The sequence below is a fragment of the Ceratotherium simum genome, chromosome 27, assembly GCF_057802395.1.
Source record: "Ceratotherium simum simum isolate JZ-2026a chromosome 27, ASM5780239v1, whole genome shotgun sequence".
Lineage (NCBI taxonomy): Eukaryota > Metazoa > Chordata > Mammalia > Perissodactyla > Rhinocerotidae > Ceratotherium > Ceratotherium simum.
Genome location: NC_141926.1, coordinates 42623220 through 42695308, shown reverse-complemented (window position 1 = coordinate 42695308; position 72089 = coordinate 42623220). Strand labels below are relative to the sequence as shown.

The following is a 72089-nucleotide window of genomic DNA, read 5'->3' as shown; positions in this document are numbered from 1 at the left end:
ACATCTGGTTTATTGATTTGTGGCTGGGATTTGGTTTAATGATTATTCTCATTATTATAACTCCACCCAGTCTAAGGTGGTCCAGTGTATTATATAGTGTGAGACAGTATCATGCCAGAAAATTTCTTGAAAACAATTAAAAATAATGTATTTTTCCACATTCAATGTATTTATTTGCCCTATGTTTGGAATGTCCAAAAGCCTTGGATTAAGGTTAAATTAATTTTCTAGAGAAAACCATATTTAAGGAAAAAACATTATTGATTTCTTTTGGGATTCTCAGTTTCCATAATCCCAGAATATTTTCACCAACTTGACAAATTAGAACATCATACAAAAAATTTTATTGGCCATTCACATGTTTTCCAGGCTATCGCTTGTCATTCAGAGATAATTCATTCTCACTGTAAACACTTTAAAATATATTATGTAAAATGCCAATTATTTAAAAAAAGCATATGTTAAATAACTGACTTACCATTGGACAATATAGAAATATCTCAAATAAATATAAAATTAAAAAAGTATTCTATGTACTTCATCTCTGGAACCTACAGTCAACTGACGTTCAGTTTTATTTCTTGTGGGCTTTATCTATTAGCCTAGTAAGAAACATAGAGATAAACTTATAATTTGAACTCTGTGTTCAGTGGTTCTAACTCTTGTTTTTAAGGCATTTTGCTTAATAAATGGATGTCTGGTTACAGTATCTATCAGAGTTGCTTGCTCAGAGAGGGTCTTAGATAATATTTGGTCAGTCATTTTATTTCAACATAAAGACTTGCTCATGTCCAAATTACTGATAAAGCAGGGTCTTACTTAATCCAATGTTCCAGCCACTTAAAAACTGGTATGCAATGAAAATTTGGCAATCATCAAGCCCTGTTCCCATGAATTGTTTGCTTAATAAGAACTTGACATGAGATGGGTGAACGGTCTTTCTTGGGTTTCATTTTGTTCCCCTCTTCTTGTTCACTCTCTGTCCATTTGTGAACCTCATTCTTGTTTTAAGATCCTTTGAGCACACAAGAGAAGCTGCTCGTTAGCTCTTTAAGCCTTTTCAATGGAAACAGCAAGATTTTTGCTGGAAGCACAAGTTTTAATAACATAGAATATGGCAAAATCTTTAAGGAAAGGGGAGAATGTTCAGTTTTTTTCAGAAGCATTGTCACCATGAGTGATTTCGTATTTCATACATCAGGTCCAAATGTCCAAAAGAATATATAAAACCAAAAATCGAAAAATCAAATCTTTTACTTTTTTGGCGGTTAGTATAATGTAATCCTGCATTTTGACAGTCATCCAAATTTGCTCTGTAGGACCTTTAAAGCATGGAAAAGCCTACATTGTTTTCTCTGTTCTGATGTGACAGCTCAGATTTAGTTGCCATGGCTGTTGCTCCCTGCCTACCCCGGGCCTCTCCACACGTGGGCCGTAGAAGTTGTTTCTTAGAGCGCAGGAACAGAAACTGAGAACACACAGTGCTGGGTTTGGCCTACTATGCAGTAAGCTTTCAATAAATATTTGTAAGATTGAAATTGCCTCGTGAGGCCCTGCTGAGAAATCGTCAGATGCCGGTGATGGCTGCCGGCCTTGTAGCACAGCCACTTTCAAGTCAGACATCAAGCCCGTGTCAAGTCAGACATCAAGCCTTTATCCTTAAAGGCTTTGTTTGCAAAATATATTATCAATAAAAGCAAAACAAGCTGTTTGTTTGTTAGAAAGATATTGTGTGTTTACACAGTAGTAAAAAATAAAAGCAGTTATGTCTCCTCTTCCTCTACAATGTAAGACAGTGCAAATGTCTAGGCCTCAAAAACTGTAATAAATGTGCCCTAGGGAAACCATAATATCTCCAAAAATTCACTACGCATTCTCACCAGAAAAAATTGCATTTGATTCATTGTCTTGGAACAATCATTCCAAGTTTTCTTGTAAAATAAATTTTACCTACTATACCTAGAAGGCTCAAGGACAGAATGTGATTTTAGGTTCAGCGTATACTGCAAGTGCAAACGCTCACAGTTGGAGTTAGAAATTCTATTTTACTTGAAGGTTTAATATAAGTTGAACTGAACACAGAAATTATGGAATAAGTCTTATCAAAATTGGGTTCAGTCTCAATGTTACAACAAACTAATTGGGCTAAAATCTTTCTACTAACCAGTAAAGAAATTACTATGACCGGGCCTGTGCTTAGAATACAATGTAGGTTTCCACAGCTAATAGTCCTTATTAGTTAAAACTCATCCATATTCCTTTCACGGGTCATAGTTTACTTCCCACTTAGTAAAAACTCTGAAGAATGAAAGGAGGCATGATTTTTAGAACATTGTTCCAAGGCGATAGCCATTTAGGAAACTTGTTGCACAGTTTGCTGCAGCGGAAGCAGAGAGCGGACCCCAGAGAGCCAGGGCAGCCCCGCGCCACCGCTGGTAGCCGTCCCCGCGGCGGGAGCAGGGCAGCGGCGCAGACCCCGCCTGAGCGCGGCCCACCCCGGGGGCCGGCGGGAGCGGGAAAATCATCGCAAGGAAGGTTTGGAGAACAGAAAAACAGTTCAATGAAAAAAAGGCATTCGGTTTCATCAACAGGAATGACACGAAGGAAGATGTATACTCTCTAACAATTCACGTCACCCCTTTGGTCTCAGTTTGGGTTTTACAAAGGGAAGGATTGGGAAAAGTAAGCTCTAATATCCTTTCTTGCTTTAAAATGGATAAATTGTATTCATCACTATTACTTTTTGCCCGCAAGAGTCACCAATGAATTCCACGTGAAATTGAAACATAGATTTATTCAATGGTTTAAAAAGCCATCATGTTGAGTATTAGCGAGGAGGAAATAAAGGAGGGAATTAAATTTATTGCTTGTCTTCATGACCCAAAGCTTCAAGTACTGTAGCGGTCATCTGAGCAGCCCACCTGAGCAATGGGAACACAACTTGGCTACTTGCCAGTGGAAAAAAGTCACTTTTTTCCACTGCAACAGCCTTGTGTCAGCCACCCTGCTCGCCCACCCATTCCTGTCTCCTCCCCAGTCCTCTCCCCCTTACTACGTAGCACAACACAGTCACTTTCTCACTCTGTTGTGTGGTACTGGATTCACCCCTGCTTCACTCTGTCTTCTTGGTTGCTTCTTGATTTCAAAATGCTTTTGCCAAAATTTATAGAGTATTAACTCTATCTGCATCTTACCTATGATATGAGTGGCAGAGAGTAGATAAACGTAAAGGAGAAATCAAAAAATACCTGGGGACAAATGAAAATGAAAATACACCATATCAACTCTTATGGCATGCAGTGAAGGAGTTCTAAGAGGGAAATTTATAGCAATATAGGTCCACCTGAACAAACAAAAACATCTCAAATAAATAAGTAATCTTAAACTACACCAAAAAAAACCTGGAAAAAGAACAAAGTCCGAAGTCAGAAGAAGGAGGGAAATAATAAAAGAGCGGAAATAAATGAAATAGGGACTGAAAACAGCAGAAAGGATCAATGAAGCTAAGAGCTGGTTCTTTGAGAAGATAAACAAAATTGACAAACCCTTAGCCAGACTCAATAAGAGAAAAAGAGAGAAGACTCAAATAAATAAAGTCAGAAATGAAAGAGGAGACATTACAATGGATACCACAGAAATACGAAGTATTATAAGAGAATACTATGGAAAAAACTTTATGCCAACACATTGGGTAATCTTGAAGAAATGGATAAATTCTTAGACTCACAGAACCTCCCAAAACTGAATCAAAAAGAAATAGAGAATCTGAATAGACCAATCACAAGTAAAGAGTTAGAAACAGTAGTCAAACACCTCCCAAAAACTGAAAGCCCAGGCTTCTCTGGTGAACTCTACCAAACATTTAAATTTTCTTACAGGGCAATATCACTGATGAATATAGATTCAAAAATCCTCAGCAAAATATTGGCAAACCGAATATACCAATACATTAAAAGGATCATACACCATGATCAAGTGGGATTTATACCAGGGATGCAGGTGGTTCAAAATCCACAAATCAATCAATGTGATACTCCACATTAACAAAATGAGGAATTAGAAATCACATGATCATCTCAATAGATGCAGAGAAAGCATTTGACAAGATCCAACATCCATTTGTGATAAAAACTCTGAATAAAATGGGTATAGAAGGAAAGTACCTCAACATAATAAAGCCCGTATAGGACAAACCCACAGCCAGCATCATACTTAACAGTGAAAAACTGAAAGCCATTCCTCTGAGAACAGGAATAAGACAGGGTGCCCACTCTCACCACTCCTATTCAACATAGTACAGAGGTTTTAGCCAGAGCAATTAGGCAAGAAAAATAAATAAAAGGTATCCAAATTGGAAAGGAAGAAATGAAGCTCTTGGGGTTTGTGGACAACATGATTCTATATATAGAAAACCCTAAAGAATCCATCAGAAAACTATTATAAATAATCAACAACTACAGCAAAGTTGCAGGGTACAAAATCAGCTTATAAAAATCAGTTGCATTTCTATGCACTAATAACAAACTAGCAGAAAGAGAAGTCAAGAAAACAATCTCATTTACAATCACAACAAAAGGAATAAAATATCTGGGAATAAATTTAACCAATGAGGAGAAAGACCTATACACTGAACACTATAAGACATTATTGAAAGAAATCTAAGATGACATGAAGAAATGGAAAGATATTCCATGCTCATGGATTGGAAGAATAAACATAGTTAAAATGTCCATATTACCTAAAGCAATCTACAGATTCAATGCAATCCCAATCAGAATCCCAATGACATTATTCACAGAAAAAGAACAAAGAACCCTAAAATTTGTACAGAACAACAAAAGGCCCTGAATAGCCAAAGCATTCCTGAGAGAAAAGAACAAAGCTGGAGGCATCACAATCCCTGACTTCAAAATACACTACAAAGCTATAGTAATCAAAACAGCATGGTACTGGCAGAAAAACAGACACACAGATCAATGGAACAGAATTGAAAGCCCAGAAATAAAACCACATATCTATGGACAGCTAATCTTTGACAAAGGAGCCAAGAACATACAATGGAGAAAGCAAAGTCTCTTCAATAAACGGTTTGGGAAAACTGGACAGTCACATGCAAGAGTGAAAGTAGACGATTATCTTACACCATACACAAAAATTAAACTCAAAATGAATTAATGAGTTGTATGTGAGACCTGAAACCACAAAAGTAGAAGAAAATATAGGCAGTACACTCTTTGACAGGGGTCTTAGCAGTATCTTTTTGAGTACCATGTCTACTTAGGCAAGGGAAACAAAAAAATAAATAAACAGGACTACATCAGACTAAAAGTCTTCTGCAAGGCAAAAGAAACCATGAACAAAACTAAAAGACAACACACCAACAGGGAGAAAATATTTGCAAATCATATATCTGACAAGACGTTCATCTCCAAAATACGTAAAGAACTCATACAACTTAAAAACAAAAAAATACAAACAGCCTGATCAAAAATGGGCAGAAGATATGAACAGACATTTTTCTGAAGAAGATATACAGATGGCCAACAGGCACATGAAAAGATGTTCAACATCATTAATTATTAGGGAAAGGCAAATCAAAACTACAATGAGATATCACTTTACCCCTGTCAGAATGGCTATAATAACCAAGACAAAAAATAACAAATGTTGGAGAGGATGTGGAGAAAAAGGAACCCTCATACACTGCTGGTGGGAATGCAAACTAGTGCAGCCACTATGGAAAATAGTATGAAGTTTTCTCAAAAAATTAAAAATAGATATACCATATAATCCAGCTGCTCCTCTACTGGATGTTTATCCAAAGAACATGAAATGAACAATTCAAGGAGATTTATGCACCCTGTGTTCATTGCAGCATTATTCACAATAGCCAAGATGTGGAAGCAACCCAAGTGCCCATCAGCTGATGAATGGGTAAAGAAGATGTCATATGTATATACAATGGAATACTACTCAGCCATTATAAAAGACAAAATTGTCCCATTTGCAGCAACATGGATGCACCTTGAGAGTATTATGTTAAGTGAAATAACACCGACAGAAAAAGACAAACACCATATGATTTCACTCATTATGTGAAACATAGACAAACTCATGGATAAAGAGAACAGATTAGTGGTTACCAGAGGGGAAGGCAGTGTGTGTGTGTGTGGGGGGGTAAAAGAAGTAAAGGGGCACATATGTATGGTGACAGATAAAAATTAGACTATTGGTGGTAAGCACAATGCAGTCTATACAGAAACTGATATATAATAATACACACCTGAAATTACACAATGTTATAAACTAATATGACCTCAATAAAATTGAAAAAAAAACATATTGAAATCCTTGGAGACTGAGTTTATGTAACTATGATGTATAGTTATTGATAGGTCATTCAATTTATTTTTTTTTTTTAATTTTTTGTTTATTGCAGTAACATTGGTTTATAACATTGTAAAAATTTCAGGTGTACATCATTGTACTTCTATTTCTGCATGGACCACATCATGTTCACCACCAAAATACTAATTACAACCCATCACCACACACATGCACCGAATTATCCCTTTCACCCTCCTCCCTCCCCCCTCCCCTCTGGCAACCACCAATCCAATCTCTGTCCCCATGTATCCGTCCACTGTTGTCACTATCTACTACTTAATGAAGGAAATCATACGGTATTTGACCTTCTCCCTCTGACTTATTTCACTTTGCATTATACGCTCAATGTCCATCCATGTTGTCACAAATGGCTGGATTTCGTCGTTTCTTATGGCTGAGTAGTATTCCATTGTGTATATATACCACAGCTTCTTTATCCATTCGTCCCTTGATGGGCACTTAGGTTGCTTCCAGGTCTTGGCTATCGTGAATAAGGCTGCTATGAACACAGGGGTGCATGTACCTTTGCAAATTGGTGTTTTCAAGTTCTTTGGATAAATACCCAACAGTGGAATAGCTGGATCATATGGTAGTTCTATCGTTGATTTTTTGAGGAATCTCCATACTGTTTTCCATAGTGGCTGCACCAGTTTGCACTCCCACCAGCAGTGTATGAGAGTTCCCTTCTCTCCACATCCTCTCCAACACATGTTGTTTCCTGTCTTGTTAATTATAGCCATTCTGACGGGCGTGAGGTGATATCTCATTGTAATTTTGATTTGCATTTCCCTGATAATTAGTGATTTTGAACATCTTTTCATGTGTCTGTTGGCCATCTGTATATCTTCTTTGGAGAAATGTCTGTTCAGGTCTTTTGCCCATTTTTTAATTGGGTTGGTAGTTTATTTGTTGTTGAGATGCATGAGTTCTTTATATATTTTGGAGATTAAGCCCTTATCAGATGTATGGTTTGCAAATATCTTCTCCCAATTGTTAGGTTGTCTTTTCGTTTTGTTGATGGTTTCCTTTGCTGTGCAGAAGCTTTTTAGTTTGATGTAGTCCCATTTGTTTATTTTTTCTATTGTTTCTCTTGCCCGGTCAGACGTGGTGTTTGAAAAGATGTTGCTAAGACCGATGTCGAAGAGCGTACTGCCTATGTTTTCTTCTAGAACTTTCACAGTTTCAGGTCTTACATTCAAGTCTTTAATCCATTTGGAGTTAATTTTTGTGTATGGTGTAAGGTAAGGATCTACTTTCATTTTTGCATATGGCTATCCAGTTTTCCCAACACCATTTGTTGAAGAGACTTTCTTTTCCCCATTGTATGTTCTTGGCTCCTTTGTCAAAGATTAGCTGTCCATAGATGTGTGGGTTTATTTCTGGGCTTTCGATTCTATTCCACTGATCTGTGTGTCTGTTTTTGTGTCAGTACCATGCTGTTTTGGTTACTATAGCTTTGTAGTATATTTTGAAGTCAGGGAGTGTGATACCTCCAGCTTTGTTCTTTTTTCTCAGGATTCCTTTAGCTATTCGGGGTCTTTTGTTGTTCCATATAAATTTTAGAATTCTTTGTTCTATTTCTGTGAAAAATGTTGTTGGAACTTTGATAGGGATTGCATTGAATCTATAGATGGCTTTAGGAAGTATGGACATCTTAACTATGTTAATTCTTCCAATCCAAGAGCACGGAATACCTTTCCATTTCTTTGTGTCTTCTTCAATTTCTTTCAGAAATGTTTTATAGTTTTCGGTGTACAGATCTTTCACCTCTTTGGTTAAGTTTATTCCTAGGTATTTAATTCTTTTTGTTGCAATTGTAAATGGGATGGTATTCTTAATTTCTCTTTCTGCTACTTCGTTGTTAGTGTACAGAAATGCAACTGATTTTTGTATGTTGATTTTGTATCCTGCAACTGTACCATATTCGTTTATTACTTCTAAAAGTTTTCTGGTGGATTCTTTAGGGTTTTCTATATATAAAATCATGTCATCTGCAAATAGTGACAGTTTCACTTCTTCCTTTCCAATTTGGATCCCTTTTATTTCTTTCTCTTGCCTGATTGCTCTGGCTAGGACTTCAATACTATGTTAAATAGGAGTGGTGACAGTGGGCATCCTTGTCTAGTTCCTGTTCTTAGAGGGATAGCTTTCAGTTTTTCACCATTGAGGATAATATTAGCTGTGGGTTTCTCATATATGGTCTTTATTATGTTGAGGTACTTTCCTTCTATACCCTTTTTATTCAGAGTTTTTATCATAAATGGATGCTGGATCTTGTCAAATGCTTTCTCTGCATCTATTGAGATGATCATGTGATTTTTGTTCTTCATTTTATTAATGTGGTGTATTACATTGATTGATTTGCGAATGTTAAACCATCCCTGCATCCCTGGAATAAATCCCACTTGATCATGGTGTATAATCTTTTTAACGTATTGTTGTATGCGATTTGCTAGTATTTTGTTGAGGATTTTTTATCGATGTTCATCAGTGATATTGGCCTGTAATTTTCTTTTTTTGTGTTGTCCTTGTCTGGTTTTGGTATCAGGGTAATGTCGGCTTCGTAGAATGAGTTAGGGAGCTTCCCCCCCTCCTCAATTTTTTGGAAGAGTTTGAGAAGGATAGGTATTAAGTCTTCTTTGAATGTTTGGTAGAATTCACCAGGGAAGCCGTCTGGTCCTGGACTTTTATTTTTGGGGAGGTTTTTGATTACTGTTTCGATCTCCTTACTGGTGTTTGGTCTATTCAAATTCTCCACTTCTTCTTGATCCAGTTTTGGAAGGTTGTATGATTCTAAGAATTTATCCATTTCTTCCAGATTGTCGAATTGGTTGGCATATAGCTTTTCATAGTATTCTCTTATAATCTTTTGTATTTCTGAGGTGTCTGTTGTAACCTCTCCTCTTTCATTTCTGATTTTACTTATTTGTGCCTTCTCTCTTTTTTTCTTGGTGAGTCTAGCTAAAGGTTTGTCAATTTTGTTGATCTTTTCAAAGAACCAGCTCTTGGTTTTATTAATTTTTCTATTGTTTTTTGGTCTCCATTTCATTTATTTCTGCTCTGATTTTTATTATTTCCCTTCTTCTACTGATTTTGGGCTTTGTTTGTTCTTCTTTTTCCAGTTCCTTTAGGTGCATTGTTAGATTGTTTATTTGAGATTTTTCTTGTTTGTTGAGATAGGCCTGTATCGCTATAAACTTCCCTCTTAGAACCGCTTTTGCTGTATCCCATAAATTCTGGCATGTCGTATTTTCATTTTCATTTGTCTCCAGGTATTTTTTGATTTCTTCTTTGATTTCTTCGTTAACCCAGTCGTTGTTCAGTAGCATTTTGTTTAATCTCCATGTATTTGTGGCTTTTCTGATTTTCTTCCTATAGTTGATTTCTAGTTTCATACCGTTGTGGTTAGAAAAGATGCTTGGTATTATTTCAATCTTCTTAAATTTATGGAGACTTGTTTTGTGGCCTAATATGTGATCAATCCTGGAGAATGTTCCATGTGCGTTTGAAAAGAACGTGTATTCTTCGGTTTTTGGATGGAATGCTCTGTATATATCTACTAGGTCCATCTGTTCTAGTGTGTCGTTTAAGGCCAATGTTTCCTTATTGATCTTCTGTTTGGATGATCTATCTGTTGGTGTAAGTGGAGTGTTAAAGTCCCCTACTATTATTGTGTTACTGTCTATTTCTGTTTTTATGTCTGTTAATAATTGCTTTATATATTTAGGTGCACCTACACTGGGTGCGTAGATATTTACAAGTGTTATATCTTCTTGTTGGATTGTTCCCTTGATCATTATGTAATGCCCTTCTTTGTCTCTTTTTACAGTTTTTGTTTTAAAGTCTATTTTGTCTGATATGAGTACTGCTACCCCAGCTTTCTTTTCATTGCCATTTGCGTGGAGTATCTTTTTCCATCCCTTCACTTTCAGTTTGTGAGTGTCTTTAGGTCTGAAGTGTGTCTCTTGTATGCAGCATAGATATGAGTGTTGTTTAGTTATCCAGTGAGGCACCCTATACCGTTTAATTGGAGCATTTAGTCCATTGACGTTTAAAGTAGCTATTGATAAGTATGTACTTACTGCCATTTTTTAACTTTATTTTATTTTTTCCCTCAGTGTTTTAGTAGTCCTTCTCTGTTCCTTACTTCTTCTATACAGAATTGATGGTCACTTTAGTTTGACCTCTGTATGAAAGCTGTACTCTTTAACTACCCTCCTCCCTCCTTTTATGTTTTTGATATCATATCTAACCTCTTTTTTGTGCATTTGAATCCATTACGTTCTAATCGTGGAAATAGATAATTTTTCCTATTTGTGGTCTTCTCTTTTCCCCTTAAATCAGTCCCTTTAACATTTCTTGTAACACTGGTTTCTTGGTGACAAACTCCTTTAATTTTTGCTTATCTGGGAAAATTTTGATCTCTCCTTCCATTTTGAACGATAACCTTGCTGGGTAGAGTATTCTTGGCTGTAAGTTTTTTCCTTTTAGCACTTTAAATATATCGTGCCATTCTCTTCTAGCCTGTAAGGTTTCTGCTGAGAAGTCAGCTGATAGCCTTATGGGGTTTCCCTTGTATGTAACTTGACATTCTCTTGTGGCTTTTAGGATTCTCTCTTTATCTTTAATTCTGGACATTTTGATTATGATGTGTCTTGGTGTGGGCCTCTTTGGGTTTATCTTGTTTGGGGCTCTCTGTGCCTCCTGTACCTGGATGTCTGTTTCCTTCCTTAGGTTAGGGAAGTTTTCATCTATTATTTCTTGAAATAGATTCTCTGCCCCCTTGTCTCGCTCTTCTCCTTCCGGGACACCTATAACACGGATGTTAGCGCTTGATGTTGTCGCAGAGGTCCCTTAGACTGTCCTCACTCTTTTTAATTCTATTCTCTTTTACCTGTTCACCTTGGGTAATTTCTTCTAGTCTTTCTTCCAGCTCACAGATCCGTTCTTCTGTATCCTCTACTCTGCTTTTGAGTCCCTCTAATGAATTTTTCATTTCTAGTATTGTATTCTTCATTTCTGATTGGTTCTTTTTTATATCTTCCATTTCTTTGTTGACATTCTCACTGAGTTCATCTATTCTTCTCCCCAGATCAGTGAGCATCCTTAACACTCTTAGTTTGAACTCTCTGTCAGGTAGGTTGCTCATTTCTGTTTCACTTAGTTCCTTTTCTGGGGTTTTGTCCTGTTCCCTTACTTGGAATGTATTCTTTTGCCTCCTCATTTTGCCTCTTTCCCTGTGCTTGTGTCTACGTATTGGGTAGGTCAGCTACGTCTCCTGCTCTTGGATAGGTGACCTTATGTAAGTGATGCCTTAGGATGCTTCCAGTGTGCTTCCCTCAGTTCTCAATGTTCCAGGGGTGGCCCCTATGTGGGCTACGTGTGTCCTTCTATTGTGGCCTATTAGCTCTCCCTATAGGCGCCCAGGGAGGCTGAGTTATGCTCCTGGCCAGCTGTTGTAATACTCAGCTGCTTGTAGTTGTTGTGGGCCCTTCAGTCTCTTTATCAGGTGTGGGGAGCCCCAGTACAGTTGGCTGTAAGTTCTAATACCACATTTGTGTTGCAGTATTTCTTTTAAGTGAGTAGGCCCCCAGTGTGGCAGGTTGTTAGGCTCAGGGCCTTACAATTGCTGTAAACCTCTAGCCTATTAGGTCTCTTGTCAGATCTCTGGGGATTGCAGCTGGGTGGGGCTGGCCTCAGGCACAGGAGCACCCAATTGTTTCAGGCTTTGGAAGGTGGGGCAAACCTCCTATGTGGGTCTTTGAGAAGCACAAGTCTTCTGCAGCTGACAAGCCCTGTTGCCCACAGGTCCACACACACAGTCAACACAGTCCTGCCCCGTGTGAGTGCCCCGACCTCCCCAAGCGGACCCAGTCTCTCCACGGCGGGAGCCCCACACACTCCGCCACCACCCCACACTCTCCACCCGCTCCTTGTGCACACCCTGCCCCGCTCAAGTCAGCTCAGTTGCCAGGCTGCAGAGAATCCAGTCACCAATCTATGCAGGCCCACACGTTGCCTGAGGGTTTGTTGTTGGGTGGGGCCAGTCTCTAGGGTGGGCTGCCTGCCCTGGCTGAGCTGGATTAAATTGGTGCTCTAGCGGGTGGAGCAGACCCTGGGCTAGCAGGCCTCAGGGAGAACTCCAATGGCGTCTGTGTCAGCACGCTCACACCAGGCCACAACAAAGGCCGCCGCCAATGTCCCAGTCCCTGGAGAGGTCTCACCCCTCACCGTGATGCACGCAGGGCCTATTAGGTGAGTCTCTTGTCACCGAAGCACTGTGTACCTTTCTTTCTGGTGATTTTAGGATGCTTTCTGGAACGGGTGGGTTTGTGCATGGGCCCTTTAAGAGCCAGTTTTAGTTTCTTTGTGAACCGGGTTTTCTGGGGGTGCTCCCCAATGCTTTAGTAGCAGGCAAAGTCAGATATTATGCCGCTGGTGTCGATTGTGCTGGGTCCACAAAATGCTCACAGCGGGGATGCTCCCCGGCTCAGGGCCCCGCGCCTCCAGGGAGGCTGCGTACCTGTGCGCTGCTCCAGGCGGCCGTGACGCTGGCGGCTTGTGACGGCGGCGTTTTTCCTCTCCAGAAGGGAGTCTCTGCCTCTTCCACCTCAGTTAGGATTGTCCGTTGTTGCAGGAGTTCCTCTTATCCAGTTTTCAGTTCTGTCTCAGGGGTAATTTTTCCACGAGTAGTTGTAAATTGGCTGTGTCCACGGGAGGAGGTGAGTTCAGAGTCTGCCTACGCCGCCATCTTGACTCCGCCTCCAGGTCATTCCATTTAAAAAGAAAGTTGGCTACTCCAGATTTTTGTATGTGTTAGGAACCTATTTGGAATGATTGAAATGACAGTTACGTTTAAGTCACTCCAAGGGTCTGGCTTTAGTACTGTTTGGAAAAGAGAGTAGTTTGTTTAATTGAAATTTCTCTGTCTGTTATGACTTCCCATGTCAAAGCAACTAAGTTTACATTCAGTGGCAGTTGTTGAGCTTGGAAGTAACAAAATGCTTGAGTCGTTACAGTACACACGTGGTGACCGTGGGCAGCAGTCTGCCAAAACAGCTCTGATCAGCATCATGCACACTCCCTGACGTGTGCAGAAAAAACCCCCGGACAGAAAGAGAATTATTTCAAATATCAGGGTTTCCCACATTGGTCCTTCTCTACCTTAAGGGAAAGAAGCGGGTGTAAAGACATCTGGAAAGCTTTCATAAAGTGAGATTTTACTTATCTACCTCTGGGTAGATAGTTTTAATTTCAAACTCTTTAACTATAAGGGGAATACATTTGCTCATCACTCTATGGAGCACTGTAGCAGACAGGAAGGGCAAGACCTATTACAAATAACAGCCCAATGTGGCTGAATCGTCCACATGTTGAAAGTGAAGATTTTTTTAAACTGGAGAATGCAAGGGTGCCTAAGAGACTTATTTATGTAGTAGTGGATATTAAACCTAAGCCCTTCTGTCCATTCTGTGGTGTGAATTGGAGAACATTTTCCTGTTTTTCCATCTGGATCTGTTTGCTGTGCTAGATCATTGACATGACTTTAATACAAAGGAAGAATATATATATATATATATTTTTTTTTTTTTTTTTTAAATACAAGGAAAAAGAAGTTTGAGGCGGGACCTGCAATTAGGATATGTGGAATAAGGGTTCCTCTTCTTTTTAGCTCTTCAGTCTTTTGTTGTATCTGAAGGTTTTACTTTTGTGCTGATTTGGGAATTTTGTGCTTGCTTTTTTGTATATCTTCTTTGATTGTCTTAAGCTTTAGAGTTTTTGCAACTGTTACAGATTTATTGCTAGCCATGCATGCTGAGAGCTATTGGACTAGACCAGAGATTCTCAAAACACTGGTGTACAAGGAAAAGAACAGAAAATGTGAGAAAAAATTTCTTTGATAAATAGAGGTGACTGTCGCTGAGCAATCTCAAATATAAGGAAGAGCCTTTAGCTGTCGAGCTCCACGCCTTGCATGCTGGCGTCTATTGCTCGGGGGAAGAGTTGCTGACAACACTTTGGGAAACTTAGAAAATGTATGCACGGAATTTTAGCAAGATAGATTTTGAAGTGCTTTTGAAGATATGAATTATTTAAGAAGAGCACAGACTGTGGGGAAAAAAATCTAAAGGTGAACTTTAATTTTCTACAAATGACCTGGAAATTACAGTCTGTTGTAAATTGCTTTCTGGAAATATATATATATTTGAAACAAATTCCCCACCTTCCAATCTGATACAAACTTCGGTCATTCTACCTAGAATTACTACTATTGGTTCTCTAATTACATGCAAAAAACAAAATGGAGTGAAAAGTTCAGAACTGCTGAAAAACCTTATAGCTTGAGTCTCTAAAATGTTCTAGGTTGTTTTAATGGAAAGCCAGGATAAAAGTTCCCATGAATGAGCATTTGTTGGCTTCATCTCCCTACTGTTGACCAAATTCCTTATTTTCTTCAGGAAAACTTTGTCTCCTGCTTGTTAGTTTTCTTTAGTTATTGTGTTTTTGGTTGTGGAGGGGGAGGAAAAATTCAACGACATAGTACTCTGCCAGGTCACCAATAGCTTAGAAGAAGCCACGTCATTTGGGAGTTTCTTGCTGGGTTGACCTCAAGAATTCCTGAATTTACAGAATCATTTCAGGCAAACTCCACTATTCTAGAAATGGCTCGCCTGCATTATTCCATTTCTTTTGATTTTTACTATCAGGAGTGTGCACTATATAGTTAACAAGTTATGGTTTCTTTTCTATTTACATGGACTTCAGTGCATTGTAGTATACGTTCCCCACAGTGGAACAATTTCCAGATGGCCTATATATTGTCAATTGCTGTAATGGTATTTTTTTCCCTAACATGAGTTAGCAGTAACCTTTTTAAAAAGAAGGTGGGAACACACAAAAAGTGTGTCTTTAGGCACTCATTTTGGTGACTATCCCATCCTCCCTCTTCAGAGGTGACTCATACACTTATCTAGTAGAGATGGCAGAAAAGCAAAAATTAGAAATAGTTATCTCAGAGAAGCAAAGAGAAAAAAGAACATCTACCATATAGAGGCTTTTGCAATTTCCCTTGGGATGCCAACAGAGAAGTGGAAGAAAGAACATCTAGAAGAAGAAAGAGATCTCTTACTTGATCCCTGTGGGTGGCTTCTGTTTCCAAACTCTTTAATTTTAAAAAGAATTACCTTAGTCTATGTTTGACATTGATGGAGGAGAAAAGGGCATCCAGTTCTAGTTTTATATGTATAAAACCATTTACTTTCTCTTTTCTCATCTTTCCTTAAACCCAAACATAATTTTGACTTTATGTAATTTTTGTTTCATTATAAAAAGGAGCACATAATATATAATATATGAAATAAGTTGCTTTTCATTTTAACTGGCACTGTCAATTTTATTTTTAATTATTATTTGGTTGACATATTAATGATAATGTTTTAGTTTTATATTACTTAGAAACTTACAAATTACTTTTTTAAGAAAGTGTTTCACAATTGTAGGCTAGTTTTGTGGTATGTCAAAATTCACTGAAAGAAAATGAGAAAATTGAAAAAAATCTTTGTTATAAGTCATTTGCAACCAAATACGAAGACTTTCCAAATATTGTCTCAGAGACACATTTGTGGTGACAATAGTAGAGGTGACATAGGATAACAAATGTCTAGTCATTTAAAGGAGATAGTCCCATCGACTCTAGGTAGGTCTGTTTGTTAAATTGTTTTCTTCTTCATTATAAATTTTGTAGATTGTTCATTTAGTTTTTAGAGAGGACGATATGGCCACATATCTCACTTAGAATGTACGTGTTTATGAAACTATATGGCACTACGTTTGAAGAGGTGTGATCCTTCTTTTTAAAGAGCAGTCTTCTAAGACCATTGTCGCTGCAGCAATCAATTTATACCACTAGGGGTCAGTCTACATGAACAGATATTAATATATATCACTAGGTGTCCAATTTTAGGACAGTGTTATCATTGGATTTCATGCAGTGTTTTGTCATTGTGGGATAGAAGAATCTCCTTGGACACTTACATGGTGATATACAGCTTCTTGCAGCTTGAATTTTCTAGATACACTCTTGACGGGGCATTTCTCGTAGGATTTCAGCATGTAGCTTAGCCGGTTTTTTCCCTTAGCTAGTTCCTTTCTCTTCTGTCTGATGTCAATTCAGAGCTTTCATCTAATTTAAATGCAGGAACAAGAGAATGGCCGACAACAACAGAATCGGAGGTCAGGGTCTTCCCAAAACCTTTATGAAAACTGTTCACGGGATAACTGGATTTGGGGTGTGACTGACACGTGGGAGATATATATGAGAGTGACATTATAACTATGATGCCTTATCTAATTGCTGGTTTCTGTTATTTTTTTTCAAGTTTCCTCTGGGTTTTGGAAGACATTGAGGCCCGTCTTCCCCACTGCACCATAAGTTCTGCTTAGATAGGGGCTATATCCTACCATTCTTTATCTTTCCAGTTCTTAGCACGTAGTTTGACACATACCTGGCACTGATTGTGTTTTTTGAACTGAACTGAACTCAGTAAATACTAATATGCCGGAATGACATACTGCATCGTTGTTTTTATTGGCAGAGAAATGTTAAACGTCGATGAAAATACCCATGTGATGATGGCCAAAAATATCATGACCCATTCTTCTTTTTCTTCATGAAGAAGGAGAAGAATAAGTAATTGGGACAATTTGGAACTCCTAGCAAGCTAATAACTGTTCTTAGTAAAGAAAAATGCCTCTAATTTTTAGGCAAAACTCAGAAATATTCTCATGTCTTTCCCCGAGGAGGGCATTCCCATTAGTTTGGAGACAACAATGCTTATTTCTCAGAATAAACATCTTTTCTATTTGTTCTGCTTCATGTTAAGTTTAACATCACACTGGCCATATGAGAAAATTAGTTTAAATTCGTAGAATCCAGCTTTTGGGTGGAAAGGAACTTGTTCATTTAGCTGGCATCACTGTGCTTTGCAGAAAATTTTTCACTTTTAAGCAGAATGAGTACCAAAGTTTGTTAAAAGGGTGATGGCTTTAGTTATTATACTAAATTATATAATATATATATGTATATATGTAAATTAGACTATAACTAGATTGTAGACTTCTTATACTATGATTGAAGATGAGGTTCAACTGGTGCCCACTGGGAGTCGCTGTGCGGCTGTCACAGCTGAGGAGGCCCCCACACCGTCCACACCAGTCTGCTGGGCTACCAGGGAGATAGCACACTCATCTCTCCCCCAGCCACTGGCATTCCTCCACTTGCCAACGGGGAGTTGTTAAGTGCCCGCAGAGACTGGGTGCTGTGTTACATTAGGCAGCGTAGTGAGAAGAAGCTGCCTGTGTAGCTAGCCACGTTTCCCCGTCCCCACCCCCAACCCTAAGCAAAGCTCTGTAAATCTCTTTTATGATTTATGTTTCATTTATTATTATTTCTACACTTATTTATGAGATTTTTGTTTTTCCTACTATTGATTCTTGAGAGAGAAGTCTGCATTTTTATTTTGTAATTGTTTATCCCATTGGCTGGTATGTAGTAGATCCTTATCACATGTTTGTTGAGTGACTGGATGCTATGTCGGTTATTTCCTCTTGTTCTTTTTATTTTGCTGTGATTTCTGGCTGACTGCACCTCTGCCTGGTTATTGCCACCTTCCCTGCCTCACTCTCTGCTCAGTATCCCCTAATGCTATTGCAGCAATGAAATGGTTACAGAGGAACAATTTTCTTTTATGTCAATTATTCCTCCTCCTTTGTTCTGCTGTAATGGTTTAGAGGTCTTGTTTACACCACATCAAAAATGAATGACATCAGCTGTCAAAGGCAGCATTACCAGTCTCACTTTTGTAAGTGGGGATTAGAATTGAACCATGTGTATGAAGAGTTGTATGGTGTTGGAAAACAGCATTAAGTACTGGAAAGACTACTAAGTCATGAGAGGGAAATCTACATTTTAGTTTCATATTTTTCACCAATGAACAATTTCAATATAGAAAATTATATTAATTCTCATAACTTCCCTTTCTCCATTTGTAAAATCCATTTAAATTCTATTACATGCCAAGTAGGGACCAGGTGATGTCCTAGGTGTTGAGGGAAGTACAGGGATGAATTAAGCAGAGCCTGATGCCCTAAAAGGCTGACTGTGGAGTTTTTGGTGGAAGCTAGAAATAACATAGAAAAAAAATGGAACTTTAAAGGCAGCACTTAAGTGCCAAATAAGTGGAAGAGACCATGGGAATTTAGACAGTGAGTGATTCCATTTAGATTAGATCTGTCATAATTGGCTTCGGAAAATTGGATTTTGCCTTTGGCTTTGAAGGATTGAGACACACATTCCCTGGAATGGAGAGCAGAGGATATTTTGAGGTGAGATGTTCAGGTGTTCAGGTATGTGTTGTCAATAATGAGGGAAATTTATGTCTAAAGAGGAGAACACGTGTAGTGGAAAGTAGGAAAAACTATTAAAGAGGTAGTGAGCCCATTTTGTAAAGTCTGTATGTCTAACCGGGAGTTTCGGGACCATATGGATCATGCTTAAAATTGGGTCTCGACAGTCACTCCTCATTTTATACCCTCCTCTTCTTGCTACAACAGCTGCGTGTTCTCTGTTGGTACTACATCTGCAGTTCCTTATCCAGTAGTTTTTTCCTGACACTGTTATTACTAATGATACAAGTCTACATATTGCCAGAGGGTCTCAACTTTCTTGCAGAAAAGTTGGCATTTCATCCAAAAATCCTTTTTTGCCTTTGCAGATGGCAACTGCTGGAACACATGAGGCCTGAAGGTGACCCAGCGTTTGGGCACCTGAATGGTTACAAAGAGAGCAGATAGCTCCCAGTCATATCGTGGGTTTTCAGTTTTCCCTTGGCTTCCATTTAAAAAAAATATTCTCCAGGAAAACTTTCTGCCAGACTAGGAGCCACAGATGCTGAGCTTGTGTGACAGAACATTGAGGCCCTTGAGAAGAAATTGGTGGCAGGAAAAGTTCTTGTTGAATTAATTAAATTAAATTTACATCTTTAAATATTTTAATCATGTAAGTAGAAATGGTAAGTAGAAATGTGTGCTTAGAGCATACTTAGTAATATAATTCTATTCCTATTCTGTTCATTCTTTTCTTACCTTCTTTCTTTCATGCTGTGTTTAAGGACTGCCAAGTCAGGGGAACAACCCTGTATTCCCATAAATGAGAACCAACCTTTATTCCTATAACTGCATAAAGACTTCTGTTCCTGTTAATGCCAATAGATTTTTAGTCCCATTAAGGGAAATGGATCTTTATTTTCACGAATGTTGTAGAATGAGAAGGCTGGTACCTCACAGGTAATAAAGATCAGACAAGCTGATTAAATGAAGAAAACCATAAAGAAAACAATTGATTTATGGTATTGATTTTTTTGTTTGCCAAAAAAAGTCTCCATAATTAATTTTTCTCCCATGGGAGTAATAGCGAAGGAACTTATGGAAAATATGTGTGTGTGTGTGTGTGTGTGTGTGTGTGTCTGTCCGTCTGATTTCAGACTACGAATTGTATTATTTTATAGAATTACCTCATATACCCTGAACTCTCACTTACCTATAAAGCAGATTGTTAAAGCTACAAAAGGAGGCCAGCCTGGTGGTGTAGTGGGTAAGTTCACGTACTCCACTCAGTAGCCCGGGTTTCACAGGTTTGGATCCCAGACGTGGACCTACACACTTCATCAAGCCATGATGTGGCAGCATCCCACATATAAAAAGGGAGATGGGCCCAACTGTTAGCTCAGGGCCAATCATCTTCAGGAAAAAGAGGAGGATTGGCAACAGATGTTAGCTCAGGGCTAATCTTCCTCACCAAAATAAAATAAAATAAAGCTACAAAAGGAGATCAACCACAATTTTTAAAGCTACAAAAGGAGATCAACCACAACTTTTAAACTAACAGCTGGAAGAGGTGAATAGAGCACCTGTACAAACATCTTACTGCACATCAGGAGGACTGGTAAGGGGCAGTGTTAATTCTGTGTCTACCCCAGCCTGGTAGGATGATTGGCAAGAAAATCTCAACAGGTGTATACCATTTAACTAAATAGATATTTTTATAGATTTTAACTCTCTCTTGATTTTTGAAAATAGATTAATGTAAATAAATTTTTGTAGTAAATGGGTCCCTAAATAATTGTGTGAAATTGATTTTCAAAATTTAATTACCATGGGAGTGTACCAAAAATAGTTTCCTGTTAAAAAAATTGCAGAGATTGTTTTTGATAATTAACCTTTTTAATATTGCAGATAACCTTTATGTATATAAAATGTAAACTATATTTAGTAATCTTGAATTGTTCATATATGAAGATCTCTTAAAATTGATCCAATATGCAACTTCCCTCTGTTTGGGATTAATAACAGACGCACTTACAGCCTTTCTTCAGAATGACACTGGGAGCATACTTATTGGTGAGCTTGACCTAAACGTTGAGCTAAGAGAACAGAGTGGGTCTGCAGGCCATCAAAACAATCAAATTAAAATTAAACAGTTTGGTCAGTAACAAAGATGGTTATTTTTAAATAAACACATTCAGCTATTACAGGAATTTTCACTTTAAATAAAAGTTTTGAATGGTGTGTGGCTGAGGCTCTGTAAATACAACCAGAAAACACAATACAAAAACAATCAAATGGACAAGTGAGATAAATCCATGAAGTTATTGGACTAAATTTTAAAAAACGATGGGAGAAATACCTAAGATATTTTCATCTCTGTTCCTTCAAAATAACTTATTGAACATGGATTATGATTTATATCTGTGTTTTTAATCTGCCTCTTCCCCGACACTTGTCTCTCATCACGTTCGAGTGGTAAATCTTATCATATGAAACGATAAACTGAATGAACAAAATGGTGGTAAATGTAAACTGAGCTCATCTATCACCATTTGGTCTTGGAGCAGAAGAAAAGTTATCTTATACATAAACAGTCATTTGTCCTCAAATATTCCCTAGATAAATAGAGAATGGCAATTTTTAGGTCATATCTCTTTGAGAGCATAAAGGAATTTCCTTTTTTGAAAAGATACATTTTTCTATAGAGTCATGAAAAACCAGAATGAGAGTGCTTTAGAAAAGGAAACTAGGAAATAGGGAATCAGAAAGAACCTTAGAATTATCTAATGACCAGCACGTCTCCCTCGACACATGGATGGGGAAACTGAGCCACAGAGAGAGATAAGCACAGGCTTGTCAACTTTTTTCTTTTAACTTTTTATTATAAACATATTTTAACATGCATAAAAGTAAAATGAATACTATAGAACTCTGCTATCCAATGTGGTAATCACTATCCATATGTGGCTATAGAGCACTTCAAAGGTGGCTGGTGACACATGTTGAAATGATAATATTTTGGATGTATTGATTTAAATAAAACATATTTTAAAATGACTTTCACCTATTTCTTTTTACCTTTTTAAGTGTGGCTACTAGAAAATTTGAAATTACATTTGATGCTCACATTATATTTTTCTTGGACAGCGCTGGCATAGACTCCCCATTACCTGAACCCACTTGACTGATCATCAACTCATGACTCACCTTGTTCCCTTCATACGCCATGCACTTGAGAACCGTCTGGTCAACAGGTCAACAGGTCTGGGGTCCCAGACTTGGCAGGAACACCTGCTCACTGGCTCTGCTCTCTCACTACTGTACTTGTAAACTGAAGACTCTGTAGGGGCCAGTTTTACTATCTCCTAATTATTTAGGATTACATTTCTGAGCTTTACTGACTGACAGGTTGATAATGCATTCATTCATTTCCTTTACAGGCTATTATTTTAATTTAATTGATAAAGATTCTTGGATCGAATTCTCCATTTGCTTTACTAAGTACAGTGGACTCACTCTTAAGTCACTGCCGATTCCTGTAAAATGCCCGTCACCTAAGGACAACAAAGGACTCAGTGTCTTCTCAGCTGTGCTTCTTATCTATATTTTTCATGCAAAGTTTCATTATTCTCATAAAATAGATGTTATAAAAGCATAATTGTCCAATAATCAATAAATGTATCCATTGAATATTTACTTTGTAAAAACTCAGTGTGACACACCCACACCCACACTCACAAACACACACTACATCATTCAGGGCATTAGTAGTCTCGGGGTGGGGAGAGAGAGGAGGAAACATAAGCGTGTTTCTGGACCTTCTGGACCCAAAGTGTCAGGAGAGACAAAGCAGAAACGTCTAGAGATCAGCAGAGGCTGACCCATGGGGGCAGGTTTTCCATTTACCCTTTTCCTTCAGTGATGACTTTTTTTTTCTTTTTTTCTTTTTTGTGAGGAAGATCAGCCCTGAGCTAACATCTGTCGCCAATCCTCCTTTTTTTGTTGAGGAAGACTGGCCCTGGGCTAACATCTGTGCCCATCTTCCTCCACTTTATATGGGATGCCGAAACAGCATGGCTCTACAACTGGTGCATCGGTGCGCGCCTGGGATCCGAGCTGCATGCACTTAACTGTTACGCCACTGGGCTGGCTCCAGTGATGACTTCTTGAATCAAAGAGGAAAACATTTTGTTAAAACTATTTATTATAACAATATGCTATTTAAGGGGATATTTACAATATTTTATTTTAACAAACATAGTTGTGTACTTTGGATATATATGTCATTAACAGAATCTATTTAATATGTTTTTTAACTTAATTACAAATTCGTCTTAACTCCCACATTTCCATTTTGAAGACCTGAAAGGGCTTTATTGCAGAAAATCTGCCAGTTTGAATTGTTCCTTTTACCTGAAGTCAAAACTTAGGGCAGCTGTCTGCCGTTTTGCTGGAACTCCCAAGTGCCATTTACCTCCCGGGGTGATCAGCTGGAAGCGAGGGTGGCTACTTGTAGGCTATCTTCTGTGTGCCCTATAGGTCCACATCCACGTGTTTCTGGCCCTGGGAAGCTGACCTGTAGGGACTATGTCACCTGGCTCTCTTGCCCTCTGTCCCTTGGTTAGGTGAGGACAGTGGGGAACACCAGCGGGAGATAGGAAACAGGGAGGAGGGTAGGCTTGGGGATCTATTCCGCTTGCTCTCTTCCTGTAGGGTTGCTGAAAGCAGCTGCTGTCCACCCAGCCCCTCCATCTCTGGGTTTTGGCCCCCACTCACTCCCCTGCAGACCTAGGGCTGCTAACACCCTCCTCTTAAAAGGCCAGGGTACTGCCTTCTCCCTGCTGAGTTTTCCACCCCGACCACACATTTGTAAAATGCTGTTATTAAACTCCCCTCAAACTATCTGAACTTGAATGTGCCATCTGTTTCCTGTGGGATCCTGAGAGTGTATGAGCATCTCATACACCTGGCTCTTCATGTTAGAATTCTAGTGTGACCCTGGGTACCTCAGCATTCTCACCTCAGAAGCGGGGTTTCTTCTTGGAAAAGAAATTGGCTGTTACTGGAGCCTCTGGGACATTGAGCAAAGGCTATAGCGCAAAGATTTTCTCACATTCCTTTCTACCTAAATAATAAAATGTATGCTTCTCTGGAATGAAATATAGAACTGACATTCCAGAATATACTTGAAAACTAAACAGTTCTTCGAGGTATACTTGCAATTAAACTAAGGAATGAGGTGGCAGCTGCAGCCCTGAAGTCAAGGCATTTGGACTTGACTTTGAATTGACACCACAGGCGCGTTTGGCCTCTGGTCGCCGGCAACAGCCTTAAGTCCTGGTGCACTTATGAGCTTCAGGTTTCTCATAAGCATTTCCTTCAAAGCGGTGGCTTGATTTGCTCTGTGGTTTTTGTCAAGTGCATATTATATCAAAGGATAAGTGTTTGCCAAAGCCTTTCTTCAGCGACAAAAAGGGGAGTTCTGTTTGAAGGAAGTCAAGCTGCCCTGACTGGATCCCACAGGGAAAATGAAAGCAATGACTGATTTCCTGTCACTCTGTTGTTGTTGTTTGTATCCTTCAAATATTTTAATCAACATGAAAGGACTTGTTGTACTGTGAGACGGGCACAATTTGAGAAAGCCATTTAGGGGCCGCCAAATAGATTTGCTGCTGGTAAAGTTGTATTTGTCTGTGGTGTCAAAGACCAGATTTATGGGAGATGATTATGCCAGAATGCCAGGCACAGAAGGATGGTCAGGAGATTATTTTCCAAATGGATTTCTCCGCTGCAGATTCTTGGTATGCATTATGTACGTTTAAAGAAACAAGACAGATTATAAAGGCTGTTTTCTGTCTAGTTACAATGTAGCATTGAGATGTAATTGTGATATAAACTCTGTAAATTCTATATTGGCATATAGCTTAATGACTCAGTAATTTTTTGAAATTGACAATTAAAATTATTTTATTAATGATCTACATTTTATAGTATGAGTTCATCTTAATTTATTGCTGTGCATTATTTTCTTGATTTCTGTGAAATATATATATATATTTACATAACATAGGCCCTTAGTACGTGTTTGTTCAAGGAATGAATGGTGGGATCTTTCAAGCACATGTATTTTCTTAATTGTGACCCTTTAAAGATTCTGACTATTGCAGTTACGGAATGATGCTTGTGCCCTGAAGAAACAAAGAAAAAATACACCATCATCATTGTGTTTATTATAATTTATAATTTCCAGTAAGGAAATTAACTACATAGAGTATTGTTACTCAAATGAAGCAAGTTTCAATTTCCATATTGTCAGTGTTTGGGGCAAGAGAGAAATGTGGCATTATACATGCTCTCTCAAAAGGCTGAAATCTGCACCCCTTCATGAGGGCAAAAAAGTGGAGAATACCACTTCTACTCTGTATTTCTTTTTGTTCAATCTTTTCATGTTCTTATTTTTTTATCTCTTTTTTGCCCTATACTTTCTTTTCTTCCTATCTTTTTTTTAAAATTATACAAGAAGTTAAGTTAACCATCTTCCTCAGTGTATGGGACATGCTTAACGCTGCTATGAGCAAGGTCCCTCTCCTATTTTATTTATTGGTGCATTTTTTTATTCCTATTGTTCACCCCCTTCTCCACAAAAGACAACCATAATGTGTATCTTCTTGTTCTTACGTTCTTATAAAATATGTATTGCTATTTCACATGCACCTATTTTTAATTTATATAAATGGTACTGGAATAGATCTTATCCGTGTTTTTACCCTTTTCACTCATAAGTATGTTTTAAGACTTCTTTGTGGCTGTGTAATATAGCCACTATGTGTGCATCACCCTGTGTTACCTGCCATTTCCTCAGTCTTACTCATGCTGTCTACAGGCCCCTATTCAACCCCACATGTGGTCCTATATTCAAAGCTACGTGATCCCATGGACCTATGTGAGGAGGCTTACCACATATACACGTGAACAGGGTTGCTGGGTTGTAGGTTATATATATCTTTAATTTAAATAAGTATTACCACATTGCTCTCTGAATGTCTATGCCAGTCCATGTCCTGACCTCCAGTTCCTGAGGGTTCTCATGTTCCCACAAGCCTGCCAACACTTGGCATTACTTAGCTTGCTAATTTTTGTCAGTATGAATATAAAATATCCTGTTGTTTTAATGTGCATTTTTCTGATTACTGAGAGTTTGAAAGTCTCTTCATGTGTTAGCTGGCCTTTTAGCCTACCTCCTCTGTAAATTGCTGAAACACGTACTTTGCCTAGTTTTCAGTTGGGATTTTTGATTTTCTCAATATAGTCTAGGTATTAGAACCTTGATCATTTTAGATGTTGAAAACTTCAATCTTCCATTTTTCTCTGATCTTCATTTATGGGATCCTTCCTTGAGCAAAACCCTCGAGTTCGTGTGATAAGTTGTGTCTATGTTGTGTGTGTGGTTCTGGGGTTTGTTTAAGCAGCCGTTCCCACCAGGATGTCCCCTTGTTCTTCCGTATTGCCTATTATTACCTTTCTAGTTTGACATTGAGGTATTTGAGTCCTTACTGTATTGGGAGTCCACACTTACATGTGGCATAGAGGGAGATTGCTGCAGACTGAATATCGTGTTCCCTCCCCCCAAATTCCTGTGTTGAAATCCTAACCTCCAACCTGACGATATTTGGAGGTGGGCCTTTGGGAAGTGATTATGTTATGAGGGTGGAGACCTTATGAGTGGGATTAGTGTCCTTACAAAAGAGGCGGCAGAGAGCTCCTTCACCCCTTTCACCAGGTGAGAACTCAGTAAGCAGGTAGTTGTCTATGAACCAGGAAGCAGGCCCTCACCAGACACTTGATCTTGGACTTCCCAACCTCCAGAACTGTGAGAAATAAATTTCTGTTGTTTACAAGTCATCCAGTCTCTGGTCTGTTATAGCAGCCTGAACGGATGAAGACAGAGATCCGGTTTATTTTTCTCCCATAGTGTCATTTTCCTCTACTCCATCCATTAGACAGCCTGCCAGTTGCCCGTTGGTTGTGCTGCCATCTTTATCATATATTTCTGCTCATGGGCCTCTGTCTGAGCTCTCATTTTCCTACATCGGCTCATTGCCTATTCTTATGCCAATACCATACTGCCACTGCAATATTGATTTTAGTGAAGGATGTATAGTATGAACTAACATCTGATATGCCAAATTTCCCTTTTTTCTCTTCTATTTTATACAGACTTTGCTATTTGTGGACCTTTGTTTTTCATATACATTTAGAGTAAATGTTTAAAATTTCTCAAAAATTCTTACTGGATTAGGATTGCACTGAATTTAGAGGCAAAATTTGATATCTTTATATTTTTAACTTATCTCACCCAAGGACATGGTATATCTTTCCATTTATTCAGCTCATCTAGGCCCAACATTAGAGCTTTAAAATTTCGTCAGTCTTGAGTACTTGTGTTTAGAATAATTCCTAGAAACTTATAGTGTATAGGTGGTATCTCATTTTTGTTATATTTTCTAATTATTATTATTTGTATAAAGAGATGCTATTGAATTTTGCAATTTGATTTTATATCGGGAAACTGGTCAATTTATTTTTTAGTTCAAATAGTTCGGTCTATTGATTTTGTTGATTGTCCTGCAGGATGACCATCCACCATAGTGCGGATATTTACTAGAATTTCTTTCTGGCTGGTTACAGATGTATTTTCTCTTTTTCTGTTCTTTAGTTCTAGCTTTCTAGATTACAAATGTTATCAAGGTATTTGATAATGCTGAATTTATAAAATTTTTACAACAATCACTTCTATCTTCTTATTTCAATACTTTCTTCAATATTGTTTTCAAGGTGGTTTTAATATGGCAAAATACTCAAGCCTTTACAGGCTTGAAAAGATTTTTTATTGTTCTCTAATATTTAAATGATAATATGGCTAGATATAAAATTCTTACATTAAATTTATTTCCCTTCAATACCATAAAGCATGAAGCATTGCTGCAGAGGAGGCTGCGGTGAACTGATTCGTATCCTTTTATAGATGATCTGCTTTTCCTCTTGGGAAGCTTTTGGAATTCTTCTCAGCTTTGGTATCATAACACTATACTATCATAATAGTGTGTCTAGAAGTAAAGTTTTTTGTTATCTGTTTTCTTTGTTACTCTGAGGACTTTCAATCTGGGATCATTCATCTTTCTTTAACTTTAGAAAATTTATCTTCGTTGTTTCTTCTTTCGTTTTTTACCTCTTCTATTTCAGAGACTCCCACCATCTGCATGTTGGCACTAGAACTCTCCATATCTCCTTATTTTTATTCTATATTTTATATCATTTTAGTTTCTCTTGCTACTTTTTTTTTTTTTTTTTTTTTTGTGAGGAGATCAGCCCTGTGCTAACATTCGCCAATCCTCCTCCTTTTTTGCTGAGGAAGACGGCCCTGGGCTAACATCTGTGCCCATCTTCCTCCACTTTATATGGGACGCCGCCACAGCATGGCTTGCCAAGCAGTGCGTCGGTGCGCGCCCGGGATCCGAAGCAGCGAACCCCGGGCGGCCGCAGCGGAGCGCGCGCACTTAACCGCTTGCGCCACCGGGCTGGCCCCGTACTTTTTTTAAGATTGTCAAAGTCTAATTTCCTGCTCAGTAATTTATTCTTAAACTGTGTCCATTGTGCTGTTTATTCAATCTTTTCTTTTTTCTTTCAACTATTATTGTTCTTAGGCCTATTTGATCAGTTCTTCAATTCTTGTTCTCATTTGATATTGCTAGCATCTTCCTTCCTATATTTAAGTATATTCATAATGCTTTAATTTTTTTCTCTGTTCAGCTTTAATTCATGTATGTTCAAGTCATTGTTTTTTTCTTTCTTAGTGGTTATACTTGTTCTGTCTTGTGAGCACATTATCCTATGAGGTTATCAACTACTCTGCCTCATAATGTGTATTGGAAAACACTGAGGACTAAACATTAATTTGTGTTTCTCCTGGTAAATTTTGGGCAACGGAAGGGGAAGAAGCTCAGGGTGGAGAATTTCAGGCACTATAGAACCACCATTGTTCACTCTTGCTTATCATCATCAGATGAGGACACTGATGATAAGACCACTTATTTATCCTCAGACCACTCCTGTGGTTAGAGACTCACTTTAAATTCTTGGAAAGAAAAGGAGAAGGCAGTGTCCTTAGCTGTAATCCACTAGCCCTGGGGATAGGAAGGCATTACAGAATGGATGCTGGAAGGCAGAAGGCCAGCTTGGATCCATTTGAATCCACATTTCACCCCACAGGGCTTTTGCAGCCCCTGAGATTAGTCTGTGGATGTCGGGGGCCTAGGCTGTTAATAGTGCATGGCTTCTGTGGCCAAGCGGCAAGCTATGATTTTCCCAAACCAACAGGGCAGAAGGGAAAGCGCAAAATATGAACTGATCACATGACCAGTTCAAGACAATCTGTAGTCTCCTTAGCAGGTTTATTTTTGCAGGTTTTTGTTGTGGTTGCTTATTTTCATTTGTTCCTCTGATACATTCTTTCCTGTTATTTCTGTCGTTTTTCAGGAGGAATCCGGTAGGAATCTTCAGACAATTTTTCTGTCCACTGCCCATTTATTCTCTCTCTCTCCATATCCCACCCCTCCCCTCCTCCTTCCTCCTCTCTCTTCCCTCCTCCCCTCCTTCCCTTTCCTCCTCTCCCCTCCTTTTCCTTCCCCTTCCTCTCTCTTCCTCTCCCCTTTCTTTTTTTTCCCTTCTCTTCCCCAAACACTGGATAATGGAAACAGTAAGGTTAGAGGAAATAAGAACTGGAGTTAGCAGGAGCAAACTTTTCCTTTTCTCCTCTGCTCACTTATCAAGCGCTGCCCTACAGTTGTCTAAAATGTGCAGAACCTCAGGTCAGGGTTTGAAATGTCCCCAAGAAACTACTCAGTTCTCTTCCACTGAAGGTGCTTGCCCAAGGAGAGAGGTTGTCATTGACATTGGCAATGTTTAGGAAATTCATTTATTCGTTGGCTCTTTCTTAAAAATCCTTGTAAGCTTTTTCTATCCTGTAGTTATTCTGTTGTCATTTTTCTTACCACTTCCTGGGTTTAATTACTTCCATATTCTGTATAGCTCAAATGATCTCAGAGATTTCAGACCCCTAGAGTTTTCAGTTGCAATTGCTTAAAGAAAATTATTCTAAAAGACACACAAGAATTGCTCAAATATTCTTGAGAGAAGTTCAATCCTGTTTTATTCATAAAACCCAGAATTCTCAAGAATTTTTTGGCCTTTATCCTATTTTTAGTGACAGCTTCCATCTTTGTTAGAAAAGGACAGTTAACTATAGTTATCTCTGGATGGGCTTAGAGGTGAATTCTTTCCCAGTTCGTTTTGATTTTCTGTGTTTTTAAATTTTCCCCAGTGAACTAGTTTAATAATGAAACATAGAGGAAAAAGTGTTTAAACTGAGTAAGAATTAAAAAGCAATAAAACATTAAGAGAAATGCCTAAGGCTTTAAGACCTGTTAGTAAACTCTATCATCATTCTATGTTTCTCCAAACTCAATGAGATGATCATTTAGACATCCGGAAACAAAATTTCTTTTCAAGTCACTCTATAAATGAAATCTCTATGAATTTCTTTCTAATATTTCACTCTTTACAGAAACTATATTAAATATAAGCTGAAAAGCAGAAATGCTATATCTGATTCCTGGAAAAAATTTAATCATAGTTAATACTGGCAGAGGTTTTCCCCTTCTACACTCGGATCAACATTTGGAATTGTTTGTCCAACACTGGTTAGCGCAGCATGTTGCCCAGACATCAAGCTTTTTTTTTTTTTTCCTCAGCAACAGTTGAAACAATAAAAATAAGACATTTTCCATAAACCTTATGTAGAGAAGGGGAGATAAGTTTTTCTCTTGGACCCTAAGAGTGAAAATTGCCATGCAAAGTACTAGAGATTTAATGCATCAGAAATTATCCTTTTCATCTATTAAAAGGCTTTGTGTATTGAGCTCCCACCTTGAATACAGTTGGACTTCTCTATAAACTGAAATGGTTCTGCAATGAGGAGGAAAAGTGGCAACTATTTAAAGCACATGTCTCCTTTGGTTTAGATATACACAACATTTTCATTTGCACATAGATTGCTAATGTTTTACTCTGAACCCTTGTATTTCTTCACACATTTGGTTAACCATATGTTTTTGATGACAATCCAGTCTTAAACCGTTGCTTCTTATATGGTATGAGAATATAATTAAGCTAAAATTTTAGACTAAGTCTATAATGCATTTTGATTTCTCATGAGGTTCTAATCCAGTTTACAAAATGTTTTCAGACGTACAGTCTAGTTCCAGATCAATTTTTATGTACGTACAGAAATCCTAATGCTTAAATTACCAAAAAATAATGTTTATATTCTTTTGTTGTGGAAGTTGCATTCGGAACATCATCTTGAAATTGTTAAGATCATGGGTAGTTGTACAGAGTAATTTTTTTAAATTTTGCATTTGTGTCCAAAATTAGTGACCATAATCTTTGAAAATTGAGGCCCTATACATTAATCTTAGAGATTTAAGATAGTTAAATGTACTCTATCTAATTTTCTGTTGTGTCTTCAGAGACGCATTGCACTGTGAGGGATGGAACTGGGGGAGGGCGCCGGTACAACAAATGTGTAATTTTAGGCAAGGTACCTTTGCTTCTAATTCTTTGATTCTGAATGCTTCAAATTCATTTATTTAACAATGTTTCAGATATGATGCTGAGGATCAGGAACATAAAGAGGAGCAGAAGAATGTTCTGAAAGCTCGCAGTCTCGTGGAGTAGTCAGCAACATAAATACATCTTCAGGGCTGAACAGGATGTAACAAAGTGCTCACCGAGGGGAAAGCCTCCTTAGGCAGAAGATTCAGCCCTAGCAAAGATGTGTGGTAACACAGCATTGGTAGTTTCAAGCAGTTCCCCGTCTCTAGTGAGTAAGGTTTAATATCGGTAGTGGCAGTAGATCGGGCTGGAAAAGTTGTCAGCGAAAAGTGCAGCAAGGGCCTTTCTTAGTTGCCTTTAATGAGTCTGAAGTTTTCCTGCTACAGGAAGCAAGTCAAAAGCCTTTAAGAGGGTGTGGTGATTTGAGCCAGAGAATTGTTTTGGTTATAAAGACACTAGCCTCAACTAAAGCTAAACATCTTCCTATACTATGACGTGGGATCATCCCCAAGAAAGAGGAGTGCTTAAGGTCATCAAAATACGTACAAAAGAATGTTTATTACAGGTTTATTCATAATAACCTCAAAGTGAAACAACTCGAATCTCTATCAACAGAATAAGGGATAAATGTATTGTGGCATATTCATGAAGTAGAATTCATCAATAGAAAGGAACAAACTACAACAACTACCTGGATACAGCCTCACAGATCCAAGTGTATGGATGAAGCTCAGAGACACAATGTGGAGCAAAGTGAGCCAGACACAAAAGAGAGCATACCATATAATCCCAGTTTTATAAAATTTACGAATAGTGAGAACATAACTTTTTTTATAGAAGTTAGGTTACTTTGGGGGAGGATATTGACTGTCAGGGAACATGCGGGAGCCTACAGGGATGCTGAAAATGTTCAATATTGTACCATTAATTACACGGATGGATACATATGCAAAAATTCATAAATTCATTGATCTCTGCACTTAAGACATGTGAACTTTTTCCCGGGTATTTTACACCTTTATACAAATTTAACAAATACTAGTCAGTGAAAATGATTGGAAGTATTGAGAAAGTAGTCTTTGTTTTCCTCTATATTTTGTTTGTGCTTGTGTGCACGTGTGTCATAATAGAATGAACATTAGACTTGGGCTCAAAAGAATTGGATTTAAACCATAGCTCAGCCCACTAGCTGTGAGATCTTGTGCAAACGACTTAGCCTCTTGGAGCTTCATTTTTGTCCCTGCAAAATGGAGATAATAATAACTATTTTACAGGATTGTTATGAGCACTAAATAAGATGCAGTTTTAGTCCCTGTCCTCTACAAAGTAGAGTCAGCCTAGGGTGAGGAAGGAAAGTGAAACTTCTCCAAAAGGTTTGCAAAAGGTAATTTATACTAGTTTTCTTAAAAGTTTGCTCCTGTGTTTGCTATATTCCTAAGGTGAACATTTTTTTCTTTGCTTTCCTTTTCTTCCTTTTTTAAAATTTTTTTTTCTTTCTCTTTTTTAGTATCATTAATCTTAAGATCTCAGAGGATGATAGAATTTGCATTAGTCAATTTATCCAACATCATACATATAATTTACTTAGAATAACAATATAATGCTAACACTGCCAAATAAAAGGACTGAAAAGAGTTAAAAGATATTTTTTGCATTTACTTTCCACACTTTGCTAATCTTTATGGTCATGCTATGTCTACACTGCCAGAGCATACAGCCGTTACGTATTGAGCTTTATCCCTCCTAACCACTGGTTAGTCTTAGTTCTAGACGTTAACTGCATATTTAATGTCCACTGTCAGTCTTTATGTCAGTATCTTTCCAGTACTTTGGGTATTTGAAGCTCTTCTCTAGTAGATTTCTCAGAAAGGGCTCAAAGGAACATGATTCCTTGAATTTTTGCATGTTGATATCAGACAAATTTATATTGGAAGGTCAGTTTTGTTGGCTATACTATCTTGAGTTCGCATTTTCTTTTCTTGACTAGAATAAATATGTTACTCCATTTCTTCTGAAGTAAGCATTGCATCAGAGGACTGATGATAACCCCAAAATTTCTTTCCTTTGCTAGTCACCTGTTCTTTTTACCTTAATACTTGAAAACCTTTTCTTTTTTTTTAAAGTTCAATAATTTTACTAGAATATGTCTTGATGTTTGATAGTCTCAGGTACGAGGCACACTCTTTCACTGTGTAATTACAAAAATATTTTTATTTAAGTTTCTGGAAAGTTTTCTTGGAATACAGCTTTTGGTATTTGTCCTGTACATTTGCTTTGCTTTCTGCTTCAGGATTTCCTATTATCCGTTTGTTGGATCCTATCTATCTTCAGTAATCATCACTTTCTCTTAATCCTGCTTATCTCTTCATTTCCTCTGATCTTCTATCTATAATAAGGCGTTATCTATTATAGTCATTGCTCTTGTGTGCTTCCTAATTTAGTCTTTTTTTCTGACGATTGTTTCATATTTAATTCTTTCTAAAGTTCTACTTCATTTCTTATTTTTTTAATTCAGATTTATGTTATTTATTTTATGTTTTGTATAATTGTTTTAACATCTTTTAGCTACTTTTGAAATAGTGATTAAAGCTCACATTTGTTACTACTGGTTTATAGTTTACAATATTACTCTGCTTCTTATTCTCTTTTTTTTCTTATAATAACTTTGTATGGAATTCACTATGACCCTTTTATGTTGTTCAAGTTTTTTTTGTGACATTAGTGTTCCTGATTTACTTGAATGCAATTTAAAAAGGAATTTTCCTGAATTTAAATCTATGTTTTAAATCTAAGTGGTTTGAGTGCAAAGTCTTTTTATACTCATGATCACCATTTCTAAACTTCAAGGATCATTCTATTTAGGTCAAATTGCCTTATACAGGATTCCATCCTTCTGTTCTTTTTTGTTATGACAAGGTTCAAGGTTACTGCTGCCATAAGCATTGATTCATATCATGCTTCGTGTTAACTTGGCCCTGTTAATGCTGTATTACTCTGTATTAGCAGAAGCCCACCTTTACTATGGTGTTCAGTTGGTAAAAATAACATATTATATCCATGTTGTAGTTTCTCATATGAATATGTGTTTTCTTTAGTCTCTGTAATAAAAATAAAACAATCATTTTACCATCAAACAAAAAAAGGAGAGGGAGATGTGATTTATCATAGCTTTTCTAGCTTTACAGAGTTCTCTTTCCTGCTTTTTATTTAAAAAATATTTTTGTAGTGTTGAAAATATGGTGGTTTGCTTTCCGAAATTTCCTGGCTTTATTCCCCTCCCCAATATTAATTTCAACCTTCTTTTTTGTTTCTATTGCCTCTGCACTCCATGTTCATTCCATTCTCAGCAGCTTCTTCTCACACAGTTGTTCTGTTTTTATTAGGAGATTTGAAGAGATTCAAAAACTGTGCTTCTGCCACCACTATTTTTCCCAAATCCTCTTATTGGTGGAATTCTAATTATAGAAACATTGAATAAAGAGTGCAATGCTAAGCTGTCAAAGTAAAGTTACCCAGAGAGAATGGCAAGAGAGAGAGAAGTGAAAAGAGAGAAAATGGAGGAAACAGTAGTTGTATAACATTAGAAACAGTCTTTGAAGGGGTAGAATGCACCAGTAGCTAGCAGCACTCGATCAAGCAAAAGTGTCTAGAAAAGCGAAATTTGTTAGAGTTGGAATAGAGGGGAAAGATAGGTATCTACCATGCTAAAACCCATAAACCATGTGATTTTATTTGCTTCAGATCATAATATAAGGTGTAGCATTAGCAAGGAGCTGTGCTACTACAGGAGACTATGTATTTTCTTAAAACAATTTTCCTTAGAATGTAGAGATGCAAGTAGGCATGAGTGAGTGGAGATCACTATACAGATTGATGTATATACTGGAACTCTTTATTTGCATAGATAGGAAAGAAATTTATTCTTAACATTTTAAAAAACAGTTTTATCTTTCAATCAAGTGTTCAAATCTGTGACATTTGAAGAATGATTGCATATGCACATAGGAAATATAATGATATTATATTGACAGTGAAATACCATTACATAAAAATTTATTCTTAAAACTTCCAAACAGTAATAATTCCACTTTCATCAGATATAGTTGCTCAAATGGTATTATTGGGAGAATAATATGCAGGGAAAAAAAACTTTACAATTTGAGATACAAGTAATTAAAAGAAAAATTAAAATTGCTTTTCTCTATAATTGCCTATCAGAATTGAAACTACCTTAAAATCTAATGTAAAGAGTCCCCATTTTAGGGTAACTTTTCAGGATTTATTATTTTGAACTTTTGAGTAAATCACTCTTTATGCATACTTTCATTCTTTAAGGTGTTACTAACACAAGGGTTTTTTATGTGAAAAATTTTAAATAATGAGCCCCAAAGAAGTACAAATTTTCACTCATCAAATATTTGCAAGATACTGGGGATGTAGCATGCATAAGGCAAAAATCCCTGATCTCTAGGAAACCACATCACAGACAGTGATAAGCCAATCTGCATTGCTGTCCGCTGATGGGCCAGAGACTGTCCACGTTTTCCAGTACCGTGGGCCGCCCCCTTCCTGGGATACACAAATAAAGGGCATAAGTTAACAATAGGAAAGGTCCTATGTTACCAGCTTATTAAATACCATAACACTTGGAATGAACAGCGAGTGAATAATGTTTACACACAAATAAAACTTACATATGTAATGAACTATTTTCCAACTATCCAACTCTCTCATTTAAAATACATTGGAACATGATGTAGTCCCTGCAGAAATAGAAGTACAATGATGTATACCTGAAATTTTTACAATGTTATAAACCAATGTTACTGCAATAAACAAAAAATTTAAAAAAAAAAAACAAAGAAAAAAAATAAAATAAAATACATTGGAAAAAAAACAAAACAAAACTTGAACTTCCATCCTAGCAAACTATGGGAATTCCAGTACATTCACAGGATTTCCAGTGTAGAGAGAAGACACGGCACTTACATTCTCTGCCCTCTGTTCTCACTCCATCTCTCTGCTTGGTTAGGTTGAGCAGTCTCTTCACTCTGCGTCTTCATTCTTCAATGCACAGCTAACAAGATTTTTTTCTATGTAGGAGATTTTAAGTAGACATCTAGGAATAATGGTGGTTAATTACAAATCTAAAAAGGAAACAACTTAAAAGTTGAGCATCAGACATTCCTTAAATAACTGTTTGTTGCCCATGCTTTGTGACAGGAAATTTTTTTCTGGCGGTTTCACATCTGACGTTCTCTCCCATTGCAGGGTTATGGGGCCTTTCTTCTTTCCCTCCAGAGAACCTGTGCCCATCTCTTGTGTTCCAATATTCTCCTCTCCTGGGCTATCAGGGAGATAAATGAAAAATTCTTGTTATTTTATTTTTAGAGTAATTCAGATATCATCCTTCCTCTCCACTCCTATCATGAATAACCAGGGATTTCTCTTCATAATGTAAAGGTTAATTACCGAGATAACGTCGGTCTCCAGTAGCCCATCCCATTCTTACTGACCATGGTTTTGAGTGAAAGGGGAGGTTTTTTGTAGTGGAGGAAGTTCTAGTCTGTCCCTTACCAGAGTAAACCCCACAAGGGGCAGCGCTTCTTCCTCCCCTTTATCTAGCAAGTCTGATACAAGAAGAGTTTACATTCCATTTCCTAATCAGTTTTTTGAAGGTGGAACAACTGTATTAGTATTATTTTAAGGAGCTTGAAGTATTTTAATATTCATTACTACCAACCTTTTATGCAAGTAATCAGTATTGTTTCTACAACTGACACATTTTAATATTATAGTGTGTTTTAAATGGATAAAGTACGTGGATATATCAAGAAAATGAAATTTCTGATTAGTTAAAACTGTATTTTTAGCCATGCTATATATCTAAATTCAACTTTCTATTAATTTTTTGATTATTTTGTTCTACTATTATTTGCCTCAAGTGTATTTAAAATATAAATATGGTATTGTTTGTTTAAAAGTTTTCAGAAAACGAGTAGAGATTTTCAGTCCCCACTGATCCAGTCACACTTTGCATGAGCTAGCAAAGCAAAGGTTAGGAACAAAAAGAAACAAGTACATGCCGCATTATTCTTCCAGCCTCCTTCCCACCCCGGCCCCACACGTCATAGTGTAGCACACATCTTCTTGGTCTTATCTGTGCAAGTTGACCACCTGATCTCTCACGCAAATTAGTCATATTTTTTAAAAGGATAAAGAAGAAGGAAATGTAATGTTCTTTAGCTCCACTGACTTTCCTAGAACATTTTAAAATGACTAACTCAATTCCAATGGTTTGTTCTTAAATGTTGTCTTGATAAAACCCAAATTCACAACATAATATTGTCAAACAGTGGTAGCAATCCGTAGGATGTCAGGCCTGAGCTCCAGATAAATATCTCTGTTTACCAAAGGATTTTATGGAGAGGGAATAAGACAGGATATTTGATAGGGCTTTGTTAACAAAAAGAATGATACAAATTTGAGGCGTTACCATCACTCATTACATTTGTGAATTCTAACTCCCATTTAAAATCTTTTTCTCGTCCTACTTGGCATTTGTTAGATGCATATGTGATTACTTTCACTTAATAGAATCCCTTCCCCTAAAGTGAGATGCATAACGGATTCTTATTAAAATGGTATAAATGTCAATGTAAAATTCAGAGGGGGAAATGAGTTCTAATAACTGCAGTACAGTTCAGCACTCAATCAATTTACATATCTTGAGTTAATTTCTCTTAAATATGCTGTTGTTACAAGTTCCATGTAAGCCTGAGTGAGGTATATTAGAATTCTATCAATGCAGTAGAGCTACTTATTTCTTGAATATATTATAGATCCGTCTCTCACTTCCTCAAGACTGAACTTCTTTTTGGTTTCTCTGACAGTGCATGTCAAGAATGATAATCTGGTCAAGTTGCCAGGTATAAGATGCCTATCCTGGCCATCAGACAATTGATTTTTATTTTTTTGTGGTCCATTAAAAGTCAAAACACAAGATTAAGGATAAATATCCATGTGTAAATATCCATCATATTGCCATTGCCAGGGATGTATTTATCAAGAGGATTTAATTAATCAAATGCAGTGCATCACTGTCTTTTCAAGATTGTCTTGGAAGGAAAGCATATGTTTGAATTCGTGCTGGGAAAAGAACGATGAAAACTATTCTCAGACGTGAAACCAGCTCTGATTGACTTCACAGAGTGAGATATGGTACAGAAAGTTGTGAGAAATCTACTTTTCTCATCAAATCGAGACAATGATTACTAATTACGAAGTTATCTCCAGGCCTAGGCAGAAGGAATATGGTGCATGGAAAGGTTGTCAAGGGAGATTTTGGAGCTGATAACTGGTCAATTTTAGGAAGTTTAAGCAAAGAAGTTTGCTTGAGAAAAGTGAAATAAAACTTCCCCTTTTCTGGGTCCTTTTAGGGCACGTGAAATTTAGGACACACGAGGATCTAATGTAAAACAGGATGGTAGTTGATAACACTGTCTTGTGTAATTGAAATTTACGAGGAGTAGAATCACAAAGTGTATCAAATCACAGTGATGTTACTGTAAAGATCTTATATTTTATTTGTCAATTACATCTCAATAAAGCTGAAATTTAAAGAAAAGAAATTGAGTCTTTCCTATATTCTGGGGAAAGTTTACCTCATTTAGTGAATAGAGAGAGCCTGTGGGTATTTCTCAACTTTGTGTATACAGTAGGTCTGTGCTTGGTACAGAGATTATAAAAAAATAATGATGATGATAGCTAACATATGTGAATGCTTTTCATGTTCCAGGCAATGCTATAAGTGCCTTATGTAATTCATTTAAATTTCACAGCGATCCTATAGTGTGGATACTGAGGCAAAGAGAACTTTAGTAGCTTGTAAAAGGTTACGCAGATAAAAATAGGGAAAGCTGGATTCAGAGCCAGCCAAGTCTTGTTACAGGGCTCATTCTCTTAACTAATACCCTGAAGCTGCTAGTCGACAGTGGTGACTGATCATGATATTCAGAATTATGCCCAGACTTGAGGGAAGAATGAGTTCTGCACTGTGCTCTCAGCATCCACAATCCTGGCCCCACCGACAAAGGATCAAACATATAAAGGGGTCACTCTTTTTTCCATTCCTTAATATCATGAGCATTTATGTGCAAGGCATATTCAAGGCAGTATGATGATACAAAGATGAATTAGATGTCTGAGGAATGTACAGATAGAGGGGAGATATTGTAAATGGCTTTAATGAGGGCAGGAAATGATAAGAGCTGTGAAAGGGGTACAGAATTCCTCTGAAATAGAAGATGAAAGGAAGAAATGTTTTCTTTCAAAGAGTAGGCAGATTATTTCTTTCCTGCATGTCTGAATGTCAAAATCAGGATCATAGCTACTATAACTTAGTGTTTAATATTAGCTGGGAATTTGAATCGAACACTCAGTTCCATGGACAGTAGTTCTTCAGAACATATTCAAGTCATCCACATGTTCTCATTTGGGAAATGCTTTTCCCTTTATTATGCACACACCTGAACTTCCATGCCATTCAGAAATGTGACTTTGGTAATTAAAGATAAAGTTAAACACTTCTGCTTAAGTAAATTTCTTTCTGATAGAAGGCAGGTTATTTTCACAGTCTGATTCTACTTACCACGCAGTGAACTGAAAGGATAAATATTAAATAATATGCCCTATTTGGTGGATGACTGCTTGCAGTATTTTGTACTTTTCTTACCTAACTTTCTTTCTTTCCTCTTTCTCTCTTTCTTCCCTCCGTTCTTTTTTTTCCCCTCCCACTCTCCCTCTTTCTTTCTTCTTTCATTCTTTCTCTCTATCTTTCTTCTTTCCTTCCTTCCTTCTTCCGTCCCTCCCTCCTACCCTTGTCTTTCTCTCTCTCCCTCTTTCTCACCCCCTCCCTTCCTCCTTCCTTCTCCCTTCCCTTCCTCCCTTCCATCTTTTTCTTTTTTCTTAGAGGAAGTTCAACAACTCACTAGACCTACCTATCATAAGGATGGAGCCATTGAACTACTGATTTCGTAAACAGATACCGTTAATCAAGTGAAGTTGGATTTTACCGTACAAAGTCTATTGCAAACATACACAATAAAATTTGGTGATGTATAATTTATACTTTAAGATTCATGAATTATATTGAAAAAAGTCAATATTTAATAAGAACCCTCAATTACAATGTTATGGAAAAATAATCCCTCAGAAATTCATGACTAATATCAGGCTTAAAAATACTGATTTTTAAATATTGCCATTTTTGTATATATAAATTCAGTAAGTGTATAAGAAGTGAAATAATTTTATAATGTTGAAATTTAATTAAAATAGAAGACATTTTAATAAGAATATATTTAAGGATAGCTTATTTCTATGATCTAAAATATTCTTTAAATATTATCTGTGGAATATTTATGACTCTACTATCTAACAATAAGAATTAGTTATAAAACTTATTTGAGACAAAAACAGCAACCAACTGAATTATCTTACTTAGATGTTTGCCACTTAGCAGACACCAGAGGTTAGAATCCTTATCCTTATGTTGTTCTGACCATAAACTTTAAATGAACCCAAACATATTAACAATATCGGTATTTTTAAATGAGATGCCCCTACGAGTATTACATCCATATGGGCTGGCTGTAATTGGGAAAAATTAGATTTAATGTTTACAAGAACCCAAGCCCCAGAAACAGCTGTTCCCAAGGCCTGTGTCCTCTTTGGGCCTTTATACTCAAATGTCCCAGAGCGTCTACTCATGCTATCCATTCCAGAAAGGATGAAGTACGCTTTAAACTGGCACCAATTGTAGAAAAGATCCAGATTACAAAAGTTTTATAAATAATTTCATGGACGATCAAACATGGCCTTTAATTACTCATATTATATACTAGCACATTCATACCCTCAAATGGCCCTATACATTGATAGAGCAATGTTACTGATCACGTGTTTGCACATAATGCAAATCTACAACACTCACAAGGTTCAATGTCACTGTCAGGGGACTGGATGCTGCTTCCAGTATTTCCTTTTCTAGTAGTTCTGGAATTATATGAATGGCTTATTATAGACATATTTTGTACAGCTCAGCTGGCGAAGGAATAGACTAAGAATTAGAATCCCACTTTAATGATAACCTCTAAAAAGTATTTTCCTAAACAATTGTTACTCTGCTTTTTAGTATGTTAGTACTTTGATTGAAAATATTAATTTTCAAATCGCACCTATGAAATGAAGGCATGCCTGTCTAAATTGAGTGGCAAATTAAGTAAAGAATAGCTATATACTTGTTTTTCAGTTGGAGGCTAGATAGTGAGAACTATGTTCTTGTATATGTCTCTGCTTAATTGGGAGCAGAAATTTGTCACTAGGGAAAAAAAGTGCACAAATTAACAGTGAACTACTATGGAAATTATATGCAGTTTTTTTCTCATTCTGAATTTCCTCTATTCTGCAATGCTAGCTACACAAATTGCTTTGAAAATTCTAACCACTATCAAGAATTGTAAAGAGTCTGAGATATTCCTTTTCTTGAAAGCTAATGAGTTAGCCTCCTACAGTTTTATGACTTCTGTCAGAAAACACGAGACTCCTGAATCAGAGACAAAGGACTTATTACTCCTGGCACAGCAAGAAGTATGAGCTTCATGTGTGTATCAGCTCTTCCTGCCCTCGAGTCTCACGGTTGGGAGATGCAGAAGGGCTCAAGTGGATGCTGTGTATATAAGTAGGTTTGCATCATAGCTGAGGAGCCCCAAGCTTAGGGAACCCCAATAATTTATAACAAGCTTCAAAGCAGACCTATCCAACCTTCGCCCTGTAAGAGATATTATTTTTCTTGTACTTGATGGTTTGTTTTCTCTATCTTGGAGGGAGACACACTATCTCTATCTTCCAAGGCTATTTGCCATGCAGACATCCTTGAAAAAATTCCAGAAAAAAATATAGTTAGGGGTGGTTATTAGTGTCCTTGCTCACAAAATGTGCAGAAATATGAAATACCCAGGAAGATTTGTCTCCAGATAATTAAATCTCTTGTTTCTATGTCATCTTTGCTATGGCAGATATTTCCAAGAGTACAACACTCCTGTTAATCTGATAGAACCTGGGACCAAATCTATTTCGTTTGTCTCATACAGCATTTAATTTAAGGATATTCCCAACAAGATTTCAAGCAGAAGGATGGGGCTAACATGCACTATTTACCTCAACCATGTCATGCTTCCATGAACCATTAGGGTGTCCTTTAGAAAGCCAGATGGTTTTGCCTTAAGTTTCTGTATTGAACTTTCCACTTGGCTTGAGGAATTAAGCCAGGTGCCAAAAGATGTATTAGAGATTGTCCAGCCTCCACTTTGTCCTGCAAGAAAGAAATCTAAGGCAAGTCTCTCATTCATATTAACCCTGATCAGCGAGTTCAGACTGACCTGAATGACTTCCAGGGCTGAAGAGGTATTTGCCTAAACACCGAGGGTCTCTTATGACCCCCGCTAAGGTGCAAGTCACTATGTTTTTTTGGGGGAAAGCTATGTTAATGCCTGGCTTCCACATGAAAAATACAATCCTGAAGGTGCCTCTGGAAAGAACATGTTGCTTATAATTAATGGTTCCCCTCAAATAGAACCTACATCAGTCTGGGGTCACAGGTTGATACTGCTTCCAATGTAGTTACCTTGCTGGATTGTTGGCTGTAGGGTTCCAAGTTCAGTTTGAATAATTGAGTCTATTCTTTGTTTTTAGAGGGACTACCAGCTGGTTGGCATTCCTCTGACCAACAGAATGACTAGGAATCAAGGTGCGGAAGACATCTGGGGGTATTTTGGGAGTTAGGGTCATCCAGTGCTCTTTCAGATAGATATCCTGAGAAAGTTAAGAGAAATGGTGATCAAATCATGACCAGAGTCATCTGGAAGAGGTGGGATGCTGACCTAGGATTCAGTTGACTTTAAGGCACTGAAGTTAAGTTTTGAAGAACCGCACTTGGGCATTTTCTTTCATGCAGAAGGCTCTACAGGAAGTTCTGAAAGAAAATGATCATTAATATTCTTCTATTCCCCTTTCTTTCTGGTGACCGGGAAGGTCCTTGAGTTCTTCCTACTGAGCAGAGTGACCATTTCCATTTTTGTTGTGTTTTTATTGAGATATAATTGACATAGAACATTGTATTAGTTTTAGGCATACGAGGTAATGACGTAATATGTATATATTGCCTGACATCTAAGGTGTTCATTCCTCAGGTGCCAGGGTTGTTGCTCTCCTTTCATTTCCACAAAATCAGTGTGTCCATTTCAATAGCTGTAACCTCATCTTTTTCCAATCAGCCCTTTCATCCAAACAGATCAATTGCACGAGTGGCAATGATATTTCTTACAGAGTTACAGGTGCCTATTATGTCCTCCACTTTGGCCTGTGTAGGCTACTGTAGGAGGACTCAGTAAGCAGTGGACTCCCAAATGCTCACTATCCTTATGCTCTAAGACCATGTCAAGCGAAGAAGAGATCCAAGTGGTTGGACCTGAATTAAGTTTGAATCTCCTAGACCCCATTTTGGCTTGGCAGTCAAGAAGATATGACAACCATGCCAGGCACAGGTCACCATTAGAAGAAAAAATTAGCATCCTGCCTAGGAATGGTCAGAATAGAATCTCACATTTTCAAAATAGATCTGTATGCCACCCGCGTGCTTTGTTCATCGTCATCACTCAAGAAGTGGCTGAGAAAGGATTATTTCTTTCTGAGATGGCCACATTCACTGACCAAACTACTTTGCTAAGCTGTGGTCAAGGAGAGGGTGAGAAAACTAAAGAGAGGAAATGTTTTGAGTTGTTTTTGAGGAGGTAATTTCAAAAATAAGTAATACCAGATGCTTGGGGATGTCAGGGATGTGGAAGGTCCATCCACACAGACTATTGAATATCTTGGCCATCAATCAATAGTTGAATGGCTTTGCAATAAAAAGCACACCATTTTTCTGAAGATGGCCTGAGAAGAGCAGTACAGCCTTTACCCATGGTCCCTGAGAGATAATCTCCAAGGCCTTAGAATATCCTGCCTGATAAAAATATCTTTGTTTACTTGCAGGCTTTGAGCCACAGTGTGATTTAGGGTGGGACTTTGGGTCATGCGGTCTCAGTCGATCTCCTGAGGGGCTGCAGACTGAGGACAGCCATGTGGATGAACAATCAGGTTTAGGTAATCAAGCTTCAGTAAAGACTCTGGACACCAAGCGTCAGGTGAGTTTTCCTGGTTGATAAAACACCATATGTATTATCATAAAGCAATTCTGGGAAAGTTACACCATGATTCTTTGGGGAGAGGACGATTGGAAGCTCTACATTTTGCAACTTTCTTGGACTCTACCCTATGCACTTCTTCCCTTGGCTGATTTTAATATGTATCCTTTCCCTGTGACAAACCGTAACTGTGAGTATAACAGCTTTCAGTGAGTTCTGCAAGTCTTTCTAGTGAATTATTGAAACTAAGGCTAGTCTTGGGGGGATGCTGAACTTGCAATTGGTGTAAGAAGTAGAGTGTTCTTGTGGACCATGCTCCCTAACTTTCCAGTTGGTGAAAAAAGTGAAGGCAGTTTGTGGACTGCCCCTTAACATCACAATGACTCACATTAATTTCCAAGGCCAGAATATTGTCACCAGAGTGGACTGGAATAGCAAGTTTGTAACCTTAAAAATGTGCTAACAGTGGTGAGGCAACACTGATATCCCTGAGATGAGGTCAAGTGTAGAATGTTGTTGATCTTCCAGGAGTGGGTGGGGGCAATATCCTGTACAATATGACCTTCCTCACCATGAGACAGTCAACTTTTAGTAAGAGTCACAAATCTGGCATGCAGTGGTAGCTTTTGCATCAGAAATATACAGTCCCTTCCTTTGTATCTATCTATGATGGTGGATGTATTGTCGTGTCCAGAATAATCATGGACAGGCAGAAATGGTGGCAATCTGGGTAGTGAATCTCTCTCAGCAGTCTGATTTCAGTCAGTCTTGTCAGAGAATGGGCCCTTATCATGGATATCTATTTTAATGACCCAGACAGTTTGATAAGTAGCTGTTATTTGTTTCCATTGTTCATAGAAGAGTATCTTTAATCTGACCTTCTGTAGTTTTCCAAAGGGTAAATCAAATAGTCCATGGCCAGCAGCCCAAGAGTCAGTAGAAATATAGCAAGGTTTATCAAGGGGAGTATTGGCCAGAGCTATGAGAATGGCCTTGAGTTCTGCCTATTGAGCAGAGTGACCATTTCCATTTTTGTTTTGTTTTTATTGAGATATAATTGACAGAGAGCATTGTATTAGTTTTAGGTGTACAAGGTAATGATGTAATATGTATATATTGCAAAATGATCACCACAATAAGTTTAGGCAACATCATTCACCACATATAGTTACAATTTTTTTCTCTCCTGATGAGAACATTTAAGATCTACTCTCTTAGCAACTTTCAAATACATAATACAGTATTGGTAACTATAGTCACCGTGATGCATATTTCATCCCCAGGACTTAGTTATCTTACAATCGGAAGTCAACACCTTCATCCATTTCTCCCACCGACCTCCCTCCACCTCTGGCAACCACTCATCTGTTCGGTCTTTATGAGTTCAGTCTTTTTAGATTCCACATGTAAGTGAGAGCATATGTTATTTTCCATTTTGGATTAGGTATATACGGTATTGAAGTTGAATAACTTTAACAGCTCAGTGGATATCATTGGATTCAGCTTGGTTGAACCAGACCCCCCAGTGAACCAAGACCAGGCTTTTATAGGAATTTCTGTGAGTGGAGGGCATACTGAGCCAGTGATTTGCTTCAGGAAGTATAGTGGGGGATAAAGTTTCTCCCAGAGAGAGCGTTGTCCCTTTTTCATGTGAAGCTAAGATGTCACTGGAGCTAGGCATAGTGCATTTTTGAATGACATTTCCCTTGACAGGTGAGGCTTGTTGGCCTCTTCCCACATTTGTAGCCATTCAGTACAAGTTAACCCACCTCAAAATGGGAATATCAGGCAGGAGAGTCATATAGCCCCTCTGGGTTTTGTGGAGGATCAGAATTGGCCAGCCCAAAATGTGTCTCTTTGCCTTGTCTTGATTATTTTTAAGAACAAAAGACTCTCAAAGAAACTTTGACCTTCCCCCAACTGCCTAAAAGAAATTAAGATAAAAGGCTTGTCCCCAGGACAGGCCATCACCGTAGATAACTCTGGGTATAGGCAGACTGTGAGGGTCCTTGCTAAGCCCCTCCTTAACAAAATTCTGTTTACCAATCATTTGCTTTTCCATTTCCATGTGAATTGCCTTCCTACTCTTAGAAGTCCTAAACCACTACCCCTAATACCCTCCTTTGTCTTTACCTGAAGATTCTATTTAGGGTGGCAGCTTCAGCCATTTTGGTGAGTTGCTCAGTTTTCCTGGGTTTCGCCCATATATACATGTTATAAAGCTTTGTTTGACTTTCTTCTGTTATTCTGTCTCATGTCAATTTAATTCATAGCACAGCCAGAAGGACCTAGAGGGTAGAGGAATTCTCTTCCGTCCATACAGTTTGGCAACTTGGACGGGATAAAACTTCACTGGCTGGATGCTGCTCGCTCCTGCACTACTGAGAGATCCTGGACCCCTGACAAGAGCCGGCAGGAGGTAAGAGTTCTTACCACGTCAGTCTCCTGGATATCTGCTTGCAGGATCCAATGGAAGTGATAGTGTTGAGTTCTTTCTCCTTTTCTAAATGTAGATTAGCAGGAGAAAATGTTGGTGAAGCTAGCTTCTTGGACTCAGCAACTCTAGGAAATTTGGTTGAGTACTCATTCGTTAATAGATCCTTTTCTTCCCAGAGATAGTCATTCATTTTCCTTGTCTCTCTCTTTTTTTCTCATTTGTCATGAAAAAGAAAAACCATTGGGCAAGACAGAGACATCTATAAGCCTTTTCTCTGGGAATATGTGCGTGAGGTGAAAGCTGTTGCTAAGGGCATCTTGGAACCCAAAAAGGCCACAAATTTGGTGGACATGGGTGGAGCAGTTAGGAGCCATTACGGCGCTCACCACCTCAAGAACTCTCCTGTGAAAGGATAAGTTGGGTCATGGAACAAGGTAGATGACACAGGTCCCCCACCAACTTCAAGAAAATGTCCATGCAATGACGAGGTACTCTGTAAAACCACACAAATTCCCCAACACTGTAGCACCTCCCTCCTGGGTATTAATTTGGCTCCAAGAGACCCAAGGCTTAGCTAAAGCTGTTAATGTGATATTAGATGAGGTTTTTCTCTTTTGTCTTGTTCTATGTCTTGAGAGCCTGGCTTTGTGACCTTTCTGGTCTCCGCCATCAGGAGGATGTACATACCGGCATGCATCTTGGCGACCAGTCATGTAGACTGGGGTTCTGGGACACACTCTTTGGCTGTGTCAGCTCTCCAGAGGTGTTTGTCATAAGGGGTCCCAATTGCTTTTGTTAAGGGCCTTTGTTGTCTCAACCTTCATTGCTTGTTAGTGCACTCTGCCTATGCAATGAAGGCCTTCGTTTTCTTTGACTATTTTGGGGAATGACTTTTCTGGATCTTGTAAGGGCTACTTCTTTGGCACTATCTTTTGGGGATGCCTCTTGCATCATGGTTAAGTTTATTGGTATGTGTCGCTATTAAGATCCTACTCATCAATGTGACCAGATGATGGATCATTTAGATTGGAAAAACTTCTAAATTGGGAAAAAAACTTGTGAGAACTCTCATCATAATTGTTTTGTTGGTACCTATGAAAAGGTCAAATTAAAAAAGGAAATAAAGAGAAGACCACAAATAGGAAAAATTATCTATTTCCATGATAAGAGGGTAATGGATACAAATGCACAAAAAAGAGGTTAGATACGATGTCAAAAACATAAAAGGAGGGAGGAGGGGAGTTAAAGAGTAGAGCTTTCAGACAGAGGTCAAACTAAAGAGACCATTAATTCTGTATAGAAGAAGAAAGAAACAGAGAAGGACTACTAAAACACTGAGAAAAAAAAAGTTAAAAAATGGCAGTAAGTACATATTTATCAATAGCTACTTTAAATGTCAATGGACTAAATGCTCCAATTAAAAGGCATAGGTTGGCTGATTGGATAAAAAAACAAGACCCATATATATGCTGCATACAAGAGACACACTTCAGATCTAAAGACACTCACAAACTGCAAGTGAAGGGATGGAAAAAGATACTCCATGCAAATGGCAATGAAAAGAAAGCTGGGGTAGCAGTACTCATATCAGACAAAATAGACTTTAAAACAAAAACTGTAAAAAGAGACAAAGAAGGACATTACATAATGATCAAAGGAACAATCCAACAAGAGGATATAACACTTGTAAATATCTATGCACCCAATGTAGGTGCACCTAAATATATAAAGCAATTATTAACAGACATAAAAACAGAAATAGACAGTAACACAATAATAGTAGGGGACTTTAACACTCCACTTACACCAACGGATAGATCATCCAAACAGAAGATCAATAAGGAAACATTGGCCTTAAATGACACACTAGAACAGATGGACCTAGTAGATATATACAGAGCATTCCATCCAAAAACCGAAGAATACACGTTCTTTTCAAACGCACATGGAACATTCTCCAGGATTGATCACATATTAGGCCACAAAACAAGTCTCCATAAATTTAAGAAGATTGAAATAATACCAAGCATCTTTTCTGACACACACAACGGTATGAAACTAGAAATCAACTATAGGAAGAAAATCAGGAAAGCCACAAATACGTGGAGATGAAACAAAATGCTACTGAACAATGACTGGGTCAACGAAGAAATCAAAGAAGAAATCAAAAAATACCTGGAGACAAATGAAAATGAAAATACAACATGCCAGAATTTAGGGGATACAGCAAAAGTGGTTCTAAGCGGGAAGTTTATAGCAATACAGGCCTATCTCAACAAACAAGAAAAATCTCAAATAAACAATCTAACAATGCACCTAAAGGAACTGGAAAAAGAAGAACAAACAAAGCCCAAAATCAGTAGAAGAAGGGAAATAATAAAAATCAGAGCAGAAATAAATGAAATAGAGACCAAAAAAAACCAATAGAAAAAATTAATAAAACCAAGAGCTGGTTCTTTGAAAAGATCAACAAAATTGACAAACCTTTAGCTAGACTCACCAAGAAAAAAAGAGAGAAGGCATAAATAAGTAAAATCAGAAATGAAAGAGGAGAAATTACAACAGACACCTCAGAAATACAAAAGATTATAAGAGAATACTATGAAAAGCTATATGCCAACCAATTTGACAATCTGGAAGAAATGGATAAATTCTTAGAATCACACAACCTTCCAAAACTGGATCAAAAAGAAATAGAGAATTTGAATAGACCAATCACCAGTAAGGAGATCGAAACAGTAGTCAAAAACCTCCCCAAAAATAAAAGTCCAGGACCAGACGGCTTCCCTGGTGAATTCTACCAAACATTCAAAGAAGACTTAATACCTATCCTTCTCAAACTCTTCCAAAAAATTGAGGAGGGAGGAAGCTCCCTAACTCATTCTACGAAGCTGACATTACCCTGATACCAAAACCAGACAAAGACAACACAAAAAAAGAAAATTACAGGCCAATATCACTGATGACCATTGATGCAAAAATCCTCAACAAAATACTAGCAAATGGCATACAACAGTACGTTAAAAAGATTATACACCATGATCAAGTGGGATTTATTCCAGGTATGCAGGGATGGTTTAACATTAGCAAATCAATCAACATGATACACCACATTAATAAAATGAAGAATAAAAATCACATGATCATCTCAATAGATGCAGAGAAAGCATTTGACAAGATACAGCATCCATTTATGATAAAAACTCTGAATAAAATGGGTATAGAAGGAAAGTACCTCAACATAATAAAGACCATATATGAGAAACCCACAGCTAATATCATCCTCAGTGGTGAAAAACTGAAAGCTATCCCTCTAAGAACAGGAACCAGACAAGGATGCCCACTCTCACCACTCCTATTTAACATAGTACTGGAAGTCCTAGCCAGAGCAATCAGGCAAGAGAAAGAAATAAAAGGGATCCAAATTGGAAAGGAAGAAGTGAAATTGTCACTATTTGCAGATGACATGATTTTATATATAGAAAACCCTAAAGAATCCACCAGAAAACTTTTATAAGTAATAAACAAATATGGTAAAGTTGCAGGATACAAAATCAACATACAAAAATCAGTTGCATTTCTATACACTAACAACGAAGTAGCAGAAAGAGAAATTAAGAATACCATCCCATTTACAATTGCAACAAAAAGAATAAAATACCTAGGAATAAACTTAACCAAAGAGGTGAAAGATCTGTACACCGAAAACTATAAAACATTTCTGAAAGAAATTGAAGACACAAAGAAATGGAAAGATATTCCGTGCTCTTGGATTGGAAGAATTAACATAGTTAAGATGTCCATACTTCCTAAAGCCATCTATAGATTCAATGTAATCCCTATCAAAGTTCCAACAACACTTTTCACAGAAATAGAACAAAGAATCCTAAAATTTATATGGAACAACAAAAGACCCCGAATAGGTAAAGGAATCCTGAGAAAAAAGAACAAAGCTGGAGGTATCACACTCCCTGATTTCAAAATATACTACAAAGCTATAGTAACCAAAACAGCATGGTACTGGCACAAAAACAGACACACAGATCAATGGAATAGAATCGAAAGCCCAGAAATAAACCCACACAGCTATGGACAGCTAATCTTCGACAAAGGAGCCAGGAATATACAATGGGGAAAAGATAGTCTCTTCAACAAATGGTGTTGGGAAAACTGGATAGCCACATGCAAAAAAATGAAAGTAGACCCTTACCTTACACCATACACAAAAATTAACTCCAAATGGATTAAAGACTTGAATGTAAGACCTGAAACTATGAAACTTCTAGAAGAAAACATAGGCAGTACGCTCTTCGACATTGGTCTTAGCAACATATTTTTAAGCACCATGTCAGACTGGGCAAGAGAAACAATAGAAAAAATAAACTAATGGGACTACATCAAACTAAAAAGCTTCTGCACAGCAAAGGAAACCATCAACAAAACGAAAAGACAACCTAACAATTGGGAGAAGATATTTGCAAACCATACATCTGATAAGGGCTTAACCTCCAAAATATATAAAGAACTCATGCATCTCAACAACAAAAAAACTACCAACCCAATTAAAAAATGGGCAAAAGACCTGAACAGACATTTCTCCAAAGAAGATATACAGATAGCCAACAGACACATGAAAAGATGTTCAAAATCATTAACTAGCAGGGAAATACAAATCAAAACTACAATGAGATATCATCTCACGCCCGTCAGAATGGCTATAATTAACAAGACAGGAAACAACATGTGTTGGAGAGGATGTGGAGAGAAGGGAACTCTCATACACTGCTGGTGGGAGTGCAAACTGGTGCAGCCACTATGGAAAACAGTATGGAGATTCCTCAAAAAATCAACGATAGAACTACCATATGATCCAGCTATTCCACTGCTGGGTATTTATCCAAAGAACTTGAAAACATCAATGCATAAAGATACATGCACCCCTGTGTTCATTGCAGCATTATTTGCAATAGCCAAGACTTGGAAGCAACCTAAGTGCCCATCAAGGGACGAATGGATAAAGAAGCTGTGGTATATATACACAATGGAATACTACTCAGCCATAAGAAATGATGAAATCCAGTCATTTGTGACAACATGGATGGACATTGAGGGTATTATGCAAAGTGAAATAAGTCAGAGGGAGAAGGTCAAATACCGTATGATTTCCTTCATTAAGTAGTAGATAATAACAACAATAAACAAACACATAGAGACAGAGATTGGATTGGTGGTTACCAGAGGGGAAGGGGGGAGGGAAGAGGGCGAAAGGGATAATTCGGCACATGTGTGTGGTGAGGGGTTGTAATTAGTATTTGGGTGGTGAACATGATGTAATCTGTGCAGAAATAGAAGTATAATGATGTACACCTGAAATTTATACAATGTTATAAACCAATGTTACTGCAATAAACAAACAAACAAAAAGAAATAAAAAAATTATGACTAGCTTTAAGACTCTAACTCGAGCTACAATTAAATTGAGGCAATGTAAAAGTGTAAGTGTTGATAAGATTATCAAGGTTGGAATGTTTGAGCTAATTTTATATAAAGAGGTTATATCAACTTTTCCTGAGTATGTTTTAAAATGTCTGACTAGGAATGCTTCCCCTATCCAAACTTATAAGACCAAAACATATTGATAAAGTCCTAATGAAAGTTATGATCAGAGATATAAGTTGATAGAATTCAGATGAAATTCTGTGGAAAAATTGATATATTTACAAGCTTTATGTGAAGTGATTATATCTCTTTTTGCCTAATTGTATTATAGATTGTATTGTAGGGATAGACATCGTGTCTCACTGGGGAAAGTTTCCCCTGCCTGATTGTAAGACAGCATACAGACCGGCCCTTCAGACAATGTTAACTAAACTTACAAAAGAGAAATCAATGGGGTTGCCTGAGCCCACACACTATGAGATAAAACTAGAGGCTAATATTGGGTGCTAATAAAAGGATAATAAAAGCCTCCCCTCTTCCTTAAAATGCTCCTAGATATTAATTGAGACAAAAGATTGAGACATTGGAAACTGATGAGGCAAATATGCCCCAGAAACTCCATCTTAAAGAAAACTTGACTGCTTTCTCTATGCCTTTGTGATGTAGATTTTCTTCTCCCATCTTCTCTAGGACCTAAGAGCCATTTTTTGAGACGCAAATGTTTCTCATAAACTAGTGAGTTTTGTATTACACCAGATTCATAAAAATTTAATGGAAGCTATAAGGTCTTTCTCTGTGTCAACCTGTGTGTTCATGTGTGTCTATATGTATTTTATATGTGTGTGATATGGCCAAAATTAAGAGCTCTGTTTAATTAGCTTAAAGTAAGCGCTTACCTAAATTATTTCTAAATGTGAAAGAAACTAACCCAAATGTCTTTCAAGTTAATGTGATATGAAATTATCTTTGGTAAATGAAAGCTTATTTAAGTTTGTTGGTTTAATTAAAACAAGCATGTCCTCAGAATTATCAGCATTTGATATGATACAGACTTGCAGTCTGGGTTTACTAGTCAAATAAGCTCATGTTATCCCTGTTACAAATTTGTCAGCATAATAACTTAAAATGATAGCTAATTTTTTCTAATATCTCATGAAGTTTTCATGGGTAATCTGAACATAATTGTTGGGAAGAAACGATTCAGACATAAGTGAGATAAGAGTTTATAGATAAACTTTTACCAATGATTTAGTTTATAACATATGTATTTAAAATAGTTTCCAAAATCTCCTTGGTAACTTAAAACTTTGACGTTTTGCTCGGTTAATTTAAATGATAAAAATGCATTCAGTATTTAGATCATTTCCAAATAAGATAAAATATTAGACACTAATTAGTTTTAATATCAAAAGTAAACTGATGCAAAATCAGAATTTGGTTTCTTCTCTCTCTCCTATGGGGTTAATAACTCTATTGATCCCGTTGAGCTACGAATCTCTGTGAACTGATGATTTTGTGTATTAGAGACGGTGGCAAAGGAAAGCAGCCTCCACCAAGATGATCTCTTTGTGATTCTGGACTTGTTGCCTCCTTGATACAGCAACTAGGTATACTCCTTTAGAAAGCATCTATCAACTTGCCACTGAGCTCTTGCCAAAAATGAGGGCCTTATGAATGAATATTGTAGGGGAGGAAGAGAATTCTTCTATCCTCTAGGTCCTTCCAGCTGGGCTAGGAATTAAATTGGCATGAGACAGAATGACAGGAGAAAATCAAACAAAGCTTTATAACATGTATACATGGGAGAAACCCAGGAAAACTGAGCAACTCACCAAAATGGCTGAAGCTGCCACCTTAAATAGAATCTTCAGCTAAAGACAAAGAAAGGTGTTGGAGGTAGTGGTTGGAGACTTCAAAGGGGAGGAAGGCAATTCACACAGAGATGGAAAAGTCAATGTTTGGTAAACAAAACTTTGATAAGAATGGGCTTAGCAAAGACCCTCACAGTCTACCTATACCCAGAGTTATCTATGGTGATGGGCTGTTCTGGGGAGAGGCCTTTTATCTTAATTTCTTTTAGGCAGTTAGGTGGAAGGTCAAAGCAAAGGTCGAGAGTGTTCCATAGCTTGCTGGACAGGTTCCAGAGCAAACTATTGGTTTGAGATCTACTCAAAAGACGCTGACAGGATCAAAAGATGCTGACTTGCAGATTAGTTGATATAAAGAATCAGGTAGAACATCCAAGTGAGACCAGACTGTCTCTAATGCTTAAAGTGTCGTTAACATGTTGGGCCTCCCTTTTGGTCATGGCGGATCCAAAGAGAGAGTAGTTTTTCTTTGATTTTTGGAGGTACTGAATATTATGAGTCCACCTAAATGCTCCCAAGAAACTACTTGATATGATAAATCTCAGGATTTATCAGCCACTCCTGTTGAAGAAGTGTGATAATACTACATTAAAGGTAATTGAGACTGAGGCTTCTGGCTCGCCAACCAATAGGACATCATCTATATAGTGAAAGCTTTGGACATCAGAGAGTAGAAGCATGCATGCTAATTCCTGACGTGCCCACTGATAGGAAGTTATAGGGGAGTTTGTCCTACTAACATTTCTCTACATGTGGTTCTTTCCTGATTGAGAGAAGCCCATATGGCACTTATAGGATGGTGAAGTACAAGCATATCGCATCAATCCTACTGTATATTCAGATGTAGAAGAATCAACAGTGCATGGAATTGGCCCCAAAGGATCCACCTACAAAGTCCCCATTAGATTTCCTCCCTCACTGTGGATCCTGTCCAAAGAGAAACAGTTGGATTTGTCCATCTCCTTGCCCCACACCACTGGGTGGGATGGTGATTTGGGTGCCTATATCCAATAAAACCATAAAAGTTTGAGTCCCTCCTGTCTCTGGAGTTTCCTAGTATACATGTACAGGTGCATATGGTTTTCAGTACCTCATGAGGACAGGGAAACTTCAGCCCACTCTTAATTTTGTTTTTCCATAAAGCAACTGAGCTTAGGGTAGAGGGAGGAGAGAGGGATGGAGTGCCTGGAGGGAGAGGATGACTCCACACCAGTCAGCGTGGCACATTTACTGTTGGTTTCAAGTGGTCCTGGAACTGCACGTGACTCAACTGAATAATCCTTTAGTGTTTTTGACCTACCCAATGTCTATATCAGGTGGCAAGTTCATCGTTATTTGACACCATCCGTTTCAGCTCGAGGGACTCCTTGACTCATAGCTATAGCCACATTGCTTTTCAGTGAAAGTTGTGATGCTTGCCGCCCCATTGTCATAATATCCTTACCTCCTCCTGCCTGAAGCACATCACTATTGAGACAGCTTGAATCAATCCTATCTTTCATCAGCTATTCAGCCTCTAAACATTCATTAATAAGTAGGGCTCTAGGGGACACTCACCTCCTCTCTGACACGGCCCCTACACACACACACCTTGAGGAAGAGCATTTCTTCCCAAATCCCGTGGAGTCTTTTCATATCCTTAACACAGACCCATGAGGCCCTTATTCTTCCTTTTCCAGAAAGCCACAGCTCTGTCAGCATATCATCCTTATTCATGAAAAGTACTCACAAACTGGTAAGTGAGATTGGCAACATTTTAATGGAAACTGGAGATAGACATGAGACTCCAAGTCAGAAAATAAGGACTTGATCACTCCCAGCACAGCAGGAAACCTGAGCCTCCTGTTTGCAATGGTGTACCTTGTCCCCCACCCCAACAAGTCCCACAGGGGTGATCTATGTCGCAGCTGAGGAACTCTGAGCTTAGGGAACCTGAATTTTTTATAACGGCTGCAAGCAAATCTGATGAACCTTTGCCCCGGAGGAAGGCATTATCTTTTTTACACTGGACAGTTAACAAACTTGCATTCTTCTTTGAAGGAAGACACTCTCTTCCAAGGCTGTTTACTATGCAAACATATTTGAAAAGGTAGTTTGGAACAAAAGGCCATAAGTGCCTTTGTTTGCAAGATGTGCAGAAATGCTAAAGGTTCATGGAAATTTGTTTTTTAACAACGACTTCTTAAACGTAATGACCTTTTCTTTTTATATTCTAATGAAAATATTACTCTATTTGCTTTCATTCAAAAAAGATATTGGTTAGAATTGAGTCTGTCATGGGGAGAAGAATGGGAAAACAGTGAGCCTGGAGGTGGGTGTGTGAGGACAAAAGTGGAGGGTCACTGGTAACCCAGCTTGCAAGTGGTTGGGGCATGCTGATCTACTAATAAGGCAGAATTTGTTAATTAATGCAGCATATATTTATGGAGCACCTACATTGTGCTAAACACTGTTTTTGGTTTTGGGCATACAAAAGCTAGCGAGAAGGCATGCAAAATAACCATAATGCAATTATATTTAAGAACACAGATGTGGTGGTTCTTCAGATAAGGGACTGAGTCTGTGCAGAATTTAGGAATCAGGTCAAGAACACATATCTTTACTTGGGTCTTGAATGCACAGTGCGAGTTTTCTGAGGGAAATGCAGTTGGGAGGGCGAAAGGAATTCTATGAGGAAAGAAGGGTGAGCCCTGGCAAGCATCTACAGAGAACTTCAGGAAACATTCGGTAGCTTGACTGAACGGAAGCACAGGTGAGAGAATGGCACAGGAGATACAAAGGGATAAGTAAGTGGGGCCAGCTCATGGTGAGCCATGACTGCTATACCAGGGTATTTGGGCTTTAACTCTAGGGTAAAGAGAAAACCTTGAAGATTTATAGATAATACTATGGCACGATCAATATACAGATGCTAAGAACCTCTTGACTGTCATAAATAAATATAAGAAAGGGTTGGAGTTAGAGAGACGGTTAAAAGGCAAATGTGATCATACTTGGGAAATATACGAGGGGCATGAACAGGGTTGTAGAGAGGAATAGATGATGTCTGAGACTTGGAATACAGTCTTTTGAAACTGGGTAGGAAGGTGTATGTGTAAGAAGGGCAGAAAAAAATGACACCCTGTTTTAAAACTTGTTCATTGGAAAAGTGGCCAACCAATGTCATTTTGATGATGATGTCATTTTCATAATGGTAGAGGGTTATTCATAAAGCTTCTACAGATAAACATGTTAAATATTGCAGGGTAAAGAGTGTGCGTGAATTGATGTTGTGACTCTCCATTCCATTTATTCTTGTAAAGTGGCATCGATTGCACAAAACTTTCCTCATTGCCTATGTTACACATGTTTGAAATAGTCTCCTGCAAAAAGGGAAACAATTTTTTCCCTTGCCTTTAACTATTGTGACTTTAACTTTTTTATTTGAATCAATTGAAAGTAGAATAAAACTATTTACTATAAATTCTAAGATGTAAAAAATATAGACCAAATACTCAAAGAACCACCAAAAGCTATAGCTTTATCAAACAAATTTGAAATCAAATATCTATTCTATCAAATAATCACAAAAATGATAGCTTTGTTAGATAGTTTTGAAATCAAATCCATTTCCTTACTCAGAGACTATTAATATTGCTGTTATAGTCTCAATGCAGTAGATAACAGGAAAGGAAAAATTTTTATGTCCGGTAATCATTGGTTTCATGCAGAGATAAAAATACAAAGAATGCTTGCAAATAATTAAACATCCTAATTGTGGATCGTCTTTGATTAGTGCATTGGAAGGCAAAGCCCCTTCAGAGTCTTGGAATGTGGCACTGTGAGAATACTGCAGCTGATCTTCCCCGGTTCCAGCTGACGATTACTTATCTCCCCTTCCTCCTATAATATCCGTTCAGTGCCTTATAAATTGGATCCAGCTATTAGCACTATTCATTTATTTCCTGTGAAGATGGTTGAAGCTTTATCTATTTGAGTGTTAGATTTAGTATCACTTTTCATTTCCTCCTTGACTAAATACATGTTCTTCAAAATAGCTTTATTCTAACGTCCTTTCCTCACTTCTCACGCCCCCAACTGCAGAGACACAAACACAACACACACGCTCAGGCTCTCATACAAAAGACCTTTTTCTCCTTTTCTTGGTTACTTTGTAATAAATGTATTGTATTGTCAAGGTTGAAAAAAGTATCACAAAATGAAGGACAGATTTATCATGACTTTTAGTGACCTTGTGCCTCTGGACTGTGAACTTCACAAGTGTTTCTCCATTTTTTCTCTCCCCTTAGGTGGGATGGGAGGGCTGGAGTTGGGCATATTCCTTACCACAGGTCAGTTAGGCTCTGCTAAAACTCCAGCAGGTTAGGCTCTGGTGAACTAGTTTCCCCTGAGAGCAGGCCATGTTAAGAAAAACATAGTGCTTCAGTGTATTTCAAATGGTTCCTTTTCCGCCTTCCCTTGCCAGAAGCATGGGGAGATTTTTCTCTGGTATTTACTGTGAGAACTGGGTTGAGCTTCTGGAGGTAAAAATCACAAAAGCATGGGGGCCCCTATGACTGGGTCCCCCTGGAGTTTTTAACTCAGACCTGTCCGCACTGAGCCTCCAACAATTTGTCAATTACAGTTCAAGTTTCCCTGCTCCAGAACTGGTTCCCAAGGTGCTTTCTCCATGGCTCCAGTAAGCCTTGACTCCCTGTATATAACTGTCTGTCTCTGCAATCTTGGGGGCAGCGGTTTTCTCTGTGTTCTCATCTCTACAGATCCAAGAAGAGTTGTTGATTTTTAGTCTGTTCAGGACAGAGTTGCAACTTCCAACCTCCTTACATGTGGAATTGGAAATCCTATCATGGCTTATAATTTGTGGTAGCTCATGTGATTTCTCAGGAACACATGCTGAAAAGGAGAGAAAAATAAGCTGGGCTCCAGTAGCTGCCCATCTTCCAAATTTTGGCAGGTATAGGGCATCTAGTCAGGCTAAGTATAGTGTTTTATAGAGTGCAATTTTCTGGTCCCATTTCTATGTTGAGAAGTCATGGAATTAGGCTGATATCACTGGACAATAGGCATTCTAGTCAGTCAAGCGACTCTTGTACTTCTAAGACATCTTACCTAATTGATGTGCACTCCAGAAAGACACTGGGAATGTAGAGGTGGGTTACAGCTCCTAACCTGGCAAGAAAGAGCCAAGGTTCCAGGCCCTTGGCCAATAATTGCAGTAATCTTCAGGATAATTCTAGATGCAGACGAATCACCCAAAGAACGGATAGGGAAAGTGATCAGAACAAAGGAAGATGTTGAATTATTTGGTAACATCATTTATGGCGTTGATTAAAATGAATATTTGTCCATTCTTTGCAAGGTGGAGATGTTTTCTGAGCTTAAAATATAATAGGAGAAAACGTAATATAAAAGATCACAAAAGAAAAAAATGGAATTGACTATAAAAAGTTAAAATCTGTTTTAGGCTTCTGTTGCTACTATCCATGCTCTTTTAACTTCATTAAGCTTCCTAAGACATAATGAACTGTGTTTAAGTAGGTGGGCCCAGGAGGCAGACTAAGTGGGTTTAGATATTGGTTCTAATATTACTAGCTATGTGATTTGGGTAAATCATTTAAATTCTCTGTGTCTTTATTATGTCATCCATAAAATAGTTAAGATAACATTTTATGAAGATTTACATGAACTAAAAATTGAAGTACTTAAAACAGCACCCACCTGGCCCATTGTAAACATTTAAGAAATGTTAATGATTGCTATTATCATCTAAAGTTAATAGTGATACTGTAAGATGAGATTTTATAATCATTAATTCCAAATGTAGAGCCTTAGTTTACCATTATTGAGAGTACCATCAAGCCCAATAAAATGAAAAATACTCTATAACTTGGTGATTGTTTTTTCCTGTGTTGTAGGCCATAAAACTTTCTTTTTTTAAAAAAAAAAAATCAAATTAAAAAACAAGCAGAAATCCTTAAATATTTGCTCATCTCTTCATTGTTCTAAAGATCCTGAGCCCCAGGTCCTCTTCCTTACGAAAATGGTGAGCTTATTGTCCTGAAGATTATTGCTTCTCACATAGTTTGATAGTTCCTCATTGAAACAGTTTGTTGGATTGATTTTCTTTTTCTCCCTGTTTTCTTGCTACTCATTTGTAGAGAAATACATACTTTAAATATTATTTCCCACTCTAGTTATGGGTTTCTGTTCTCTCTTTGAGTACTTTCTCTTATTTGGCAGCAAGAAATATTGAGGTCCTACCGGGCAGGGATAGTGTCTATTTTTATAGTGTTATTCTCTTGTGAGGCTGTTATTCAATTTAAAGAATAAATTGCCTTCTGTGTGAAATGCTGCAAGGCAAGGTTGACCAGATGACCCAGGTTTGTAGACTTCTATTTTTTAAAGATATACTTTTGGTTACTGCCCTTTTGGAATGGAAATATGTTGCATGTTTCTAGTCTGCCATGGGCCATCTTAGCATTTTCAGTTCCAGACCATAGAAATAGGGAGATATAGAAAACACATAGGCAGAACTTGTAATATTTTGTCATGTTGCTAAAGCTTCTTTTAAATTTTTATTATTGTATTTACTTTTCAGAATAATTTGCTCTATTAAAGGGAAAAAAGAGGAGTTTTCCTCTCTTTTTAAGAACTAAGAAGATAAATAATTTAGAAACCTAAATAATGTGAACCTAGGAGGATTTTTATATTAAATATAGATCTTTTCATTGCCAAGCCCAGGAGAAAATATAGTTGGGGGACCTTCAAACTTTCAAAGTTTTAACAAAATTCTAGCATCATTATATGCATAATTCAGGCATGATTTAAAGGTGTTATAGATATTCTTCTTTCTTGAGAAGTCACTGCAATCTTCTGCAACTTTTTTGCATCTATCCTCCTCCTGGAATGTTATTGATTATCCATTGAGGCTCTTGGTGTCAAGTAGAAACTTGCCATAAGGCTGAGAATAAAATCACGTTTAGATTTTTGGTGATTTGGTGAGTCATTGCATCTGCCTTCCTTTCTATGTAATATATTATTTTTATTTATATTGTATGACATAGTTTGAATTAAAGTAGTTCCAGGAAGGTCATCAACTTAAGAAAAATCTCCCGTTAATAAATTGCTTATTAATTTCATTTTTTTTTAATTAAACTGCTTATGTCTCCAGTTGAGAATCGTATGTTGAAGAAAAGTATTTCAGGATAGTATTTGCACTTAAATAAGGTTTGAAGCACCTAGAATGGAAGTCAGGTTTTTCAAATAAAAAATGCATAGTACTGGGAAAAAAGAAAATTGTGTTAGTTTTTAAAATTTAGAAAATAATTCTCATAAACTATTTCTTTACTTCCAAAGAGACAATTTAACATGCTCGTACGATAATGGGGGTAAAGAATCCTAACATTTCAGTTAGTTAACCAAATTACATTGATTACATAAGGCAACGTTTTATTTGAAAACGAGAACAGTCTGATACCAGAGTTTGAAAGATTCTTCATGTCTTCTTACTGTAACACAACATTTCAAGCTTTAACAAATCAGTGTAATGATGTCATTAAATTTCAACGTGAAACAATTTATAGACAGTGCTGAAATTCTAATTTTATTTTGAAGAATAGACTTATCGTAGTTGCTGAATATAAGAATGTTTTCTTAATTGATACAAAGAGAATTAAACTAGATTCTATATTTTTAAACTATGTAAAATTGACCTTTAAATGATTAGTTTTATGAACTTTATATTGCCAATTTGTGTAGAAAACCTGATAACTAATTCATTACTAGTGAAGTGAGAATTAAATAAATGGACATTAGGAGCTATAAATGTGTAACATTTTCACCGGGAAAAATTCATTCAGCCTTCATCAGAGAGAAATATATCTCAATTAGCCATTGAAGTGGGGAAAGAATCACAAGGCCAAAAAAGCAAAATGCTTGGGAAAGAAAATTATAAACTTTGCTACAAAATTCTGAACTTCCTGGTCTTCAGTTTGAGCACTGAGGGAGGATCCCACTGCTTTGTTTTTGGGAGAGGCCAGGAGTAGAAAACACTGACCCAGATTCTCATTCCATACAGCTCTGGGGGAGAACCACACTCCACTGGAAAAGTTCAGTCTGCAGAAGCATAACCACAATTGTTAGATGCTTTTCTCCTAGCTAAATTAATTCCCTGGTTGTTTAAATAGGAAAAAAATGTTCTTTGAAACTATTCAATAGCAAAATAGACTAAAGAGATATTCTCTTATATAATGACAACTTCCACTTCCTTCACGTCATTAGTTGATAAAATCTTTCCCTGTCTCAGTAGCTGTTTTTTCTATGCTCACTTCAGTTCTGAAAATGAAATTCCCAGGGCCTGGCAGAGGGCAATAACGTAGCTCAATAAGCTTGTGAGTTTAGCTTCAGGAAGGCATCACTATCCTCTGCCGCCATTCCACATCCAGAGAAGCTGAAACACAGCCCTCTACGCTCTTTTTGAGAAACTAATAGACCAGATTATTGCATTTCAGTTTGGTGAAATTAGAAACTGCAAGCTTAATTTTTAAAGACCTACATTTTTAAATGCTCAATAACATTGAAAATTTCTTCTTTCACACTTTTATTTTGATTGTTATAAATTCTGTTTGAGCAATGATTTTGTCGATTTGAGAAAGAAAGAATATGCTGTTGGTAATTAGAAGATTTGGTTCTAATCCTACTTTTGTCACTAGCTGACTTTTCAATATTCTTCAATACATTTAACTTCCTTGGGCTTAATTGTCTCCATTACTAAAATATGAAGATTGGATAAAATCATCTTTTTTGGCTTCCACTCCCTGGGCTTGCATGTGCTGTGATCTGCTCCAGTACCCAGGCTACTTGTTTTGAGAGATTTTGAAATTTCTGAATAGAACTCATATTTATTATAGTGTCTTCTGTATTTAGTTCTTGATTGCTGTGAACTTTGTGATGTACACAAAGTTCATATTTCTTATATTTAAATTACAGAAGCAGAAATCTGATGTTGTAATTCATTTAACTAGTATGTATTGATCCCTTCTATGCTCCAGACATTCTTTTAATGGCTAGGATACATTATTAAACAAAACAGGCAAAGATCATCCCTTATATTTTACTGAAGAGAGAGATAGACAAGAAACAAGATGTAATATATAAGAAAAAAATAATACATGCATAACATTAGGTTAGAAATTCATACTTATAGAAAAAAGAAAAACAGAACAGTAGGGGGATTGTGGTGGACTGCCTTATTAAATAGGGTGGGCAGAAAGGGCTCATCAAGGAGACGTTAGAACAAAATCTTGAAAAAAGTGAGGGAGTTAGCCAGTCCAATATCTGGTGAGGAGCATTTCTGGCAGAAAGAACAGCTAAGCTAAGATCTAACGCAGGATGGGTCTGTTGTGTTCACAGAACAGTCAGGAAGTCAGGATGGTCGGGGCTGTGTGAGCAAGGGCAGAGCAGCAGGGCGGGTAAGAAGTGTGAGTGATGGGCTTCCCCAGTGGCCCAGCACTTCTTGGCTTCCTGTCTCCATGCCCCGCGGCAGTGCTCCTCACTACTGACTCTGCGCTGGGCCATGTGATTTGGTTTGGGAGGGCAGCAAACTTGAATCAAGGGAGATAGTAAAAGCCTCTTTCCTTTCTCTTGGAACCTTGCCACTGCCATGGAAGAAGCCCAGGCCAGCCTGCGGGAGGATGAAAGACCACATGGAGAGGAGCTGAGGCATCTCCCTGAAGCCACCCTAGACCAGACAGACAGCCCTGGGGAGCTTACTAGCTGACATCGGACACTGCACGGCTGACCGCTAGGTTCCTGAGAACTAATCAAGTGTTGTTGAAAGACAGTTCTGAGGTGGTTTGTTTTGTGGCAGTAACTAACTGATCTAAGAAGTAATGTCAGTGCCATGATGGAGGCTGGGGGTAAATCTCGTGGGACCCGGTTAGGATTGTAAAAATTTTTGCTTTTACTCTGAGTAAAATGAGAAATCATGACAAAGTTTTGAGCAGCCATACAACATGATCTGTTATTTTAAAATGCTCACTCTAGCTGCTGTGTGTCTTACTTCCTCATTAGAATTCCTGATTCCCTGGCCCATCCTGGTTCACAACTCCAGGGTGCAGAAGAGGGATTACTGCCACCATTGGAACATTTGCTCAATTTACAAAGAGAAATGTTCTTGTTAATTTGACTTGGATTTAGTATGACTTCTTGCGGATGCTAAAGTTTGTTCTGGCTTTTCATTTTTCTTGCAGGGAATTATTTCTATTTCCTTTTGCTCAAAGATGACTTCTGCACGGAAAGTATGACCTTTTAATCTAATTTTCATTTTTAAAGAGCTCGTGGCTTTACATGGGAGTTACAGCCTCATGCATATTATGAGAAAAGAGCCAGGGGAGGCAGAACCCATGACATCCTTCTAATACTGTGGAATCTCGGATCCCTGGGAATGAAGTGACTAGAGGAAATCACTTCTAATTATTCTAGGATTAATATTCTAAGAATCAACCTTTCATGACATTTAGTTTACTACGTCACACAAAGTGATATTTCTCAGACACCCATGGCAACAAATACCACCCAGAGCATTTGTTCTAGCTCTAGACCTGGACTCCAAGTTATAAGAGACAGATTGTTTCTGCTAAAACAAAAACCAAAAAACCCTTATGGTTACAAAGATTATTTTGCTTCTTGGTTTGAAAAGAGTTATTTAAGGAAACTTTTTACCTTAGGAAATGGTGTCTTTTCTATCTCTGAGATTAAATAAAATTTTGTTTGTGCAAATTCTATACTAATAATTTCTTCAATCTCTCTGTCTCTCTCTCTGTTTTTCTCTCTGTCCTGCTCTCTTGTTCTCGTGATATAGCTATCTCATTATCATCTACCTAAGAAACACAAGATCCTGAAGAACTGTATTTTTTTTTTTTTTTGTGAGGAGGACTAGCTCTGAGCTAACATCTGATGTCAATCCTCCCCTTTTTTCTTGAGGAAGATTGGCCCTGAGCTAACATCTGTGCCCATCCTTCCTCTACTTTATATGGGATGCCGCCACAGCATGGCTTGACAAGTGGTGTGTCGGTGTGGGCCCAAGCTCCGAACCTGCGAACCCCGGGTGGTGGCATTGGAGCATGCGCACTTAACCGCTGTGCCACCGGGCCAGCCCCTGAAGAACTGTATTTTTTATGAAATTAATGAGTATCAGAGTACCTGAACCACAGTAGTGGTTCAAGCATATAGTGAGGGACACGGAACAAATATAAATTAATCTCTATTTTCTTCGTAGATATTTAAAATTGTTAATAACTTTCTAGAAGAGATTTCTTTTACAAAGGTAATTTCGCATTATTATAACTATCCTCACAACAACTATTTGAGAAAAATATTAACATCATCTGTATCTACAATATATTTCTAGATATAACAAAAACCTGACTGTAAGGTAATTATGCATTTCTTCAAAGACAGGAACAAAAGTTATCAGACCAATATTAAAAAAAAAAAACTATTAAAGCTATAGATGAAATAGTCAAGTGTCTAAAATAGGTTGGCTATACGTAAGGAGACTTTATTACAAAGACTAATCAAATAGAGATTTAGTGTTTTTGGCATTGAAGAGACCAGAAATGGCCAGTCCAAGGCTGGTACAGTGGCTCCACTCTGCCCTTAGGGATCCAAACTCCTATCTTTCTGCTCTGCCATGCTTTGTGTGAGGCATTCATTCTCAACATTGTCAGAAGATGACTCCTCCTTCTCCTTCGCACCCCTAACATGTAGTTTCTGCATTCCTGGTATGAAGAAGGGCAATGGAAAATGACAAAATTATGTGCCAACTTAGTCTCACACTTTTAAAGAGTTTTTCTGGAATCCATACTCAGAGATTTCTGCAGAAATATCATTGGCCAGAAATAGAAGAGAGGTTGTGACATGTAATTGTTTATTGCTCTCCTTAACAAAGTGTAGATTCTGTTGGTAATACAAAGACAGAAAAACAGACATTGGTTAGTATGATGGTTAATTTTATGTGTCAACTTGGCTAGGCTATGGTGCCCACTTGTTTGGTCAAACACGAGTCTTGATGTTGCTGTGCAGGTATATTTTAGATGTGGTTAAAATTTAAATTAGTAGACTTTGAGTAAAGCATATTACCCTTCACACTGTGGGTGGACCTCAACCAATCAGTTGAAGGCCTTAAGAGAAAAGACAGATCTGCTGAAGAAATTCTGCCTCCAAATTCAACATTGGTACATCAACTCTTATCTGGGTCTGTAGCCTGCTGGTCTGACCTGCATATTTTGGACTTACTAGCCCCCACAATCATGTGAGCCAATTCCTTAAAATAAATCACTGCCTATCCATGTATGCATCCTATTGACTCTGTTTCTCTGAAAAGTCCTGACTGATTTTGTCACTGAGAGTGATTCTAGAAAAATTAAGTCTTAAGGATGAGTTTTCTGAATGGATTCTGTGGTTTCTGTAGTTGATTCTCAAATCTGATTAGATATAAAGGCACTGATGACTCTATTTCCAGGAGTAAAGAGAGCACCGATAGTCCGTGGTATGTATGGCCATCAAGATAGGCAAATATCACCTTGGATACTCCCAATGAAATCCTTGTAGAAAGCAGGTTTTTGGGTGACCATGTATTTGATACCTTAGAACATTTTTGTCAAACCAACAAGTATAACGAGATTGGCTAGTTGTTCCTGATAGTGCTGGAAAAGCAGAGAAATAAAAGGATGAGGTCAAGGATTTGAATTCCCAGTTTAAGTGCCACATAAGTGACCTGAAAGTTTATAAACTGTAAATCAAATGTAAACTAGAGTTTCTGAAACTGTAATGGCCTCCTGTAAAGCAGTTGTCTTGGAAAACACTGATAGTTTTCCTTAGGACCCACCCCCACAGTCCCCTTTGCTTCGAGACCTGGAACTAAACTCACGCCCCAGCCCAGCAGGCCCTGAAAGGTGAGGAACAAAGTACGGCTGTGAGGAAGTGCCCTGCACTCAGAAAGAACTACATGATTTTCCAATGTATACAGACAGAAACCCAGGGAATATGTGTGGGAATAGATACTAAGGGTTTTGGATAATGGTGGAAGTAACAGAAAGCTGGATCAGGCTGAATTCATTGATATTTCAATAAGCAGAGATTCTGGATTTAATATTGCAGCTCAGAGGGTTAGAAAGGGCTCTAACAGTTTGTTTGTTTTCTTTTGCTGAAACGTGGATCAAAAGGTGACCTACATTAAAAAACTGAAATACCAGAACTGCCTTGGTGTACAGTAGAGAAAGGGATCAAAAGGCTTAGGGAGATGAGAATGTGAGAGTGGATTAATCACATAAGACCTGCTCACCTCCCTAGGAGGGTCTAGAGGACACACCTGTCACCACAACTGTGAGAGATAAATTTGTGAGGTGACAGCCAACATCTTTGAAGAGCGCTGTGGTCACTATTCCCTGGAGGCCAGAAATTTTAGTGGGACCTGCTGCCGCTGGGCTGGGAAACCTAAACGCACTGGGGATTGTGGGATCTTGGGGTGGCAGGAGCCAAGCGGCAACACTTAATCACCAAAGGCAAGGTGGGTGTGCTTATCGTAACGGACAGCAGAGCCAAAGCAGGATTCAGAACAGTCTGACTTGTAGAGATTTCTGACGCTGGCCAGTTGAATCATGGTGTTCATAAAGTGAAAAAATGAGAAGTCTACTGAATTCTTACTTGGCTTGTATAAGCAGAAGAGTTATAGGCCAAGTAAATAAAAGTCTAACTTGCATCATAAAAACAGAGTTATAGCCCCTCAACCAATTACCAGACTTGAGCCAGTTTATAGACTCAGAACCCCTTTGAATGAAGGGGAGGCCAAGTCCCGTTGAGTAAGGGCCCAGCTACACTGACAAAAATTTATACTGTTAATATTTCTCTCAGCCTTCCTCCAAAGGATCTACAGCCTTTAACTGAGTGACTGTGCATTGAGGAAAACAAAATAATCAGACTTTTCAGGAATTACTGGACACTGGCTCTGAACTGATACTATTTCAGTTAGTATCAGTTATTCAGAATATTCAGAAATATTACTATTTCTAGGAGACCCAAAATGCCACTGTGGCCCACCAGTCAGAGTAAGAGCTTATGGAGATCAGGTTTCAGCTCAGATCATTTCACAGTATGCCCAGTGGGTCCCTTAGCTCATCGTATGGTTATTTCTCCAGTTCCAGAATGCATAATTGGAAGACATACTGAACAACTGGCAAAAACCCATACTAGTTCCTTGGTCTGTGGAATGAAGTCTATTATGGTGGGAAAGGCCAAGTGGAAGCCACTAGGACTGCCTCTACCTAGGAAAATAGTAAATCAAAAGCAATACCTCATTTCTGGAGGTATTGCAGAGATTAGTGCCACCATCAAGGACTTAAAAGATGCGGGGGTGGTGATTCCACCCCATTCCCATTCAGCTTGCCTATTTGGCCTGTGCAGAAAACATGAATCTTGGAGAAAGACAGTGGATTTTTGCAAGCATAACCAGGTGGTAACTCCAGTTTCAGTGCTGTACCAGATGTGGTTTCATTGCTTGAGCAAATTAACATGTCTCCTGGTACCTGGTATGTAGCTACTGATGTGGCAAATAATTTTTTCTCCATTCCTGTTAGTAAAAAACACCAGAGTAGTATGCTTCCTGCTGGCAAAGCCAACAATACACATGTACCGCCCTACCTTAGGGATATAGCAACTCTCTAGCCCTATCTCATAATTTAATTTACAGAAATCTTGATGGACTTTCCCTTCCACAAGATATCATACTGGTTCATTATGTTGATGACTTTATGCTGACTCAACCTACTGAGCAAAAGGTAGCAATTACTCTAGACTTATTGGTAAAACATTTTCATGTCAGAGGGTGAGAAATAAATCCAATAAAAATTCAAGAGCCTTCTACATCAGTGAAACTTCCAGGGATTGAATGGTTTGAGGCCTGTCAAGATATCCACTTAAAGGTGAAGAATAAATTTTTGCATCTGGTCCCTCCAACAACAACGAAAAAGATATGCAATGTGTAGTGGGCCTCTTTGGATTTTGAAGGCAACATATTCCTCACTTGGGTGTGTTACTCCAGCCCATTGGCCAAGTAACCAAAAGGCTGCTAGTTCTGAGTGAGGCTCAGCACAAGAGAAGGTTCTGCAACAGGTCCAGTCTACCAATGCTAGCTTCTCTGCCACTTAGGCTATATGATCCAGTAGATCCAATGGTGCCTGAAGTGTCAATGGCAGATAAGGATTTTGTTTGGAGCCTTTCACAGGTCCCTAAAGGTGAATAACAGCTCAGAACCTTCAGATTTTGGAACAAAACCTTGCCATCTTCTGTGGGTAACTATTCTCCTTTTGAGAAACAGCTTTTGGTTTGCTATTGGGCCTTAGCAGAGACTGAATGCTAACCATTGATCACTAAGTTACCAGGCAACCTGAGATGCCCATCATGAACTGGGTGTTGTCTGACCCACCAAGCCATAAAGTTGGGGGTGCACAGTAGTACTCCATCATCAAAAGCAAATAGTGTATGTGGGATTGGGCTCAAGCAGGCCCTGAAGGCACAAGAAAGTTCGATGAAGAGTGGCCCAAATGCCCATGGTCCCCACTCCTCTTACATTACCTAATCTCTCCCAGCTTACACCTATTGCCTTGTGGGGAGTTCTGTACAATTAGTTGACAGAGAAAGAGAAAATTTAGACCTGGCTTATAGATGGGTCTGTATATGGGCAGGAACCAACTGGAAATGGACAGTTGCAGCACTATAGCCCCTTTCTGGGACATCCCTGAAGGACAGTGGTGAAGGGAAATCCTCCCAGTGGACAGAACTTTGAGCAGTGCATCTGGTTATTCATTTTTCTTGGAAGGAAAATGGCCAGATATGTGATCATATACCAGTCATGGGCTATGGCCAATGGTTTGGCTAGATGTTAGGGACTTGGAAGGAACATGATAGGAAAATTAATGACCAGGTGATCTTGGGAAGAGGTATGTGGATGGGCCTCTCTGAATGGGTGAAAAATGTGAAGGTATTTGTGGCCTGTGTGAATGAATGCTCACTAAAGAGTGATTTTAGCAGAGGAGCATTTTAATAATCAACTGGATAGGATGACCCATTCTGTGGGGATCAGTCAGCCTCTTTCCCTAGCCACCCCTGTCAGTGCCCAATGGGCTCATGAACAAAGTGACCATGGTGGCGGAGATGGAGGTTAAGTATGGGCTCAGCAACATGGGCTTCCACTTACCAGAGCCATCCTGGCTACAGCCACTGCTGAGTGTCCAATCTGGCAGCAGCAGAGACCGACACTAAGTTTCTGATATGGTGACAATCTCTGCAGTGATCAGCCATCTACCTGAGGGAGGATTGATTACACTGGACCACTTCCATTATGGAAGGGTCAGCATTTTGTTCTTGCTAGAATTGACACTTACTTTGGATACAGATTTGCCTTCCCCGCATGCAATGCTTCTGACAAAACTACTGTTTGTGGACTTGCAGAATGCCTTACCCACTCTCATGGTATTCCATATGGCATTGATTCTGACCAAGGAACTCACTTCATAGCAAATGAAGTACATAAGTGGGCCCATGCTCATGGAATTCACTGGTCTTACTGTGATTCAGCCATTCTGAAGCAGCTGGCTTGATAGAATGATGGAATGACCTTTTGAAGATTCTGTTATAATGACAGCTAGGTGGCAATACCTTACAGGGTTGTGGCAAGGTTCTCCAGGAGTTTGTACAAACTCAAAATCAATGTCCAACATATGCACATTCATGAACCCCACAGTCTGGATTCATGAATCCAGAAATTAAAGGGTAGAAATGAGAACGGCACCACTCATTATTACCCCTAATGATCCAATAGTAAAATTTTTGCTTCCTGTCCACATGATCTTATGTTCTGCTGATCTAGAAATCTTGGTTACAAAGGGAGGAATGCTTCCATTGGGAGACACAGAAACGTTTCCATTGAACTGGAAGTTAAAACTGCCACCTGGCCACTTTGGGCTCCTCATGCCTTTGAATCAACAGACAAAGGAGGTATTTACTGTACTGGCTCTATTATTGAGACTGATTATCAAGAAGGAAATTGGACTACTACTCCACTACGGAGAAAGGAAGAGTATGTCTGGAATACAGGAGATCACTTAGGGCACCTCTTAGTACTACCTTGTGATTAAAGTCAATGGAAAACTACAACCCAATTCAGCCAGAACTAATAATGGTCCAGACTTTTCAGGAATGAAGATTTGGGGAACCCTACCAGGTAAAGAACCACAACCAGCTGAGGTACCTGCTGATCATGAAGGGAATACAGAATGGATTATTGAAGAAGGTAGTCATAAATAACAGCTATGATCACATGACCAGTTACAGAAATAAGGACAGTAATTATCATGAGTATTTTTCCTTATTTTGTTATGAATGTGTGTGGGGCAATATTTTTGTTTTCATCCCTCTCTTATTCTCTTATCATATAGTATAAAGATGTATTAAGTTTACATCACAGTATTTAAATTACAAATTATCAAGGAGAAGAGTGAGCATCATCTAAGGGTTTTACATACTCTTCTGGGAAAGCATTTGTGTGTTTTTGGATGTACACAGGATAATTGTACCATATTAGGTGGAAGTATAGCC

The 72089-nt window shown here is 38.0% G+C and overlaps 1 long non-coding RNA gene across 1 annotated transcript; it reads left to right on the top strand.

Annotated features, from left to right (window-relative positions):
* Nucleotides 1-12397: 12397 nt before the first annotated feature.
* On the top strand, nt 12398-65086 carry LOC147913491 (uncharacterized). The gene is made up of 5 exons (XR_015548690.1): nt 12398-12642; nt 43198-43252; nt 44539-44690; nt 46964-47109; nt 64103-65086. It is a non-coding gene; the product is annotated as an uncharacterized LOC147913491 (long non-coding RNA).
* The last annotated feature ends 7003 nt before the right edge of the window (nt 65087-72089 follow it).